We start from the raw sequence: 72,089 nt of genomic DNA, 5'->3' as shown, positions 1-72,089 counted from the left end.
ACGTATGTAGTTTTTTAATCTATAGAGATAAATTAAATAGAAAGCTGTAGAAATCCATGAGGCTACGCAGCCCCATCTACGACCTACATATTTCACATCCAGCGAAGACATAACCTTTGTCCGCCGGTGGTCGATTAAGTTTCTTTTCTCACCCCTTACGTCTGTCCGCGGCAGTGGATTTTGTTTGGTTTTAAATGATTAACCCGCAGAATTTGTAGGTCATCTCCACCTGCAGCTACAAAAAGAAATTCTAATCACAAGGAGCCAGAGCCAACTTATATTTTCTGAGGTGACCTGAACCTTCTCCTGCGTGTTGGAAAACGAGCTCAATCCCTTATCACCCAGGACAATAAAACTCACCGTGGCGCCCTGGTGACAAGAGACCGGAGGAAATTCCAGCTACCCGTCGCCTCAGCGTGGCCCTCCGGTGGAAACATCCAGAGGTGGATCTGGACAGGCTAAGAACGAGTAGCGAACCAGGCCTTATAGCAGGTCTCCCTGGGTGAGCTTTTGTTTTTTTTATCTCACTCGGGGTGGGGATGGAACAAGTAACCTGCAACCCAGTCCAAAAAGTCCGCCACTCCGTTCCACAAAGGGGGTCGTCATCAGTTCCGGATTGCTGGATTGGTTGCCCTTGCACGGAACATTGGCGGTTACATTATAGGAATATGAGACAAGCTCCCCGCAGTTAGCGCTGTCGCTGACACTTATAGCGGATGCCTTAAGATTCGGGGACGGGGCGCTGTGTACACGGCACGGCCCGGTCTGGCCCAGTCAACCGATATGGCCGCCTACCGTTGGGTGCCCTCAGACAGGACAGGGGTGAAGAGCCCCATGTCCAGGCCTGGTGGTTGGATAAAAGCCTTTCTAACCATCAACGGAATAATGGCGCCTCCGGCCCCGATTCCCTACTGGACTTCATCGAAGGTGACAAGAGAAGAAACGATTTTGGTCAATAGGAAAGCAACACAGACCCCAAGTTGGGATGGGCTCAGGACCAAATCCACTTCACTGGCAGAGGTGAAAGGAAGCCCGACAACCATGTTACTATCCACACACTCTCCTTTAATGGGCCGCACGGATGATATGTTACAGAAAAGGAATATGGGGGTGTTTCCACGGTGTACTCGGCCTTTGGCCTAGCTTTGGTCAATATAATTATTTTAGCTTTATTTCATAGCCATTATCATGGCCTTTGGCGATACGCAACATTGGCGTTATGTCGCGGGCCGTTTTAGCGCAAGAAGTTCTGGCGATGATAAAAAATAAATTCACTATAATTTATAAAGAAAGTATATGACGTACGTATTTATGTAAAGTAAAGTATGCATTTAAAGTTTAAAGTATGTATATAAAGTATGTGTATAAAATATGTTTCAAAACTTTCTGTAATTAAAGTATGTATATAAATAGTAAAGTAAGTAAATGTACATTTTCAGACCTTGTGATCTATGTGGCAGATGATGTAAAGGTCATCTGTTTCTGTGGCCAACGGTTAACGAGGGTGTCATGTAGCCAGCACAACGACCAACCGCCTTTACATTACCCCAACTAATATCAGGTACCCATTAGAGCTGGGTGAACACCAATAAGATCCCGAAAATAAAAAAAAACAACAACCCCAGTCTTATTCAGGATTCGAATCCGGGACCCCTGTTCGGAAGCAAAGCATATAAGGTATGTAAGTGGTCTTCCCGGATAAAACGAAAAGATATAAAAATTCCCCTTTCAGTCAAGGTACCTTGTTGTCACCTGCAAGTACAAAGCAGCCTAATTCATAAATCGCTGGCTATGTGTGTATGTATGTATGTATGTATGTATGTATGTATGTATGTATGTATGTATGTGTGTGTGTGTGTGTGTGTGTGTGTGCGTGCGCGCATGTGTGCGTGTGTGTGCGTGCGCGCATGTGTGCGTGTGTGTGTGCGTGTGTGCGTGTGTGTGTGTGTGTGTGTGCGCGTATGTCAACCATATGAATATTGTTCCTGTTTGCCTTTACATTGCTATTAGTATATAAGAAACGCTTTGATGGACAATTGTAGTCAAACTAAATGACCCTGTGTTTAAACCAATCAAATTATCTTATCTTATCCTCTTTTATCTTATTTTTTTTCCTAACAATAGCAAACATTTGTTTTTCTTCAACCTCAAGTGCGTGTGTCTAAAAATTCATACACAATCTATTTACATGATCTGGATTGAAATGAACTAGGTCACAGGGAAGTTGTTGAAGCTAGTGGATCACGTAATTAGAAGTTATATTTGAGAACACTGAAGTTCGGAAATTCCCTTTTGGTTTGAGACTTCTATAAAATGAAGGGAGATTAGTCAGTAGTCATGTTCAACGAAACATTTATGTAGGCAGATTTGCGTGTAGATCTAGCAGTAACTATCAACTCTTTAATGATTCATGATTAATGATTCATATCAATCGTAAGTATATGCTTTTTTTTTTTATTTTCTGATTGCCAATTTAAAGTTAGGAGGCGCAGTGGCAGAGTGGTGAAGCGCTCGGCTTTTGAGCCATGGGTGCGGGTTCTAATCCTGGTGGAAATTGTTTTTTTTTTTAAATTTCGGTATCTCTAGTTTGCCTCTGGGTACCTGACATTAGTTGGGGAAAAATAAAGGAGATTGGTCGTTGTGCTGGCCACACGACACCCTCGTTAACCGTGGGCCACAGAATCCGATGACCTTTACATCATCTGCCGTATGTATCGCTAGGTCTGAAAGGAGAAATTAACTTAATTTAATCAGTGTTTAAACAATTACTATCAACATTTTAAAGATGACGTGCTTTTAACAACTCCTCTCTTCAACTCGTAACTTCATAGAAGCTTCTGGGTAGGAAAAACATACTGGGACGACATTGATCTTGAAGACGGCTCTAAGGATTTTTGATAGAGAAATTTGTTAGTTGCTATATATTGTTGGAAAAATAGTATATAGCTAGTCTGACCCATTGGGATAAGCTCCAGTTTGACGCTTATGATTTTTCGAAATACTTTATTCTAAAATTAATTGGTCTAGACCAGGGGTTCTCAACCTGTGGGTCGCGACCCCATTAGGGGTCGATTGACGATTTGCCAGGGGTCGCCTAAGACCATCGAAAATATGGATTGTTTTTGTCTATTCTTCTATTGCTGTGTGGATGGGGGTCGCCGAAGAGTGAGATTGTAAAAAGGGGGTCGCCGAGCTTAAAAGGCTGAGAACCGCTGGTCTAGACAATATTTATCTTGAACACACATGCGTCATCGGGTATTCCCGCATGTATTCATTAAAGAGTTAAATAAATAATAATCAAGAACATATTGCGCACTGTTTTCTAAGTCGACATTTATAGGACTTTTACTAGAATAGTATATCTTCTAAGTGAATTTATATATACGGTTAGCTATGAATTTTTTGTGAGGAGGGGAAAATAGGTCGGGGGTAAGAATGTTACGTTTTGTGAAAACTCTATCATTCATTAGTTATTAAGAGTAAAATAATCTCAAAAAGTTATCAGCTTCGTTAGAGGGAAATAGTATTTGTTTTTTAAATGTGCTACATGTTTTTAATAAAAATATGACGTGATTTTCCCCCAAATCATTGAGGCTCAATAATGATATAACAATACTGTTTATACATACAGCTGGGCTATTGTTATCGCTATTACCACCTTTGTTATTAAATTGCTGGTGAAATGTTTTCACAAAGTCTGTATATTTTTCAGAGACTTCCTTCTAAACACAAACAGAGACTCTTGTTGGTAATGGATAAAAGATTCGACGTTTGTGTGCCTCTATACGGTATGTCTCTATTGAAATGCTAGCCTTAAAACATATATAATGTTGAAACAGTTCCTAATGAGACTAATTTTAAATAGATTTTGAAATATATCAAACTTCGACAGTAAAATTATTTCGTTTAATTCATTTTATTATCTACGACCGAGGTTCTCTGACACACGTAAACATTCACTGCTTGTTTAATCGTCCAAAAGGGTTTGGGCAGCAACAAATTTGTTAAAAAGGGATACAAAATTTCTGCTTGGTCGTGTGGGACTATCGTTGGGATTGTCTCGAATGTCTCAGGTTCATACCCTGCCCACTTCCATCATCTGTCGTCCTGCGGAAGGTTTGGGCCGGAATGAAATTATCTTCAAATCTAAAGGAACATCTAAAACATGTAAACTATTTTAGAAACAAACAAACAAGATTCATTAGGAGTAAAATATACAGAGGGGTTGAAGGGAATGAGGTGCACGAAAATGAGTGTATAAGTTATACGCTTCTAGTCAGACAGGCTGAGAACCTCTGATAAAAAAAATGTTAAATCTAAAATCTAACCGAATTTTAACTTTTCATATTAAAAGTCAAGTCAAGAGAGAAAATGATAGAAAAAAAAGGCTAGCATGGTAGTCTCATATCTAGTGAGATATTAATAAAGACCTTAAGTATGTATATAATATTTCTACAGAATGTGTTATGTTGGAATTTAACACATAATTTCTAAATACTCAATTTCAAAAGTAAACCATTATTATATTTTATTTTGAAACAGAAACAATATGCAATGTTTACCATCAAGAAAATTTCTCAAAACCCCAAAGAAACCAAGGAAGACAAAGAAACAGGAGCCTCTGCAAACCGGTTATCTCAGTGATAATTCCAGGAAGATCGCGGCAGGTTCGCATCAAAAGGAAGTCGATCAAGTTTTATCCAATTTCAGAAAAGCCAAAAATACATTACAAACTGAAGCCTTGACAACGACATATAACACGATATGCCCACATTTTGAAGAGACTATATCTAGAGATACCAATATTGCAGATACATTAGATATAAATATACAAAGGCACGAGAGACATGAAAGAACTCATGACAAAAAGTCTATAAGAAACTTCGACAGATTATTTAAAGACGAAAGACGCAGGCTCCAAACATTTGTAAACTACCCTCTGGAAGCTGTTAAATCGGCACTAGTTTTGGCCAATAATGGATTCATTTATATAGAAAGCTGCTCTGATGAAGTCGAAAGATTTATCTGCATATTCTGTGGTGCTCGAAAGACGTTTTGGGAATGGCAAGAGGATGTGGAGCAAGTTCACCGAACACTATCTCCACAATGTCCATTGCTTTCTGGTGGCAGCTCTGAAAATATTTCATTCTGTTCGAACAAGGGTAGTGATTCAAAGTTTGATTTCATATTACAAAAGTTATCACCACCAACACATCATATTGAATTTGACTCGGCACCATCAGCGCAAGAAGAATGTTACAAACCATTAGCAACAAATGAAAACATCTTTTCGAAAACTTCTAGCCCACTATCCACCTCAATATCTAACATTTTAACTTCAACAACTGGAGCAGGAGAAGAGAACTCTCATCAACAAGATACTATTTCTGCAACCTCTGAAAATAACGTTACAAATAATTTTGCAAATGAATTAGATCTGATACAAAATGAAACAAGTTTTTCAACAACGCAATTCGATGACTCTCCACAAGTGTCTAGTCAAAGAGAAGCAATCTCAGCTTTACCCTCACAGGCACCTGAAACCCTTGTGCAATCTAGCTTTAGTCAGACACAAGGTTTACTTTTCGACAGAACTTTAAACGATGACAATCTGCATGCCTCCACACAGGTACTTCCTTCCGCAGCTACTTCAGCAACGTCAGCTACTTTAACACAATCATCACCCTCACAAAGTCCGTCAACCACTCAAAACACCAACACAGAATCCCCACCAGCAACTACAAGAAATAACAGCCAGAGAAACCCGACTTACAGTGAGCTGGGCATCATCACAGAGAGACCAAAGCGTACAGAATATGCTCTCCTATCGGAAAGAATGAAATCTTTCAGCAGCTGGCCAAGAGGACATTTCCTTGAGCCAACTGACCTGGCTAACGCTGGCTTCTACTATGGTGGTAAGTTAATGATTATAAACCATTCCTATTTAAATTCAAATCACTCTCGTAAAATATTTTCACAAAAATTTGTATCTAACAATTATTTTCATTTTTCAATTAACCGGGAAATCATAAACAAAAATAGAATGATGGTAATGAATGTTTACCTTCATCTTTGATATGTATGGATGCGAAATTTCGGGAATATAATAAGTATTGTATTTAGATATTAAAATATGAAAATCACGTTTTAAAAAAGGGAAGTAACCGATTCTTTAAACACCATTATGTTTTGTCAATTGGAGTAAGTCTAAAGAAAAGGAGTACAAAAAAATATTATAATACATCATTGGACAATCTATATATTCCGCTTGATGCATTTTAATTGTGTAAATTGCATCACCAGGTTATGGAGACTGTGCCAGGTGTTTCTATTGTGGAGGAGGTCTCAAAAACTGGGAGGATGAGGACAATGTTTTGGTGGAGCACGCCCGATGGTTCCCAAAATGTGCTTACATTCGGAACAAAATGGGCCAGGCCTTTGTAGATGCTGTCAAAGTCTTAAATGAATCTCATGATGAGGTAAGGTTGAGAACATACAAAATAGACCAAATTATTTATTATATTTTCCTTCATTGTTGAGTTTTATGTATTTAAAATGTCCATGTTTTCAAGACCCTTTTTAATTAATGAATTTTATACACTAAAAATATATAATATTAATACCTTTTTAAAATTGTAGATTACAATCCAAATGGTCACAGACAAAATGGGAGGTCAAACGTGCACAGGTCAACTAGGTGAGTTTATACTAAGTCTGTTGCTCTCTTTCTTTGTATCTGTCTCTCACTCTTTATCTCAATCATTATCTCAATCATTATCCTAATCATTTTTACATCCTTAATCTTTATCACTCTCTCGTTTTTATTTCATTCTCTCTCAATCTTTCTCTTTCAATCTCACACATTCTCTCTTTTATTATCTCTTCTCTCTCTCTCTCTCACTCTCTTTTACCTTTACTCAATTTTTCTCTCATTCCATATAATTATCCACTTTCGATTTCTCTCACTCGCTCTCTCTCTCTTTCTGTTTCTTTCATTAACACTTTCTGCCCCACTCTCTCTCTCTCTGTCTCTCACTTTATCTGTCATTCAGTTTGACTGTCTTACTCTGATCCTTTCTCTTCTTTCTCATCTTTTTCTCCAAACATCATACATCTAGATCTACCTTTCTCTTCTCATCTCTTTCTCCAAACATCATACATCTAGATTCACCTTTCTCTTCTCATCTCTTTCTTCAAACATCATACATCTAGATTCACCTTTCTCTTCTCATCTCTTTCTCCAGACCTCGTACATCTAGATTCACCTTTCTCTTCTCATCTCTTTCTCCAAACATCATACATCTAGATTCACCTTTCTCTTCTCATCTCTTTCTCCAGACCTCGTACATCTAGATTCACCTTTCTCTTCTCATCTCTTTCTCCAGACAACGTGCATCTAGATTCACCTTTCTCTTCTCATCTCTTTCTCCAGACAACGTGCATCTAGATTCACCTTTCTCTTCTCATCTCTTTCTCCAGACAACGTGCATCTAGATTCACCTTTCTCTTCTCATCTCTTTCTCCAGACATCGTACATCTAGATTCACCTTTCTTTTCTCATCTCTTTCTCCAGACCTCGTACATCTAGATTTACCTTTCTCTTCCTTATAAAGTTCCTTACACCAACCCACCGCTTGTTTTCTCTTGTGATATATTTATATCCTTATTTAAAAAACAAAAATAAATAAACAAGGCTATTTGCTATTTCCCACAGATCTCAGAGATAACGCCCTAAAAAGAGACCCAGCCGTTAAAACAATGATCGATCTGGGCTACAAAGAAATCGATTCTTTGGAAGTAGCTCAAATTTTGAAGGACAGAGGTCAGTAATTCTATTCCTTGAAGTAATTGAATTATTATTTTTTTTTTTTAACCAATTTGGATTCTTTTATATGTATAGCCAAGATTTATAGTCTAGCATATAGAACGAATTGTGTATAATGTAAATATTATCTAAATTAAATATTTTGTTCTAGATTTGACGCTGACAGCTGATCTATTGCTTGAAACATTGAAACAGGAAGGAAAAACAGCGAACAGAAACATTTTAAATTTTGAACAAAAAACAACTCAAGAGGAAGATCTTGGTAAATTTTCTTTTAATTCCGAAATAGCCTGAAATGTGTCCAAACCAAATTTTATTCGAAAAGTAAAAGAAGGGGGATATTAAGCTAATGGAAAAGGGACATAACTTCGCTCGACCGCAAAGACCTACTGAGTTGAGAAATAAACAATAACAAACAAACAAACAAACAACAACTTTCCGGTTGACTAAGGGAAGGGAGACAACCAACAGTCAGAGCAGAATTTCAGTATGTGGAGCTCCCAGGGGAGGAGTTTTGTGGAAGTCCCTGCAATTTGTAGCAAGGTCTAATTGAATTATGCCTACAAATGAAAATATTTATATCTAGAAGTATGATATATCTTAGAAGAAAGAAAAAATTTAGTTCTTGTAAATTTAATTACATTTTTAAATTTAAAATATTTAATTGGCATATTTAAATTTAGAAAGTGTATTTTTGAATCTGTGAAATGTAAGGCCATTGGTAGACCCACTGTTCTAAATTTTATTACGGGCATGTCTTAAGCAAAAATTTCTTAATCACATTTTGTCAGCCGTAAACAAACAACAAACACTTGGCCTCTCGACCACGCTTCCCACAAAGTACAAAGTGAATTCCATTTTAGAGTTGAATCTCTTTTTCGAGTCTAATAAGAAGACAATGAGTCCAAAGGTTGGGTGAGATAAACACTGAACAGACACGTCTACATGCATACAATGATATCTTTAGTATGGACGTACATGTCTCAGCGTTAGTTTTACTGGTACTTTAAATCGTTTAAAAATCCATCCCAATGCAATATAATTTAGAATGATTTTAATGATAATTCACTGTATAGTAAAGCAGTATAATGATTGATCCCGCTTAATAATTTGGAGCTTCATTAAACACCCCCAATTAAATATTATTGAATGATGTCAACAGTATTTTCAAGTAAGATAAACAGATTGATTACCTATCGATTTTGGCTAGAAGTGTTTGCAGAGTGCCAAAGGGCAGCACGGAAACCTTCTCCCAAACGTCCATACTATAAGAATGCAAAATGCGCTTATATGAAAGCAATAAAAAAAATGATTTCACTTAAAAATTGATGGCATTGTCCCACTTAATATTTGATTGAATGCTGCTATTTCATACTTCATTGAATGCTTCCACAGAAATGGCCAGACAATTAAAAGAAAAAAATCTCCACCTCCGGCAGCAGACAGTATGCAAGATGTGCCTGGACAATGAGGTCTCTGTGGTCTTCTTGCCTTGCGGTCACCTCGTCTCGTGTTCTGAATGTTCGTCTGCTGTCTCCAAGTGTCCCATGTGCAGAGGAGACGTCAAGGGCATTGTGCGCGCTTTTCTGAGTTAACCAGTGGAAAAAAATAATTTAAAAAAAAAAATGCGAACAAAATCTACTTTATGTTAATAATTGTTATTTTTTGTTGTTGTTAATATGAATAAATTTAATACAGTGAACAGTGTTGTTATTTTTTTTTTATTTGTCAAATGGGAAAAGTACTTTTGTAAGTTTGTTATGTAAAGCCACTACGTGCTATTTTAGTTCCTTTCTGTCCACTTGGTCAGTGTGTTGACTTTAGACTTGAACTTGTCGTCTATAACAGGTATTGTTCTGATTTGCTGAAGTCATTCAAGGTTTAAAACGGTGAGATAAATGAGCATGTACTTCTCTGTCAAGAAAATTGAACCTTGTACTTTTTACCTAGCTTATATCAACGTACTCTGTCTGTCTGGTAAAAAGTGTGTACGAGTATTTTTTCCAACACCCATTCTCGGATCAAGCTGAAAATTACCAGTTATATATTAACATAGACAAGTCATGTATCAATAAAAAAAAAAGTAACCAATTAGACAATTAACTACTGGTAACTTATTATTTTTTAAATAGCAACAAGGCAAACACATACATTAGTATTCACAGATATGGCTAAATTTGTTGGGTTTAGTCCCCTTAAATAATTGTTAGCATTAGTTCTCCCTCACGCTTTTTCCGATCAAGCTGATACTTTAAAAAAAAAATTATTGTACATAACAAAACATGAATCTCGAAACAAAAAACAAAATTAGTTTATTGGTTATTGATAATTTATTATTTTGTTTGATATCGAATAAAAAAATAACTTGTACATTATTGGTGGATATAGTTTAAAGGACGGATTTCTTACCCGTTAGATAAACTTATTTTGTATACGTTTTTTTAATATTTTGCTTATTTCTTTGGCCGGTGTTTCTGACATTTTAAAATGTCACCCCCTTTCTTTTGCAGCACTCTTTGCTACTTGTGAGCATTAAGATCCCCAGAGTCCGCAGGGAGAGCGAGTGAATGTAGCGAAAAAGAAAAGACAATTAGAGACCTACAATTATATCCTGTTTTCTTTGGCATGTATTTTAATGTCTGCTGCATTCGAACCAATTTTGACTGTCTAGATTCTAGAGGGACTATTAAGTTGCTCCCCTTTCCGGACCTTGCGATCTGTAGAGCAGATGATGTGTTTCTATGCCCAGGGCCGGACATTGGTAATTAGAGGTCCTGTTCCGCACGATTAAGTTACCACCACGCATCCTTTCAGTCTGGTCTACTCCACTGCCTTTATCGGAAGCGCCCCAACTGTCACAGCAAAATGCCAACATGTGATTGTCGGCTAAGGATCATAACTGATTCTAACAGACTGGTCATCGTAAGGGTTAGAATAGCCCTTTAGGTGTCTATATTTAGTCAGTCGGCCATGACAAGACGACTAAGCGATAGTGTTGTGTGCTAACTGGTCAGGCGAGAAAATACACACTGCCCATGGTTAGTCAAGCCTGTAAATCTACACGTATTTGTTTTATCTAATTACAAGATCTGGATCTAACTGCATAGATCTAAAGTTCCATATCTATTCCTTTTACGAGATAATTAATTCTACTGAATGGTTTTCCGTTTAACAGTAAGTGAATAGATTAAGTCAAAAGGTTTTGTGTGATCTCACATAGAAACTATGTGAGAATCTGACCGTTTTAGATGCGATAATAATTACGCCAGAAATATTTTTTTCCAAGTAATTATTGAAAAAAATAAAAAGAATAATATATCCATTTTCTGTAATTTAAAACATATATTATACCGAAAATTGTCTTTCCCTTTCATATATGTAGCTACACTGTCCCTGAGTTACAAGAAATGGTTCTGAAATAGAAGATTTAGAGTTCGTGTTGTGTACATTTACATAACGCAACATGCATATTATTAACAAAAAAAAAATGAAAAAAATTCAATGCCTCTTTGATCTCCCGAAACCTTTTAAGAAACATCCACTGCAGACGATAAGAAACCGAAACCAAGACGTCGCGTTTAAATTTTAACTCCCTAGATGCAAACACCTGTGTTGTACATAAATGCTTTTTACAGTATCACGTGCAAAAAAAAAAAAAAGAAAGAATAATAAACTCTTTTTGTGAAGAGTTTCGACTTGTGACAACATAAACAATGGTATTCACTGTGTCGGGCAGTTTCCCTTTTAGGAGTCTATACATCCGATCTCCTTCAGTATAAAGTCATTTGTCATTACAGGAACTGCATCTATTTTGTAGTACGGGACGGGAAATCTGGAAGGTTCTCAAACGCCCGAACAGGAAAGACGAATGGTGGCAACTAGACAGAAAGGATCAAGCAATTAAGGCAAGGTTTACGCACTGGGCACTGTCCGATAGGAGCCTACTTCGCTAGGATCCTAGAGAACCACAATCCCAGATGTCGACACTGTCCGATAGGAGCCTACTTCGTTAGGATCCGAGAGAACCACAATCCCAGATGTCGACACTGTCCGATAGGAGCCTACTTCGTTAGGATCCGAGAGAACCACAATCCCAGATGTCGACACTGTCCGATAGGAGCCTACTTCGCTAGGATCCTAGAGAACCACAATCCCAGATGTCGACACTGTCCGATAGGAGCCAACTTCGCTAGGATCCGAGAGAACCACAATCCCAGATGTCGACACTGTTCGATAGGAGCCTACTTCGTTAGGATCCGAGAGAACCACAATCCCAGATGTCGACACTGTCCGATAGGAGCCTACTTCGCTAGGATCCGAGAGAATCACGATCCCAGATGTCGACACTGTCACAAGGAAGACGAGACAGTAGACCACATCCTCTACGAATGCAGCGCACTCAGAAACACAATCGAAGATACGACTAGTCTTGAAACAGATAGAACTGGTGCATGCGAAGGTCTCGCCTTGTACGGAGACAGACCCTACAGAACACTGGCAGATACCCGGACCGTGCTGTAAGGGATTAATCCCGGTACTGAGCCTTAGTGCACAGAGGCTTACAAACGATGGACTCACCTATCTGCAACATTAAACAATCTACACTTCTTCCGAACTAAGAGAGTTGGGGGAGGGGGGATAAACTTGCAATATATTAGAACAAAAATTCTGAACACTTCAATTAAAATATAAAGGCCAAATAACAGAAACCCAAAAAGCTTTCCATTAACAATGTACTTGTAAGGCTTAAGGTTAGGTAGAATAAATACAATACAAAATGACACTGCACATAAGTATTAATGGAAAATGTAATAACTACGGAAACGCGATGGTTGAGTGGTAAAGCGCTCGGCTTCTGAACTAGAGGGTCTCCTTTCGAATCCAGGTGAAGAATTATTTTTTTTCAGAAGGGCGCCTCTGAGTCCATACATCTGTTCTGGTTAGCAAACATTAGTCGGGGAGAAGTAAAGGCGGTTGGAACTGTGTCGGCGACATGACACCCTCGTTAACCGTGGGCCGCGAAACAAACAACCCTTACATCATATGCCCTATTGACCGCATGGCCTGAAGAGGAAACTTGACTTTATAAATTTTGAATTTTATAACGCAGATCATTTTATTGTGTAAAATAAAGTACCGAATCTTCAAATTGTGTTAACTTTAAAGTATTTATAGTGTCTAAATAATAATGATAATAATAATTAAAACAATTTTCTTTATTATCCACTAGCCGGACATTACCCGCGGCCTGCGTGCCTTAGTTTGTGTTTACTAATTTAGTGGATTGGATTTAGATGTATGTTAAACTTAGCTAATGATCCTTTCAAGTTTTTCTCTTTCGCTACGAAAATAAAAGTAGTTTTGCGAAAATGGGTTTACCCGAAGCTGATACATTCATATCTATTAAAAACAAAAGAAGCACGAGATGAATGAAATATAAAGTGTAATTAGAACAGGTTTACACGATATGTTAAATTAATGGGATTATAAAGTACGCCAGGAAGTCTAAATTCGCAAACATAAGGAACGAATTTATGTAAAAATGCTTTTGAAACACAAATTTGAAGGTTAATATTATTAAATTAGAAGGCCTGAACACTTCCCACAGGCAGTGACGTCGTAATTCAGTGTTGAGACCCAACGATTGGTCTCGGTTTATCTTATCTTCTTATCTTGTATAATACAGACGTTACTTCAAAAAAGGAAGATGATTACGTCCTAAGCGTCATGCATCTAGTCATGCATGTTAACCAATGACTTAAATTCTGCCAAGTCACTGGTTTTCCTGGCTAGCTCAGGCAACCCATTCCATGCTTTAATAGCACTAAGGAAGAAGGAGCATTTGTACAAATTTGTCCTAGCATATGGAACGAGGAATGTGCCTTTAGGGAAGAGTTTAACTCTTTCTCTCCGAACTGACGATACCAGCGTTGATTCCAGCAAAATGTGGTATTAAATTACGGAGAGAAAGAGTTAAAGGCACGAGTTGAACACATCCACGAAAAACAAATTAAGATGAAAATAATATCTTTTGAAAAAACTAGTTTAAGAATTCCTATTTTGTTTATGTACACTATGGAGTGATCGTCTTTTGTCTATAAATCTGTCTTTGTAGTCTATTTCCAGTGTTTCTTGTTCAAAACCCAAGCACCTTCTCCCACTGTTCTGCGGTGTCATCGGTCAATGCAGCCACATCATTATTTCTATCGTCTCTGTTAAAATAAATCTATTCTATAAGCTAAAAAGTTATTTTCAGTTTATTGTTTCCCCCCTTTTAAATGTTACATTTTATTCTAACTGTAAATACAGCATGGCAATGTGTAAAGTATCGTCTCTGTTAAAATAAATTTATTCTATAAGCTAAAAAGTTATTTTCAGTTTATTGTTTCCCCCTCTTAAATGTTACATTTTATTCTAATTGTAAATACATAAGCGCAATTAGTAAAGCCTTGCACTGATGATAAAAGTTTATAAGGTAAATCTGTTTATATACAAGAACATCGATGGCTGCATATTGTCGCGAGGTATGTGCGCTGGACTGTGGTTCGGACTTGTTGATGGTCTCGGGTTCACACCCTGCCCGCTGCCATCCCTGCCTGTCGTCATGTGGGAGGTTTTGGATTACGAAGAAGATTATCTTCAACTCTGAAACAACATCAAAAATATTTTTTTTTTAAAGATGTAGAAAAGAAAGCGTGTGTCACTAATATATTGACAGACGTTAAAACCCAACAGTGTCAATCCCTACAGTGACCAACAGATTAGATTCTGTGAAACAAGGATAGGATTTACATAGTGAAATATAAGTCGCAGAAGTTGACGTGTATTTCAAAGAGTAAGTAAATTGCGTAGTTCAATAGTTCGTACGTAAAAGTAAAAGGATATTATAGATTCTGAAATCTACACTGTGCGTAGTTCTGACATATCATTTTGTATAGACATCAATAAATATAGACTGGCCGATTAAAGAGTTTTATGAAACGAAATTTGTGACTTGCAATTTTGTGTACTTTATTATACAGCATTTATGAACATTATAAAAGTTAAGTATTCATATCTATTTCAGCCATACACCTATATATATATTGTAAATAAGTAGGCAGTGTAGTTTTGTTTAAAAAAATTAACCAATCAATTAATCAATTATTGGTAATTAATCAACTTGTTTCATATAGAAAAGAGAAGTTAAACATTGCATTATTGAGAGCTATGACGGTCATTTTTGTGCAGTTTATCACCTTAGATAAGCTTTTTTATTTGAATACTTTGCTTGTTAAAAATGGGCCTACTTCAGAATTACCAAAACAAGATCTAGACACTTCTATGCTACCAATTCATTTGGACCTCGACTGCCTGGCCGTGTGGTATACATTTATAGAGAGTGTACATCTCAAGTAGAGTTGTTTAGTTGTTGTTGGTGTCAAGCTGCGTGTTCCAGGACATTGTATTGAGAACGTGTTCCACAGTCCGAGTTTATCACCTGTCTCTGGACGTAACAATGTCTTTTAGCAGGTGTACATAAGATTTGTCACTTTTTTACAAATATTTTTACTGAATGTTAAGGCAGTAAAATAAAGTCTATTCTAAAAATAGCTTTAAAATGGAAGTCCTTCGTTACAATGCAAACAATGTAGGTCAAGGTCGAGCACGTAACGTGTTGGACCTTGTAGATTCCCGATGTTTAAAAGCAAAAAATAGGCCACGTTTTTAAAGGGAAACATTAGAAACGGAATCACGTGCCCGCTTTCAAGTGTCACCTTGACCTGACCTATTTATCGACCTGTTTCCTTACAGCCAAAGAAAATATGTAGCCAAATTCAGGTAGAAATTTATTTTATTTACCATCTCCGTAGTGATGAATTGGCTACATCTCAAGATCTTAAATGTCAACACCTTCATTTAACTAGATATTTTAGTAGACCTATAAATACAAAATTACAATTATAACTTTGTAAATATACAATGCAATTTGATAGTCTTTGGTATACACATTCTAAGATCAAGAATCTTATTTTTTGCTAGAGTTATTTTTTTTTTACACTCAATAACGAACAAATATTAATCGAAACTAAATGAAATTGTGTATGTGGATTTTTAATCTAAATATATTTTGTTCAATTTTTATTTTAGGGACTCACATTCACGAATCAGCTGATCGCTATTAAATCTACTATCTTTATTTTATCTTTAAAAAAAACAAACTAAAATTCTAATATAATAAAAGAGGCAGATGAAGAGTACATTTTAGTTTCAAAGTTTAAAAAAAAAAAAAGAAAAACATTTTATTAATTATCACTAACAAAGCAAATGAAGTGTACATTTAATTTAAAAAAATAAAATAATAATTTATTAATTATCATGAAGATTAAGTTGACTTTCAGTAACAGATTTTAATTCACTACATGTCCACCCTGAACGCACGGGACAGAAACTGTGAGAAGATTCCGAGTATATTTCCCAACAACTGGCGAGGAAGTGCTATCTCAAAACTATCCTATTAGTTCAGCTACATCGGAAAAAAAAATGTGTCTTCTTAAATTTCCGGTCAAAGACATTGTTATATGATGTAACAAGAGAGGTTTTTAAAAATATGAACATTAATCATTAAAACAGGAAAAAAAAATTATTTTATAAACTTAATAATAATTTTTTCGGGAAAATCCGTTATTACGTGTCAACACTCACCAGCTTTCTAGTAGCTACCAGTAAACTATTTTTACACCAATCTGGTAGCTACGAGTAAGCTATTTTTAGCCACACCTAGCTCCACAGTCCTATTTAAGGAATGTCTTTGAAGCGTCCAGAACATCCTCTACGAAAAGTTAGACCTGCTACTCCTGTGAGCAGCTTAGCAAAGGCAAGTTACTTCTAGCTACATTTACTAGTTTTAAGTTCTACTAGCTTTAATATTTTAGCATTAGGCCTAATATCAAATGCAAGAATGAAATAAAGGTAATAAAAGGAGAAAAAAAACAGCAACAAAATGTACCCAAAATGAACATGACTTTAAGTACATAGAAAAGTCTAAATGAAATGAGAGACGAGTGTTTGTCTTTTTTAGCACCTTCTTATCTTCTTATCTTATAAAATACAGACGTCATTTCAAAAAAAGAAGATGATTATGTCCTACGAATCATGCATCAAGTCATGTATGTTAACCAATTACTTAAATTCTGCCAAGTCACTGGTTTTCCTGGTTGGCTCAGGCAACCCATTCCATACTCTAATAGCACTAGGGAAGAATGAGCATTTGTACAAATTTGTCTTAGCATCTGGAAAGAGGAATGTGCCTTTATCTTTGTGTCTTTCTGAGTATTTTATTAGATCTTGCTTTTGTATTTGAAGATTATGGTTCAGTATTTTATGTATAATTGCTACTTTACATTTAAGTCTTCTGTCCTGAATGCTTTCTAAATTTAGTGATTTTACTAAAGGTGTTACTCTAGTCAAATGTGAATATTCGTTTGCTATGAATCTCACTGCTCACATTCCGAATGTAGAGGTATTAGTGTACATGAACTTTAAATGTATACTGCAGTATTTAAGCAAAGTATTACATTAACATTAACTGACTAGAGATATCCAATATTACATCTCTTATTAATAAAATGGACAACTAGTGTAACTAAACAGTATGGATATAATTAAGATTCTGTGTTTTAAGCATTTTCTTTTCACCATTTCAATAATTTTTTTACTAGAAGTAAAAAATATCAGATCATGAGATTTTCCAAGAGGGTCTGCGTCACAAATTTTATGAGTCAATTGCAATAGCGCAATATTTCTTGATAATAGGATTTACCGTTACTGATTTAAAAAAATAGCTTTTTCTATATCGCAATAGTTCATTCTTATAGCATATTCTATTACTAGTTAGCACAAATGTATCTGGAATAAGGTTTCGTGCTGACTTTAGACGCTCAGTACAACTCAGTGACGGGTTTCGAGCTCGTGCCCCTTATAGTAGGTAGTTAAATCGTCTATGCTCCTTTGCCTTACCACTTACGTTTTTCGTATTCAGAAATGATCAAACTCCCTTTTTTATATCGTAGCCATTGATCATAGTATCATTTTCAGTGTCCATGACAACCGTTGTGGAGTCTGTTATCCAACTTGAAAAATGTCTAACCAAGGAACATAACTAGCTTCACTTTAGATTGTTTATAACAATGTTGTAAAATTACTTTTTTAGCTTCCCTTGTCAATACTTAAATATTAAAAGATCTACGCAAGTGTCAGTGTAGCATTCTTTGGTTCGGGTCTTTGTATCACTTTTTCTCAACCTACGTAAAATTACTTCGCTCCTGTGTATTTTAAATTAGTACATTTTCTATAGGCATTCAAGGTATTTGGCTAAACATCATTTTGGGGGCTCAACGGCTTTGCTTATGATTCCGGGCTCCTGGCTTTAAATCTCGGGAGGGCCGGGATTTTGAATATCGAGATTCTTTAGGCGCCCTTAAGTCCACCCAACTTTATTGGAACCTGACTTTAGTAGGTGAAAGTAAAGGCGTTGGTTAGAGAATCTGATAAAATGTAATGAAACATGTACAACAGTTTTAGGTTATGTATTGCCCATTAATTTAAGGACTATATATTTCTCTACCAAGCGAAACTCAAATTGTATGCTAGGTACTAACGTGATATTAACGCTCCTCCCCCGCCTCCCACCAAAGAAAAAAAAAAATTCCTACATACAATCTCTAACTATTCTTCAGCTTCTGAATTCATTTTCGCAACAGTTAATATTTGATAGGCTCAATGTTACATTTTAGCCGAAACTAATTTAAAAAAAAAAAAGCTCAGTTATTCTTAGTGTTGGACTACGTTATGTCAAATTATGCCTCCGTATAGGAGTATTTGTGTTTAAGTGAGTCTCAAATGTTTATGACAAGTGTAACAAATGTCTATGGATATTTGTTTCTGTTGGTCAGATGGTCACTTCTCCTTTGATCTTTTTAAAGATTTAGTTTCGATTTTATTTTTGTGTAAACATTTCGACAGATTAATTCTTTTTTTTTTGTTTTTTTTTTTTGACTTATCTCTTCTAAATGGTGTTTCAGCTTTGGGGCCAGTTACGTACGTTGAGTCCAGGAAAAAGAAGTATTCAGTGCATGAGCTGACAATACTAAGAACCTATGGACGACAACACTGGCCCACCAGTAATTCATCTTTTTGTTTATTTGTAAACATTAGGCTATTACCAGAATCTCATTACAACATTTTTTTTCAATAAGAAATCTTTTCTCTCTCTCTCTCTCTCTCTCTCTCTCTCTCTTTCTCTCTCTCTCTCTCTCTATATATATATATATATATATATATATATATTGTGATGTTTCTTCAGAAGTGAAGATTATTACATAGCGGCTCAAGTCAATGGCATAACACTATATCCATAGACATAAATAAATATAGACTGGCCGAAGGAAGTAACTTCATGTAACTTGAAAACATGTATATCTATTGTATTCGGATTTCCGAATTATGAAAAATTGCATGATCTTCATTCTTTGAGATTAAACAAAACTACACTGCCTCCTTATTTACAATATATATATAGGTGTGTGGCTGAAATAGATATGAATACTTAACTTTTATACTGCTCATAAATTCTGTATAATAAAGTACACAAAATTGCAAGTCACAAATTTTCGTTTCATAAAACTCTTTAATCGGCCAGTCTATATTTATTTATGTCTATGACTATACCATTCAGCCATTTTTCTCAGAAATTGATAATTTTGTATTGTTTCTATGATTTCTTTTAACGAAAAAAAAAAGTTCAATGTATGTCAGGACCATTTTATTTTAAGATCACTTTTGCCAGATAGATAATATACATTGCTATGGACTGCAAATATATTTCACTAGGAAGTTGAGTTTGCCATATAGGAAGACAGAGATTAACCAGAGAGACCATTTATAATTATTTTTTTTTTATTTACAAAATCAACTGGTTCGTAACATTTCTCAACAATTAGTAAATTTATCATTCTCTTAACTTAACTTTAAAAGAATACAATATTTAGAACAGCTTGCGTTATTTTGTTTGCTTGATTTGTAGAGGGGTTTGAGAGGGTGGGGAGAATATCATTGTCTCTTGCCCAATCTTTGCTTCTTTGTTTAGAGTAGGTAAACTAATATGAAAAATGTTAACACTAGTCTAACATTGTCATCGAATCAAAGTGTATTTTTAAGTTATTTGTAAATAGATCATCTTAACATACTTTTTAGCAAGCCTTCTCTAGTCACTTCTCAGTCCCATTGCAGTTTTAGTTTTCATCTATCATATTATCTAATTCTATAAGTGTTTTTAAAATGTTGTGTTTTTTATTTTTCATTCGTTTGCTTAAAATTTATTTTATTATTACAGAGAGTTAAGTTATCTTACAAAGGAAACAAAGTGTCATGCCATTTAGCAATAAAAAGAGAATTAGTGACAATGGGAGCACACAGATTAAAAGAAAAGTCCATGAACAAATTCTTTATGTCAACAACAGGAATAAGAAAAAGGAAAAATGTAAAAATATCAAGAAACCTGAAGACACGCGTGAATTGTACAATCTCAGTCAGACCAAGAAGTTCAGTTCACTTAGGGAACTCAAGGAGTCGATTGAAAGGCATGAATCTGAACCGGTTGGATGTGAATGTGTACGCGTGAACTCAAACTGCAGCCCAAAATGTGATCTGTTGGAATGTCCGAATAAAAATGACCACACAACGTGTCAACGTCTAGGAAATGATTTCTGGAATGAGAAATACAGGTTAAGGACATTTATAAAATATCCCAAATCAGCTGCTAAATCTGCGATCTATTTATCAAACGCTGGCTTTATTTACACCGGAACTGGACAGGATGGAGACTCCAGGGTAACTTGTGTATTTTGTGGAGTGACTATCAAGTCTTGCAACCTTCTTTGTGATCTAGAACAGTTTCACAAATCTTTATCTCCCGAGTGCCCAATGGTTTCTGGAAGCAGCTCTGCAAATATCTCGTTTACTTCTAGTGTGCGTTCTGATTCAGACTTTGATGTACTATTGCAAGAAGCAGAAAGACTTGGTAGTTTGCTACAAACTGATTATCAGCCCTCAGCGTTAGAGGAAATGGGCGCAGCAAATAGTTTTAAGCATTGTAAGAATAGTTGCGAGAAATCAAGCCACAAATCAGATACACCAACTTTACACCATCAATATTATCAAGAGATTAGTTCTTTACAATCTGAAAGAAATTCTGCTGTAAATGTGATACACGATTTACCAGAAAATTTGACAAGTTTCTTGATGTCACAGAGAAATGAGAATACCACGACTCCAGATGACATCTCACCTCAAGTGTCCAGCCAGAGAGAGGCTACAGATGTCTTATCATTACAGCCAGACCACATGCAGACCAACGGAAGCCAGACACAAAGTATTGAATCAAACAGATCTTCGAATAGTTTACACTCACTTTCTAATAGTGTCACATCTTCTACAACTCCAGAAACACGATCAAGCACGACGTCTCTTAATAGTAACACCAACATTCCAGCATCAACTACAAGTAATGAGCACTCGCCAGCTAACCCAAGCAGCCAGAGAAACCCAACCTACAGTGAGCTGGGCATCATCACGGACAGACCAAAACGTGTAGAGTATGCGCTGACATCAGAAAGGCTAAAGTCATTCAGCAGCTGGCCGAGAGGGCATTTCCTTGAACCAACTGACCTGGTCAACGCAGGTTTCTATTATAGTGGTAAGTTAAAATCTATTACTAGCTAAGATTTTATATTAAAATCTACCTCTCGCCCAGAGGTTTTGCTAGGCAAGGTTATCTATTCAGTTTATCGGCGCAAAACCTACCAATTACAAAGCTATGTAATATAGATTTTTTTTTTAGGATTTTTAATTTCTCTCGAGAGACTATTGAAATAGTGTAAACCTTTAAATACCTTGGTACTATCCTAGACAATAAACTAAATTTTACTGCAAATACTGATTATATAAGCAAAAAAGGGCATCAAAGATTACGATTACTAAGAAATATATCCTCGTTTAAATGTTAGCGAAAAGGCCTTGGCTTTGTGATAAATATAATATTTTAAGTTTCAATATTACTGCCTGGTATGGCAATCTGAGCATTACAAATAAAAATAAACTTTATAAAATCCTAAATGCTGCTGGTAAAATCATTGGCAAAAACAAACCCCATTTGGGCAGTTATTTGAGACGAACATTTATAACAGAGCCAACAAGCTCCTCGAAATAAAGAATCACCCTTTGTGTCAGGATGCAAAAATTGTAAGACAAATTTCCATACGGACAATAAAGATTTGTATTATTATAATTACTATTTACTTCGGTACTTTTCTTATATATAGAGACTAAGTATTTTAACACTTCACTTTTTTAATGCAACATGTTTTTGTTCTATTATCACTAATTCTAAAGCTTCTATCAGCTCATTCTGTCTGGTAAACATTTGAAATGTTTTCTCTCCCGCTTCCCACTCTCGGATCAAGTTGAAGCTTTAGACAATTATTTATTGTTTCTAAGAAGACATGAATCAATTTAGAAAACTAACCAGTTAGTCAATTAACTGCTATTAATTAATTACAATGTTTCATACCAAAAATGGAAATTAATCCTTCAGTAGGCCTATTAATAGATATGGATTTTTTTTTCTCCCCTTACGTACAAGAGAATTCTCCTGAAATCTTTCTTCACTCTGAATCTTTCAGCAATTATTTAGTGTACCTAAGAAATTATGAATCATTTAATAAAAAAATAACCAATTAGTGAATTATTTATTTGTAATTAATTATTATTGAGAGCTATTGTTATAAATGGGAAGTTCTTCCCCTTAGATAATCCCTTTTTTTTAAAAAGTATTTCGTATGTTTTGCTTGTTATTCAACGCTTCGTTCTGTATTTTAAATTATTTTATTTTTTATGAATACAATCTTCCAACAAACTGCCTCCCCAGGTAACGGAGACTGTGCCAGGTGTTTCTATTGCGGAGGAGGTCTCAAAAACTGGGAGGATGAGGACGATGTTTTGGTGGAACACGCCCGATGGTTCTCAAAGTGTGCTTACATTCGGAGCAAAATGGGCCAGGCCTTTGTCGATGCTGTCAAAGTGTTAAATGAATCGCATGATGTGGTAAGAGACTGAACCGTGAAATATATTTTAAGTTTTCATGACATAGTCATTGCCCTTGTTTTCTAGATTTAAACAAAAAAAAAAAAAAGGTTCATATTACTAACCACAATTAATAAAATTTCTTTTTATTTGTAGATTACGTTTAAAATGGTTACAGACCAAATGGGTGGTCAAGCATGCTCTGGTCAATTAGGTGAGTATAGAATCGATCTTTTCTTCTCTATCTCTATCAATCTGTATTTCTTTTAATCTTACGCTCTCTCTCTCTCTCTCTCCTACAGGTTCTCTTTCATCTATCTCTCATTCTCTCTATCTCAATCTCAACTCTCTCTCTCTCTCCTACAGGCCCTCTTTCATCTATCTCTCATTCTCTCTATCTCAATCTCAACTCTCTCTCTCTCTCTCGCTCTCTCTCTCGCTCTCCTACAGGTTCTCTTTCATCTATCTCTCATTCTCTCTATCTCAATCTCAACTCTCTCTCTCTCTCTCTCTCTCTCTTTCCATCTCACTATCTCTTTTTTTTTAAATACCTTGTATAAAGCGTATCTTTCATGCTTTTCAGTGGGGCAGGGGGGTATCGGAGAGAAGGTTTTCCGAGCTGCTTTTAGGCGCTCAGTAAACACAACTCTGCTCGTGTCGGGTGTCGAACCTTTTGAAGGTAGCCAGGGTCAAGCTCAGGCGTACTTAACCTCTTGGCTACACATCCAAATGTTCTTTCAATGTCTCTTTCTTTGTCTCTATCTCTCAGTATGACTCTCTCTGTCTCTCTCGCTATCTCTCTCTCTCTCTCTGTCTGACTCTTTCTGTCTGTCTGTCTGTCTCTCTCATTCTGTCTCTCTCTCAGTCAATTTCTTTCCAGCGCGCTCTTTCTCTTTCTCTGTCTTTCTCTCTCTATCTCTCTCTTTATCTCACTCTCTGTCTGTCTCTCTCTCTCTCTTCTATAACTGTAAATTTAGATTTATCGTATACTAGCCCGAAGAATTCCTAATATCAACGTATACTCTGTCTTGGATGTCTGCTTCCTATCTATGGCAATGTATCTACTTTATTATTTAATAAAAACATACGAAATACTGTTCAACTTTACAAACTGTAATTGCGACTTCCCACAGATCCCAGAGATAACCCACTCAGACGAGACCCAGCCGTTAAAACTATGGTAGATCTGGGTTATAAAGAATTGGATGCTTTGGAAATAGCTCAACTTTTGAAAGACAGAGGTCAGTAATTCTATAGTCATTAGTAATTGAATCATATTTCAGTCTCACAAGGCTCTTCCCATGTATGTGTTTCTAAATAGTGAAGCATTCTAAAACATGTTTACAATAATCTTTCACACATGTTTGCAATAATCAGCTTTAAAATAACTTCTTTTTTTTTTTTAGAATTGACCCTGACAGCTGATTTGTTGATAGAAACATTAACACAGGAAGGAAAAGTCGCGCAGACCAACTTTACGAACTTCGACCAGGAAACAACTTTCGATGAAGACAAAGGTACGTGCTCATGAATACATAAATAGACCAAGTTTCCAATCATTTTGTATCCGAAAAGTAATACGGGTCTGAGGGAGTGACTAATATAAGCTAAAACTAAAAAGCTCAATCATTCTGCCCAACTGAGTGGCAAAAATGAACAGGTAGTGGGAAGCTGGTATGCATAGGACCACGATTACAGTTAAATTTAAGAAAGCATTAACCCTTTACCTCCGTAATTATTTTTCAATATTTTGACAGACTTATTCTTTTTTTTTTCACATTTGTACATTCTACCCTGTTATGATTAAGCTTCAATAACATTTTTGTTTTTAATCAGAAAACCTCTCTTTTGTTATAGATTTTTAGAGGGAGAATGCATGCTCTTTTTATATAACACAAGTTATACTTTCTAAAACCAAAAATTATTTTAATGGGGTCAAATCAACAATGGAATCGTTAATTAGGAGAGAAAGAGTGAAAGAAGCAATTTATTTGCAGTATTCTTCTAAACTTCAGTTCAGTGCATTAAGTATCATATTTGTTCTCTTCTTACATTAGTTTTAATGGAGAATAGATTGTTTTAAAAAATGCCAATTTAATATTATTTAGTATTATTATAATAATTATTTAAATAATTGAATTAAATAATTAACGATTCCATTGAACAATCCATGGAAGGATCTTTTTACAAGTTTAATGATTATATGAACCGCCTAACCAAAAAAATCATAAAATGAGTCCTATTAATAATTAATTGAAAGACCCCAATGTACAATGCGTCGAAAGACGAAGATAAAAAATTGTAATTATTTCTTTTAGACCTTGCGATATACGGGGCAGATGATGTGGCCCACAGTTAGTGAGGATGTCATGTGGTCAACACAATAACAAACCGCCTTTAATTTTTTTAACAAATGTCAGGAACCACATGAGATGGGTGGACTTAGAGATGCAATAAATATCCAGAAATTTAAAAAAAAATCTTCACCAGGATTCGAACCAGAGACCCCATACACACCACGTCCCTAACGTTCAAGATAAAATAAAGTAGTATAGTACCCCTTTTAGGCCTTGCGATCTGTAGGGCACAAGATGTAAAGGTCATCTGTATAATTAAGTGGTCAACAGCTAACGAGGATGTCATGTGGCCAGTACAACGACCAACCGCCTTTGCTTTTCTCTAACTAATGTTAGGTACTCATTAGAGCTGGGTTGACTCAGAGGCGCCCATAATATCCCGAAGTTAAAATGTCAGTCTTCATCAGGATTCGAAGCCTGGACATCACTTTACCGCTCAGCCACCGCAACTCCTAATGTTGAAGATGCCACTTAATAATTCCTAAAATGATCCATGTAAATAACATTTGTCATGATACAGTGACCTATTTATTGAATGATTCCACAGAAAAGGTCAGACTGATAAAAGAAACAAATCTCCACCTTCGACAACAGACAGTATGTAAGATGTGCCTGGACAATGAGGTCTCTGTGGTCTTCTTGCCTTGTGGTCACCTGGTCTCGTGTTCTGAATGTTCGTCTGCTGTATCCAAGTGTCCGATGTGCAGAGCAGACGTGAAGGGCATTGTGCGCGCTTTTCTGAGTTGAATGAAAATAAGTTTGCAATCGCTCTTTGGGATCTTAACAGAGGCTATATGATGTAAAATTTTTTGTATTGTTTTCTGTTGTTGTTAATACGAATAAATTAAATACACACACACATTGTTTTTATTATTTTTATGTCAAAGTAAAAGTTATCTGGTGTCTATAATGTGAAGCCAACTTGTAACACTAACAAAATTAGCTTCACTTCCGGCATTTGACTATCAATGTCGCCAATTTCTACAATGAAGTGGCTAAATGAGGTATAGTTTTACACAGTGTGTGCTTGCCCAATGTGGTGTGGTCGGCAATGCCCGCGCCGAAAATAATGCCTATCGATTCTGTCAAAGTCTTACATGAATCTCGATTCCGAAGATTCAGAATAAGTGCAGCGTTTCACATGACAATACAAAACCCAGTTGAGACCTACATATTTTCTCGCATTTCATGCAGACAAAGCCATTGTCCGCTGACGGTCTATTTAGGTTTACTTTCCGTCTTCTGCGCCTGTCTTCACTAATGGCTTTTCTTTGAGACTCAAATGTTAGTCCCGCAGCTTTTGTGACAGCTCACATCTGCTGCCAGCTACTTTCCTCTATTTCAGTGAGGGTGAAATGGTGCCTAAGTGGATCTTTACAGGGCTTACGAGGAAGACCTCCTTTACGCCGTTCTCCTTTACACTCGTTAAAGAAGATCGTCTTTGAATTTAATTTGTGTGTCAAAGGAGTGTGCTCCCTTTTTTAATGGAATAAATATTTTTTTTAAATTCATTGGTATAAATTAAACATCTTTATCTTCAAATTGTGAAAGTAAAACAGAGTAAAAATTAAACCAAATGTAACTTAATATATTCGTGCTAAATTTAAATTGACATTCAGATAAAAATACTATCAAGTAGTATTAACTGGGAAGTGTAGTAAGATAGATATATAGGCCTATATATATGGTACACGTCTATCGGGAATTCCTGGTATTTAATAATAGTAACCGAATAGTTCTATATGTAGGACTACGACGATAAAGATCAACACCCCAATTGAAAACATTAAAATTGGCCTGTGTAATTGATAGGTGGCTTAAAGTACATACATTATAGCCTAATTTATAATTTAAGTTAATATGTTTAAACAGTCTTGACCATAAGGCCGAGCGAGAGATCGGGTAGCAGAGTTTAAAATAATCGAAATATGCCGAAGAGCTTGATTTTTAAATATAGGTTTTAACTCTTCCTCTCCGAAATTATTTACCACATTCAGGTGGAATCAACGTTGGTATCGTCTGTAGGAGAGAAAGAGTCAAAGAGATTTCAACGCTCTTTTTACACTTACTAATACACAATCTGTACTAGTTACTAAATTCACAGGAATACCAACAGTTTATACGACCTCGGCCTCAAAGTGGGCCCCTGTAAATTAAATTTAAACATTTTTAATTGAGATATGTAAACTAAATGTTAAAAATATGAGTTTTTTATTTATTTATTTTTGCAGTTTGTCCTTAGATTATTGTCTTTAGATTAAGAATATTTTCATGTTTAAGTCCTCTATAAACTTCTGCTCATTACCTCTATTCGTTAAATACCGCCATCTACAGTACTGTAATGAATTCGTAGATATTTTCTGATACAAATTTAACATTAGCAATGCTGTGACTAATATCAGTCAGTGAATGTTCAACTAGGGAAATACAATTCGTATAATAGGCGATATAGGACAAACAATAAGTCATTATAAACTATTAAAAAAATGGAGTATTGTGGTCATAGATGTGCCATTTCTGTGTGTGTTACAGCTTTCTTTTTTATTTCACTTAATAAAAACGACAGTAGTTTCTCACCAAGCATATGTGTCACTGGATTCAGCTGTAATTACATAACAGTTAATAACTCGCTCAAGACCAACACACTTTATTACTCTTGATAGCATATATCACACACTGTCCTCTGTCCTTATCTGTCGGCCTCCGTGTATTGCGTATATGGGTGGCTTGTTTGGTGTCTAGCGGATGATTATTTTCAATTTGCAACACACTGTGCAATCAGAGCATTATCGGAAGCAGGCACACAACAAAACACACGATGGAGAAAGATACAAAACTTAGAAACTTCAATGTATATTTATTTACATATTTACATTATTTACATCTATCTCTAAGTAATATATTTAAACATCACTCTTTACACAAGATGAGAGAGTATTATGTCACTTTGTCCCTGAACTTATAGAATTGTCCTGTAGACCTTGTAGATGGCTGTTACTAAATTCACAGGAATACCAACATGTCTTGTAGATGGATGTGGCGCTCTAGCGGGTAGGGGGTCGCCGTGACTCAGTACTTGAAGAGTCTCAATATAAAGTCCTGTGGTCTGGTGTGGGCATAGTAAGGCGGGTGGCCGGCTACCGTGGGCACGAAGGTTGATGTAGGCAGAGTTGATCTGCCGTGGGAAGCGTTGTCCATAGGATCGGTTCAGTAAGTTGAGATCGAGTAGGCGAGTGCTGAGAAGTATCGCCTTGGCGAGTAGTATCAAATAGACACGTGATATCAGACACGTAGTACCAAGTAGATAAGTTGTATTCAATAGTCACGTAGTACCAAGTAGATAAGTTGTATTCAATAGTCACGTGGTACCAAGTAGACAAGTTGTATCCAATAGACTCGTAGTACCAAGTAGATAAGTAGTATCCAATAGTCACGTAGTACCAAGTAGACATGATGTATCCAATAGTCACGTAGTACCAAGTAGACAAGTTGTATCCAATAGTCACGTAGTACCAAGTAGACAAGTTGTATCCAATAGTCACGTAGTACCAAGTAGACAAGTTGTATCCAATAGTCACGTAGTACCAAGTAGACAAGTTGTATCCAATAGTCACGTAGTACCAAGTAGACAAGTTGTATCCAATAGTCACGTAGTACCAAGTAGACAAGTTGTATCCAATAGTCACGTAGTACCAAATAGACAAGTTGTATCCAATAGGCACGTAGTACCAAGTAGACAAGTTGTATCCAATAGACTCGTAGTACCAAGTAGACAAGATGTATCCAATAGTCACGTAGTACCAAGTAGACAAGTTGTATCCAATAGACTCGTAGTACCAAGTAGACAAGTTGTATCCAATACACACGTAGTACCAAGTTGTATCCAATAGACTCGTAGTACCAAGTAAATAAGTTGTATCCAATAGTCACGTAGTACCAAGTAGACAAGTTGTATCCAATAGGCACGTAGTACCAAGTAGACAAGTTGTATCCAATAGTCACGTAGTACCAAGTAGACAAGTTGTATCAAATACACACATAGTACCAAGAAGACAAGTTGTATCAAATACACACGTAGTACCAAGTAGACATGTTGTATCCAATAAGCACGTAGTACCAAGTAGACAAGTTGTATTCAATAGGCACGTAGTACCAAGTAGATAAGTTGTATCCATTAGGCACGTAGTACCAAGTAGACAAGTTGTATTCAATAGTCACGTAGTACCAAGTATACATGTTGTATCCAATAGTCACGTAGTACCAAGTAGACACGTTGTATCCAAGAACAGATAGGGTCAAATAGGCATGGTGCATCACGTAGGCTGACAAGTAGGCAGACACCTGCGGGAGGCACCAGGTAGTCCACTAGAAATAAGGTGGATGAATAATATAGTGAGGACTCAGGTGAATCAGTCTGATAAAAAAAAATGGAATTCAATATATTGTTACGACTTTGGAGTAGGCTAAAGAAAGTTAACTCACCGATTGTCAGGTCGCCGATATCCTTCTGATTGCAGAATTACAATCCAACTATGAGCAGTCAATACTCCAAATAAAAAGAAATAATTTTAAAGTTCTCCTAATAAAATGTACAGATCCAGATTCACACACACACACACACACACACACACACAAAACTATTCAAGAAAGACAATCCTCCGTCGAAAAAACAGTGAACATAACTAGAGTTACTTCACACCTCAACACACTCGCTCAGGCCAGCTTTGCATCCAAACATAAACAAATTTCAAAAAGTTCTTATGTGTGAAAAATGGTCAGTCGGGGGTAACAAGTTTGCAACACTATGTTCTGAGTTCTGAAGTTTATTACTCTTTTTCTTCCTCAATGAGAGACACAAGTCGTTACATGTATAGGTTATATATATATAGAGAGAGAGATAGAGAGAAAAGAGAAAGTACATCCACAAATGCTTTATCGTTTTTCTTAAGCATGATAGCAATTTGATATTTATACTTCAAAAACATGAAAAGATTTCTGTGCCATTGTGCAATGCATGGTAATAAAATATATATGTATATGTATTGATATTTAAAATCATATTTAATGAATACATCAAAAACATCAATACATCAAAACAAAGATGATGAATTCTCTTCATAAAATATCTTCTTTCCGTGAACATCAAAAATTGTTTTCATTAAAAAAACACAAAAAGGAAATAAATATATGAAAATAGTTTATGTAGCAAAAATACATTTTTTTTTAATATCACAGAATCACATATAATAATTATAAATAATTTAATCCAAAAAGGAAAATATTTTAAAATTTTCTGTTTAAAATAATGTTATATTAATACATACATTTAAAAAAAAATGTTAAATAAGTTATATAAATGGAACAAAAGAAATTACATAGGAAAAGTTGTTATTAAGCAATCTTCTCTCCTACTGTACCCAAAATGTAAAGGCGTAACTTTTTATAAGATAACACTATTCCACAAGAGGATAATACATAATAAGTTTGCACCAAAAATATGTGGAACATAACTCCATCAACATTAAAACGAATAATATCAACACATTTTTTTTATATATTGACCAATTTACATTAACAGTACACTTTAACACCAACATTTTTAGCGTAGTAATGTTAACATTCACATTCTCTGTAATATAGAAGTGTATAAGAAATATAGTCTAAACATCGCATAGTATATACCGTACCGTACATTTGTAATGGCGAGTTGTGAAAATTTCATATAACAAAATAGTGTTATCATTAAAATACAAATGGCTATATTTTCCCTTTTTTCTAACAAATTCAATAAATTTAAATCGACTGAAAATTTGTGATTTTTAATCACCTTGGCATTACATAGGCTTTATTTCATTTGATTAGTTATGATAATAGGAAAGAAAAATGAGGATATTTTGTAATGCTTTAAAGTGTAAGGCACTTGTGTCTTTTATAAAGGCATTTAAGAAAATAGAAACAAACACACATTAAACATGACTACATAACAATCAAGTCTAACCAAAATCAGGGGCGTAACTAGGAATTTTCCATCATTTGGGAGCCCGTGGGGCTTGACATCTTTGGGGGCCCCTGCATTTTGAGTAAAATTAAATATTTAATGTAAAAAAAGAACTCATTTGGTGGCCCCCCTCAAGTGGGGACCCAGGGGATTTTCAAATTCTCCCCATCCTCCCCCCACCCAAGCTACGCCACTGACCAAAAGTCAACTTTAAAACCTCTTCAAAAAGTTGATTTTATCGAAACTTCAATAGGTCAAGACATTGATTAATTTAACCAAAAACATCTAGATATAGATTAACATAATCAAAATTCAATATCTCAAGTTATTGAATGTCAAAATCGAAACTTCTATATTGTAAGATACCCGGTATTTATTAAATTAAGCTAAATTTATATGTCTAGATATTAAGTTTAGCAAAACTTAAATTTCTCTTCAAGACATTGAATATCAACATTAAATAATCAATATCTGAACATACTTATATTCTTTAACTCCAATATCTCGTCGAATTCTGGATTAACTATATTAAAACTCAAGGAACGTGGCAGGATATGACTTAGCTATATCGAAACTCAAAGAACATGACAAGACATGGGTTAACTATATTAAAGTTCAAAGAACGTGGCAAGATTTGAATTCAACTTTATCAAGATTCAAAGAACATTAAAAGATATGGGTTAACTGCAAACTATAGAATTATAATATTGTCAGTTTTATGTATGTTTTTTTTTATTTCAAGTTAGTATCGATCAATATAAATAAAAAATTGTAAACGTAAATGCGCAGTTTTAAATCACAAAATATGGCTGCCAGGTCGTGTGGTATGCGCTCTGGACTGTCGTTCAGTGGACTCGAAACTCCTGGGTTCCAACCCTGCCCGCTTTCATCTCCCATTCTCCTTAGAAAGTTGGGCTAGGAAGTAGATAATCTTCAACTCTGAAGAAGCATCCGAAAACAAAATTCTAACACTGAAAGCTCTTATTTAGCTCTTATTAAGCATGGGTTGGATTAGAAATATTTGCACCAGTTTTGTGGAAAGGGGGGGTGTAAGAAGGCCTGAATTCGAACTCGAGTGTTCAAGCCTCTTATAGGCCAACAAACTAACCACCGTGCTAAAGTATCACTTACGAAACTAGAAAGAGTTATAGTTAACTATGGTTAGCTTGAAGATTCAAAGCAGCGACCGACAAAGTTCAACGTGAGTTTATATAAGCTTTGTAATAAGTAAGAAAGTAGTCACAATTTTTTGTGAAAGGCACTCAACAAAAACGGACATTTATCTACTTATAGTACGAAAATTCAAATTTCAGAGTTCTTCCAACCAGTCTAACCAGTTTAGAATTTTAATCCCCAGTTCTCATTGCAAAAAAAACAACCAAAAAGACCCAGGTGACGAAAGGAGAATTTAAATGGCTGATGTCTCTATGGCTGATGTCTCTATGGCTGATGTCCCTATGGCTGAAGATAACTTTCGTAACTTATGTAAGGGACCTATTTACAGTCAAAAGGAGGGGGTGTAAGAGTCACGATGTTAAAAATCCCAGTGCTAGCCTTAACACGAACTTGAGGCTGGAGAACCTCGTTTTGAAAGCCGGTCACTTAACTACCCAGTCACCAGGCCCGCTATGGAGGCATGTGTATTTATTCAGAAATAATAAAAATTTGAACAGACAAAACATTTGTATGACTTTTTCATTAACACCTTTTTAAACAAGAAAGATAATAAAAGTTATAGATAATGTCAGTTAAGGATCGTGTGTTCCGTACATTGGGCAAACATTTCGGCTTGCAAATTAGCTTCACCAGTTAAACAAAACAGAAGTAAGTCTAACCACCTTGATCTCCCCAACTATGCCACATAGCCATTAGAGTCGAGTTAAGGTCAAAGTCTCAATCGATACCTTTCGGTTTGCAGGCAAAGTGCCTGAACACTCAGCCACCACAGCACAGTTAGCTATGCATTTTTTTTAACGCCATTCTAATCCAGGGTATAACAAATTCTAATCATATCCTGGACTTTATTTTTAATATTAACAGCTGTCTAACTCTTATAAAAATAAGTACAGATGAAACGATAACATCTTCTGATCTTCGATGACTCTAATGTCTAGCCCAGGAAAGCGCGGACAGTTCCCTTGACAGGCTTCCTGCAGACTGCGCAGTCTTTCAGAGCTCCTGCACATTCAGCGCATGAGACCAGGTGACCACAGGGCAGAAACACCACCTCCACATCTTTGTCCATGCAGATCTTACACATCGTCTGCTGGCGTAGTTCATTGTTTCTCTCTTTCATTTTGCGAATGGATTCTGAACAGAATAGCAGAGAACAAAATGAAGTACAAACATGAAATATGAAGAGTTTTTTTTTTATTTAGAATTAATATTGTCGTATCGACTATATTTAAATCTGAGCTCTATGACCAACAACCCTTGTTCTAGCATTCTATTGATTTGAAAACATCTAGGAGTGTACTATGCATACACCATGTTTATGTGGTAGGTTGGCACAGAGAATGCAAAAACAACGTGTGCACACTAATTTTAATTGTTATACTTCGCTTAAAGCTGCAGTATTTTAATTTTTAATACCTCTTGCTAGGCAATCTCAATATTTATGAACATGCAAAATCTAAAAAAATAAAATCCTCTTGTTTTCGTTTTGTTGTATTAAAATCAAATCAAATTCCTTAAAAAGTTATTTAATATACTACTCCATCTTTCATAGTGCTATTAGAGCATGGAATGGGTTGCCTGAGTCAGACAGAAAAACCAGTGACTTGGCAGAATTTAGGTCATTGGTTAATATGTATTACTGAATGCATGACGCGTAGGACGTAATCATCGTCTTTTTTGAAGTAACGTCTGTATTATATAAGATAAGATAAGATGCCATTGATCACTCCTCTAGGCGTAAAGCTATGGGAATCTGTAGTTCACGCAGGGAGCCAAAGAAAGAATAGCCGAGAGCAAAGAAAAATATTTAGGCAAAAAAACTCCTAGAGAGCAAACTATGGGAACAATAAGTCCAACCTACTTGTGCCCACAGTACAACTGAGTTTTCCAAGAAGATTGCACTTTACAGCCATTTCCAGTTACTAAGAAATGAGATTGTGCTCATTAGTACAACTGGGTTTTCCAAGAAGATTGGACTTTACAGCCATTTCCAGTTACTAAGAAATGAGATTGTGCTCATTAGTACAACTGGGTTTTCCAAGAAGATTGGACTTTACAGCCATTTCCAGTTACTAAGCAATGAGATTGTGCTCATTAGTACAACTGGGTTTTCCAAGAAGATTGGACTTTACAGCCATTTCCAGTTACTAAGAAATGAGATTGTGCTCATTAGTACAACTGGGTTTTCCAAGAAGATTGCACTTTACAGCCATTTCCAGTTACTAAGAAATGAGATTGTGCTCATTAGTACAACTGGGTTTTCCAAGAAGATTGGACTTTACAGCCATTTCCAGTTACTAAGCAATGAGATTGTGCTCATTAGTACAACTGGGTTTTCCAAGAAGATTGGACTTTACAGCCATTTCCAGTTACTAAGAAATGAGATTGTGCTCATCTGTGACCACCAGAGAACGACTTTAAAGTTTTTAACGTACTTCGGGCTAATACATCATTTCAAAAAGTGATGGATATTTCAAAATTGAAAAAAAAAAAAAAAAAAAGAAGAAAATTCGCATTTTCGTCTTAAATTTGATTGCAAATCAAAAGTACAGGTTTTGGGCGTCGTTCTGATTACCTCCCTCTAATGATAAGATAAGCTTACCCAAATCTTGGTTTGTTGTTGTTTTTGTCAATCCATTCAAGTGTTTGCTGGTCAGCTGTGGACTGTTCACATTCCATTCATTTAACTTTTTCAGTAGCACGTCAGCTGACATAAGTGTGTTTTCTGATACAGCGAGATAGAACAAAGTTGGGATAAGTGTCATGTCTGGACAGTTGGAGTCGTTACAATATAAAAAAAATAGGTGTCTGTAATCAGTGATTAGGTGCAGGTACTCATGGATTAATTGCCTAATACTAATAAATTAATAATATACGTTAAAATATGAGAAAAAAATTAACAAAGTTTCCCACACATTCAAAAAGGTGCCATTTCACAGTACTGGTGCGTACCGTCACAAAAATGGCCTATGTATATATATGTTCGTATGAAAGTAACTATTTATCCAGATTGCGAACATAATAAGCCGAACTATATATATAAATCTGTACCAATATGAACGCATTGGATTCGGATTATATATGCATAATGTATTTGAAACAGAGCAAGTGAAATTAATTTTGAAAGAATATTATTTAGACTTAAATAAATAGTTATAATTTAACAAGAATAACGGCTAAACAAAGGGAAACGAAAGATAACCCTGTAAAGTGTTGTACTTTAGACATACTGTGTTATTTCCCTTCTTAAAAAGTAATGTGTAATATTGTTAAGTTTATAACCTTAATTAATATAACTATATTTTTTCAGAACTACCTTGAGACTTAAGGAGGTTTGCGACTTCAAGAACCATTTTCTCTGGGTATCCAAACTCCATCATTGCTCTGACAGCGGGGTCTCGTTTTAAGGGATTACTTTTACTGTCTGAAAGAATGAGCACACTTAATGGCATAGTTTTGCTTTGATTATTAATGTCAAGGTCGTCTACGCTATTTCCGATGTTTAAAGGTAAGGAGTATGTCTTAACAACTTACCAAGCTGAAATGCTGATGCCGATATTCCCATCTCGTCAGTCACCATTTGGTAAGATATCTTCAAACGGAGAGAATCAATTCCATATTATGCACATGCTATTACACCATAACGTAATCTCAAACTTATATTAAAATAGTTGACATTGTGGAAAGTAAAATATTTCCACACATGTACATCATAAAAAGAGACTATGAAAAATCGGTTAAGTAGGCTATCAACATATTCACTTGTTCAGTTATGTATTGCAGTAAATTTATGTTTACCTGATAGCAGGGCCGGTCCTAATAATTTCGGGGCCCTATGCGAAACGGATTGCGTGGGGCCTAGTCTGATAAATGTAATTCCAAATGTAAGATTTTGTATTAGAAAATATATTCATCTTTGCAATAAATTGTATTGAATGAAAGATGACAATGCCTTTTTTATTTTTATCGCGCATAGGATTGGCACCCCAAAAAGACGATTTTGTCTATTTGCAAGAGATTTTTTATGAGTTTTCATGAGATTGTTTTCATTTCAGGAGATTACCAGGACGAGGCTAAGGAAACCCAGTTATTATATAAAAAGTTAAAATTGTTAATTTAATAATTTGCACCTAAATTTAACGCAGGGCTTATGAAAGTGCGGGGCCCTCTGCGGCCGCATATGTTGCAGTGGCCTGAGGTCGGCCCTGCTTGAAAGTAATTATTCGACAACTAATTCAACAGTTTGTGAAAACTTATATTTAAAACTGTAACGATCTTAACTCTTTAAGGACGGAAGTAGTCACCTTGTCTTTGGTTTTGTTAAGATCCTGCACCTTGTCAACGAAATTCTGTCCCATGAGTTGTCTGATGAAAGCACACTTGGGGAACCACCTGGCATGTTCTACCCAGACGTCATCTTCATCTTCCCAGTTTCTTAATCCACCACCACAGAAGAAACACCTGGCACAGTCTCCGTAACCTGGAAATAAAGAATTGTACATAAGACCTGGCATAGTCTCCGTAACCTGATAAAATGAACAGTTTGTGACTCCTGACGAGTCTCCGTAACCTCTACAAAATATCTGGTATAAACTATGTAACCTTAGAAATATGATAAATGTTAAACTGTAAATATCTTGATAAACATTTTGTTCAGTAGAATGATAGTAGGATGATTGTTGTTGTTGGTCGTTGACTTGTAGCACCAAACTGCTGGTAGACAACTAAACCGCTGTAGGCGTATTGTATTTTATCTTATAAAACTAAAATAACTTGAATGCTTTCTTTGTAACCAACTTAAATATAACGTTTGTTAGATTGTAGATTAATTTAAATCGACATGAAATGAAATAAAATTATATTTTTAAAACAAATTCTAACTACAAAAACACGTCTTAACACTCTGTCATCCTTAAGTCGTCTCACGTACCCAAGACAGCTTATGACATTTCCGCTTATCTTACAACCAATCACTAACTTCCCACCGTCACCATAGAAACACACACATACACACACCATATAAAATGATCACGAACTTTTTTAAAGCAGCAAATTGTTTATATTACCCGCATAATAGAATCCAGCGTCTGCCAGGTCGTCCACTTGAATATGATGGGATCTTGGCCAATTGGAAAACGTTTTAACTCTTTCACGTTTTATTGCATACTCTGGACGTTTAGGTCTTTCCGTAACGATTCCCAGTTCTGAGTAGGTCGGGCCTGTATTTCTGCTATTATTATTAGGAGGCTGGGGTGTGTCAGGTTTCTTGGGGTATGTAGTAGCAGGCTGAGAAGCCACGGTGTCACTCTGAAGATTGGAGTAAACATTGGGTGGTGAAAAGATGCTGTTGTTTTCTGAGACTGGGGAATTGTATTCGTTTGGGTTAGGCTGCACTGGACTTCTTTCTGTGCTATTTGTATCTGATGAAAGAGGCTCATTTCTAGTTAGTGGCTGAGCCAGAGCATGAGGAGAGTTGGAAGAGTGTGCATTTAGAGAGTCGGATGAAGGAGGTGGCTGAACTGACAGAGGCAGTGTGACAAATGCTTGTTCTAATGTAGCGTAGGGCCTGAAAGAGGTTGACTCGTTTCTTGCTTGCTGATTAAAGGTTGGGATATTTCTGATTGGGATAGTTTGGGATTTAGTGACGCTATTAGCACTAGCGTCATCGTTTATGTTGACCTGCTCTTGACAAGCGATTGGAGCTGCGTCTATCTGTATTTCCAATGAGGGTGTTTCATCGTCCTCTTTCCTGACATCTTGGCTGCCTTCAGTGTTTAAAATACTTAGAATGCTGAAACTTTGAATCAACTCATCAAAAGACTTTTGGCCTCTAGTGATCGGCACATTGTCACTATTTACTCCTGTCACCATGGAACAGTCTGGAGACATTGACCTATGAACTTCTGTAACAACTTCAGACTCTAGCCAATCGACTTTACTGCCTTGACAGGCATAACACGTGACTTTATCGTCTGATCCTGAACCAATGTAAACGAAACCATTCTGAGCCAAAACTAGAGCAGATTTGGTTCCATGTGTCGGATAGTTACAGTAAGTACGTAGTCGTAGTATTTCATAATTGAAATACATTTTCGAAATAGTCGTTGCAGGAAAACTCGTTTCATTTTGATGGAGCATCCAATAGCATTGAAAGCTGCAACTTTTGATGCGTATGTGCCTTAGAGACATTAAATCTTCATACAGGGAGGTTGAATTCGAAATTCTCTTAAATACGGAGGAACGTTGGTAGTCATCTTTTGTATCAGAATCATTGTCTGCCTTATTCTCTTGAGCTGAAATGCAATTAATAAAAACGGGATTCGTATTTTTTTTTTATTAAGTCTTCTATGAAATGATAGAATGAAGTGTGAATAATTAATTTACTTTGAACTGAAATAAGACCTTTTCTATTCTGTTTCGATTATCAACAACCTTGTTCAGATTTGTTTTTTTTTAACTTGCTTCGAATTAAGGGTGCTATCTGTCATTTGAACTGAAAATAAGACCTTTTCTATTCTGCTTCAAGTATCAACAACCTTGTTCAGATTTGTTTTTTTGTTTTGTTTTTTTTTTAACTTGCTTCGAATTAAGGGTGCTATCTGTCATTTATATACTGTATGACTTTAAAAAACAACGTTCTATACTTCAATGTGGTTCAGTATGACTTCTAATAGCTTTTATTTACTTTGAATAACTGATACTTAAAAATAGTAAAAAAATTGTGTTTTAGATAGGATCCATTATAATATTTGTAGCTTTATATAGCGCTACTTTTATGCCCCCTTCATAGGTAGCCAAGCCAAGCCAAGTTCAAGCGGACTTAAGTGTTATTCAGATATACTTTTAAAAAAATATATTGCCTATTATAACGATAATATATATCTGGTGTTATTTATCTATTAACGCAAGTTTTATTTATAAATTTCCTCCATCGTATATTTTTAGTATATTGCATTCAAGATATTCTATATGAATTTGTATTTTATGTGATTAAAATATTAATATATTATGTGCTTAAAATATGGTCGAATGTTTGTTTTAGAGTCCAACCCACTTCCAGGGACCTCTACCTGTTGTCTCACGTGATCGCTGAAGTCAATCCTATTTCTTAATTCGTAATTCTTTCGTTAGCCGCCTTAACAAAATGGTTCAGCCCCCCAAGCTTTAGAACACCAACTATTTATACACACAAAAAATACATAGGTTAGCAGCACTGGTCAAGTCTATTTGAAGACATCTAACTACATGGACTAACGATAAAATGAGATTTAGAACTAAGTTTTTATTTGCCCGAAGCCTAAGTCTATAGTTTTGACAAACTTCATAGCTATAAACTTCTGGACACTTCTTTTATTGATGATATTGATATTTGATTTGAAAACTAAATTTGGGATAGGGATTTTTCCATATTTATGGATAAAGATTAAAACCTTTCTTAGGCCCAAAAATAATCGGAATTTATGATTTGAGAGTATTTTCTCTAATCAGATGAATTAGCATCGGTTTGGACATCTATTTAAAGGCTAATATGAAAGTTTATCACAACATCAGCAATATAAATTAAGATATTACATGTCAAAGAAAAATATTTTGATAAAAATGAAAAAAAAGCAATAGATTATTTTTCATCTGATTACCTTTTTGGTCAACATTTTTTGTGAAAATCTTTGCCAGAGAACTTTTAATGTTACAGGATTGTAGATCCCTGAGAAAACAATAAAAGACTGGATTACAAGATGAAATGCTAATTTTTACTTAAGATTCTTGATTGCTGCTATGCTACATTCTCAGAGCTACGCTTTACCGACTTTGATCAATTTGCAAATAGTCATTATTCTAAGCTCACTTGCCCCTATAAAACCCAAGAGCTGAACAGTTTGAGAAGTGTTGAGTTGCTGGATTGCACCGGGTCAAGGTCTGGACATAACATAGGTTAGTTTTCTGAACATAAAAAAAAAGTAAAGTTCTCCTTTCAAACCTTGCGATGTATAGGGCAGATGATGTCATCTGTTTCTGTGGACCACGGGTAACAGGGTGTCATGTGGCCAGTACAACGACCAACCTTTACTTTTCCCCAAGTAATTTGAGGTACCCATAAGAGCTGGGTGGACTCAGAGGCTCCCAAAGATTCAGAAATTAAAAATCCCAGTCTTCATCAGGATTCCAACCCGGGATCTCTGGTTCAGAAGCCAAGCGCTTTAACGCTTAGCCACAACGCCTCCTTTCTGACCCTGTGACCCGTTTATAAAGCAATATTCCACGGACCCCTAACTGAAAAAGCTACACAAATACATAGTATAAAACTATAATATAAGTAAATAATGGTAACAACACGCTATATAGAGAGTGTTTGAGATTATAACTTTTGTTTTACAATACATTCTCAAAATTACTAGCTTGGATGCGGTTGACGAAACTTATGAGTGTACTAATGTCTGTTTGTACCAAATAAAAAGGATGAAAAGGCGGGAAAACAATTAACAACTTCTGTAATATGACCCATAATGCAGGATATAACATTGTCATCTGTTTTTGAAAACAGAATTTATAATATCTTTAATCAAACATTGGTTTAAGTTCTTCGTTTGTGGATATTTTAAAAACTGCTGCTGTGTTAGTATGGATTCATATTGTATCTAAGTTTGTGTCATCTGTTTTTGAAAAAAGAATTTATAATATCTTTAATCAAACATTGGTTTAAGTTCTTCGTTTGTGGATATTTTAAAAACTGCTCCTGTGTTAGTATGGATTCATATGGGATCTGAGTTTGTGTCATCTGTTTTTGAAAACAGAATTTATAATATCTTTAATCAAACATTGGTTTAAGTACTTCGTTTGTGGATATTTTAAAAACTGCTCCTGTGTTAGTATGGATTCATATGGGATCTGAGTTTGTGTCATCTGTTTTTGAAAACAGAATTTATAATATCTTTAATCAAACATTGGTTTAAGTTCTTCGTTTGTGGATATTTTAAAAACTGCTCCTGTGTTAGTATGGATTCATATGGGATCTGGAGTTTGTTCACGGGCAAAAGAGTTCAATACCCAGTCGGTAATGTCCAAGGGAAGAATGCCTTCAAATTTTTGGTTTAGGTCGTTATAAAATAGTGCGTAATACACATATTAAGCAGTAGGGATGGACGAGTAGATTATCAGATATGATAAAATGGCTATTAGTAAAAGAGATATTATATTTGCATACAATTTCAATCTTTCTGTGGACCCCATTCGGTCTTCTAGTGAAACCCCTGGTAGGTCCACGGAGCACAGTTTGATATCCACTGGGTTAGTAAAAAAAAGTAAAGTTCCCCTGCGATCTATAAGGCAGATGGTGTTTCTTTGAGGGAACAGTAAACGAGCAGGGTGTCATGTGGCCAGCACAACGACCAACCGCCTTTACTTTCCTCAACTAAATTCAGGAACCCATCAGATTTTGGTGGACTCAGGGGCGCCCTAGAAATCCCGAAATTCAAAATCAGTCTTTACTAAGATACGAACCCAGGACCCCAGTTTCAGAAGCAAAGCGTTTAACCACACTGTCACATCGCCCCCCCCCCCCAATCCTTGGGCTCACAGTTTGATAACCACAGGGTTAGGAGAAATGCTATTTCTTGGTCAGATTTTAGTCTACTATTTTTACTTTCTTCAAGATATCCATATTTGTAGACCTATAAATGATAATTAAGTTTTCGTATGTTTAACTAGGCGCCAGTTGTAAGGTACATAAGTAGTCCGAGATCTACGCTAATGAGATTATAAAATAAATTAAAAACATGCTACTTACGTTAGATAGCTGTCATATTGTTTTATCCACTTAATAGCGTTTCGTTCATTGTTGAAATTTGCGACAGTCTGGATAAAGGAACTGAACAAAACAATAATTACTAACTTGAAATATGTATCCTTAACAATATTAACAATCTTGCGGAATAAGCAACATAGACAGTTCACTGGCTTGGAGCACATTGTATAATTTTATTTTTGTTGAAAAGAATGGACGAGAGGTTTAAACAACAATAAATCACACAGTTAATTCAGAGCATTCAGAACGCCATTGTTTATTTATTTTTTTTTTTTTGTTGTCTAATTATGATATGATACCCAAGATATGATCATTACTTTATTTAGAAAGATAAATATAACGCTTACGCGAAGACAAGCTTTATATATATGTGTGTGTGTGACGTAATATGTGTCACGAATTGTTACTGATGTTAGGTTTGATTTTGATCTTATTCTACAATCACGTGTTAATTAATAAAGAACCAATGAGATATTGATGTCATGTCCAAAGTCGCTAACGTCATTTTTAGAAAACTTTAGATAGTAAAAATCTTGAAAGAGAAAATTCTGAAAGGTTTGATGATAAAAGTAGAAGATAATTTCTTTAGTGGAAAGTCGAAAGTATTGACGTTTAGAGGTCAGTTAAAATTAATTGATATTATGCTTGTGATTTTGCTTCCTTCTATTTGTAAGAATTTAAAAGTGAAACTCATTTACTATTGTGGACTTCTGAAGGAATATTGAATACATTATTTATGCATGTGCTCAGAGAACTATTGTACAAACTATAAAATAAATATTGAATTTTCTTCGGTGTTTTGGTCGTTCATCATGTTCAGTGTGCGTTTGTGTTTGTGTCAGTGGAATAAATATATAAAAAGTAAAAAAAAACAAAAACGAATTGTACTAACGACACAATCCTTTAGTAAAAGCACTAAGTCACATTGGCAGAACGAAAAGTTACGATCACAAGTGTCAAGGTTATTTTAATTGTAAACTCAACCTGTTTACATTTCCAGAGACAACAGTAATGTTCGAATAGAACTAACAATTGCATAGGGAGTTATAAACAAGCGTTGTCACGGAAAGTAAAGGAAAGTCAGTCATTTTTTTTTATTAATATTAAGAGTTTTAGTTCAGAGATAATTCTATTTCTTTATCCAATCTTAATCAAATTCATGCTTGAAAATTGTTGTTCGCATAAATATGTAGACTCATATAAGAAACGAATACCGAAAATTAGCTTTTTCAGATGATCTTGTGAGTCAGTAATACTTTCCCTGGTGTTCAAAATCAAAATATCACTCTCCACATTTTGCAAAGCAGACAATTTGTGTTGTAAGCTTACTTTACATTACACTTACATTAAGTGCCTCCATAAACACTTCATCGGAACAAGGACATTCAAATTATTGAAGTATGTGTAATAGTGCTGGATACAAGAAAGTAGGGGCCTATGGAAGGATTTTTGGTGTTCAAGCCTTGGAGTAATAATTAACTAAACCCATTTCAAGCGTCATGGTCTATGCACTATATTGGGAAGCGTGGTCGAGAACTTGGCTTGGCTACCTAGAAGGGGGCTCGAGGTTCGACACCCGACTCAGGCAGAGTTGTGTTTACAGAGCGCCTAAAGGCAGCACTGAAACAATTCTCACAGATTTCAATGAGATTGGACCGTAGCGCTCTGAGCGTGCTGTAAGCATGAAAGTTGCGCTATATAAAAGCTATAATTAATTGATAGCAGAAATAATTCTGGAACACTGTGGAGATAGAAAGAAATTACGGGTAAGGTAAATTTAATTTTGGTTTTATTATTTATAACATGTCGTACATTGTGACCTAGTATTAGGATAGGTCATAAGACCAGTGACCTGTACTGTACTGGCAAGCTAGTCCAGTGGTACTTTGTGGTCCCAATTATATTATCTAGGCTAATAACTATAGCCTCTAGATGTACAAACCTACTGAGACAGATAAGTAATAAGTCTGTGATTTCAGTTGCAATAAAAAAAGGAGTTTATTTACAGACAAAAGAAAAAGATCATGGAGAATATAAATTGCAATAAAGGCTCATCAAAGAAAATGACATAATGAAACAAAGCAAAGTAGCAAGACAGTTTCCGGTCACTATAATGAAAGAACCATCATCATACAGGCACAATAATGTCTTATGCCGAAAAAAAAAAAAGATGGTTTACAATAATATCATATATGCATTAACAATGAAATGACGTCATTCATGAGACATTTTACGTCAAAAACCAAAACGATGGTTTACAATAATATACATGCATAAACAAACGTCATTCGTGAGACACTCTACTGTCTCGTATGTAAACAAAAGATGTCTTTAAAAAAAACATACAGGAGAGACTAAGAGACTAAGTAGACCTATACCATTTACATAAACCAACGGAGTACTAACAAATAAATAAAGTCTACTTAGCTCATTATCGAAATACTCTTCCCACAACAGTGGCACACTCCTCTTGCGTAACACAGCAATAGTACAACAAGACAAGTATTAGTTAAACATTATAGAGATTTAGTCCAAACAACACTGGTCAGTTGAAAGACTCAAGAGAGAGTAGCAATTGTAAACAGTTAACAGGGACTTAAATCAAGTAATAAAGGGGACTAACTCTAATAAAAAAATAAAGGTAGCCACCTTAATTGTCCCTCTTGTCACATACATATTTTGTTATAAATTATTGATATTGTTATTAAATATTAAGGGTGAGGCTTCAGAGCCTTGCACTGCCGTAAATCCGTTTTTTCCCTTGTCATTTTACAACTTTAAATCAAAAATTCACTTACGACGCTTTTCTCTTTCTTTGCAAATGTCCGAACTTGGAGCAAATTATAAATTTCCAATTACTGGGTTGCGTCCGCTGATTGGCTACAATGTAGCAGTGGAACTGTCGAGCGCTTTTCATTCGAAGAACATTTGAAGAGATCGTGTTCCGGCGTCTGGCACCGACACTGATTCTCTTGCGATGAGCTGTTTTTTGAAGTCCCATGCTATGTTTCCGAAATGTCCGTCTTGCTATCCCATCCAACCTGTTGTTTTTTTTTATGAACATAGGAATTAATCAAAATACGAAATACGAAATATGCACTGTGTTAAAATGTAGAAGGAGCTTTACACAATCAAATTATTTTATTAACGGTCCAGATTATGAATTCTACCTAAGACGGTGTTTATATCTCAAAAACTACATAAGGTATTGAAAATCTGATTTTCATGATATTTCACAGCTGGAAACGTTTTGGCGCAACGGCCACTTTTTTTTTTGTACTTTATGAAATTGAACAGTTTTGTTCTTAAATATGCAAAGCTTTTTTTTTTTCATAAAATTACATCATTTTTAAATTTAGTTACATTTTCAATATTAAATATAGGTAGGATTGCATTAAGTATGGGAGGTGATAATTATGTATATTTTCATAAAGTAATACAAATGCAAAAACAATTTCGTTAAATATGAATGACAATTGTTTTCCTATACGGGATATTAGAAAATGTATAAAATACGTTTAATTTTTGTTTGAATAAAATAAAGAATACATACTGCATGTATAGAATTAAAATATATCTTACAACTTGCAAAGAAAACCATATTGATACTCTACTACATATTATTCCATACATACAACAATATCTCGTACTCGATATAGAATTGTATAATAATTACAAATAATTGATTGATTAGTTGTTTTTTTTTTTTCAATTCATGTTTTATTTTTAGGTATAATAATTTGTTTCAATTTGATCCGAGAGAAATAACGTGTAAAAAGGTTTTTACTAGACAGATGGAGTTTATATAGGCTTTGTTACAAGACTTAATCATAAGTTCTAAACACAACATATACTTATATATATATATATATCTTATATAATACAGACGTTACTTCAAAAAAGAAGATGATTACGTCCTACGCGTCATGCATTTAGTCATGCATATTAACCAATGACTTAAATTCTGCCAAGTCACTGGTTTTCCTGGCTAGCTCAGGCAACCCATTCCATATATATATGGAGGGCTGATGTAGACACTTAATCCAATTGACTGGCTCTTCACTAATCATCAATCATTTATTATTATCAGTTAAGTCATTCTTACAATGAATTATAACATTATCAGAATGTGTCCATTCTTTGTGTGCCACCATCGACAATGTAATAATAAGAATTAAATTAATATAAGTGAGTGTGAATGTATATTTTGGTTTTCTATTGTTATAATTATTTTTTGTGTAATGCACAAATTGTATGACTAATTCCCTTATGGATAATAAGATTATTATCAATATCAATAATAATAATTATTATTATTATATATCCTCGTAAGCTGCTGCATCTGCCGGACTAACAATACAATCAAGTCGACAAAACTTTCAACCCGTTGTTGCCTCCCTTATATGGACGGAAATATGGATATTATTGTTGATAACTTGGTGTTGGTGTTGAAAATAGTGAAACCTGTCTTTACCTGAATGAAGGGATGACTTGGATCTCGGGGCCCGCTTCTGAGTTTAAGTTTCTACACAAACTTACTTTGTAATCTAGTTATTTTTTATAGTATGAATATTAGAATGTCACAAAATGAAATCCATCGAAGAAAGAATGCGAGACGCCCCAACATTAATTAAGCAGTTCTTATTTCGTTTTTTTTTTTTTTTTCACTGAAGGCGGAAATCTAAAGAGGCTGATGAGCACTGAGGCATGGGCTGGATTGGGTCCACGGGCAGTAGATTACGCATCAATATCTACGCCATTTTTTTTTTTTTTATTTCTGAAACATTACTCCCAGGCAGCAGATTTTGGATGTAAAACATATTTTGGGAGATTTTTGCTACTAGCAGCTAAGATGTTTTAAGCTATGGCAATACCGTTGTGGACTGATTAGTTGTTACCATAAGCAATGAAGACTACTCCTACAGCAAACAACTCAAAGCAGCTAATACAAAACTGAATAAAATCAATTAAAAAAAATAAAAATAAACTGTTCTCCGAAGAACCCAAGCGTAAAAATTCCATACAGGACAGAACAAGCAGTCAACCTGTTTATCTAATAAAGAGTAGTTGAACACAAAGCTGGATCATTGCTCACCAAACATTAGAAAAAAAAATGTATGCTTATTTACAAGCTATTCTGACTTGATCAAAGATTAATTAGTCTCCTTCATATGGCACACAACAGATATCAGAATAAGACCACAAGTGATTCAGAATACGAAAATGGGAACAAGCAAATTTTACACTTGTGTCTCCAGAGAATACGACGTTCTTCAAAGTTGTATACTTTAGCTAGTGGCCGGAGCAATGTACTGGCCTCAAACCACCACTATAGTGGAAAAAAACTATAATGGAGTCCTGCGTAGTTATAGAGACCACTGCGCATTTGACCACAGATCTACGATTGGTCACCTGAACTTCGCAACAAAAGAATGAAAACTCAGAAGTTGTAATCTAGATCTGTGACCCATTGACACGGATAATGTTAGTGTGTTTAGCACAGGCTTTATTTACACAATGAACATGGTCAAAAGAGGACAGAAAAAAAATGAAAAAACAAAATGAGTTTAGTTTTGAAAGAAATGTTAATGCTTTAAAGTGAAATGAGGAGAAATACGCATCACGAGATAATCCTATTCTAAAGTTTATTGGTAAATTCCGCCTTTGATATTACGCACCGTTATTGTTCAGTGCTTATTTTAGTCTATCCGGCTAGTGGCCTGGTACTAACTGACCGCTCCGTACCGATGCAGGAGATAAAGATGTAAACAAAATATCAACAACAAATAGGAAGAAAAAGTGCTCATTTACCTTCACCCTTAGCCTGGACCGTTAGGGTACCACACAAGACATGCCTCTTTTATAAAAAACTATTATAAAATCCTTTAATGTCCTTTCTCGCTTTCAAAAGTTGACCATTCAGCGGTGGCTCCACCGGCGAATTGGGGAACAGTCAACCGTCTGCTCGAATGGCCGACCCTGCTCTCGAGTCATCGCTCCACACGCATGCAGTAAATGGATCTCATTCACCAATCGTAGACAAACAACATTTAGCCACGTGATAATATTGATAAAACAATGGAAAAAAAAAACGTATCACGTGACAGCCTTTATGAATTGCGTATTCTGTATAGAAGAGATAGAGAGCCACGTGGATAAATGTTGTTTGTTTACCCACTTTACGATTGGTGAAGGAGGTCCATTGTATCATAATAGGCTTCACATGGTGTCTACAACTCATAATCGTCACATTGTTTTACAGAGTCGTTGGGAATTCCCGTAAATACGGGAACAAAAGGGAAAATCCCTTAAAATAGATCACTCTTGATAATTTCTTTCTCAAATCTAAAATTTGCTATGACGCTATTGGATCTCTAGATCCATCTTAAAGATTTACAAACTAAAGCATTTTGTCTTTAAATGTGACCAAATAAGAACTAGATTATTTATACACATATTTCTTTTTACACTGTGGCTCAAACATGACCAATTAACATGACTGTTAACGGTCTGTGGGTGATATTAGGTAACTACTGTAAGGAAAACTTACTGACCTGGTCACTTGCTGCTCTCTGGTGAAAGTGAACACGTCTGACAGGAAATAACGTGGTTCTTTTTTCGTATTGATACATTCTCTAAGTTAGTGGTTCTCAACCTTTTATTTGTGTCACCCTTCCCATAAACAGAATACATTCGCTCTTACAGCTTTTTAGGGCTATGTGGATCGCAGTAAACTAAGAAATGCTGTTAAACCGTACATGTATTGCAATTGTATTTTTCGCAGAGGGGCTCTACTATCTGTAACTAATGCTTTTTCAGTCTTAAGAGATATGGCTAAATATATGAGATTTTGTTTTTTTTTTAGTCTCCCTAGATAGCAGCAATTAAACAATTATTTATTATACCTTAAAAAACATGAATAAATAAAAAAGTATCCCATTAGTCATTTAATAATAAGAAATTAATTATTTTGTTAGATATCAAATAGGGAACGGTTAAGTCCAGCCCTGCTATTTAGTGACGGGTGAATATAGAATAGATTACTTGTTCTCTTCCCCCACCTCTTTTTTTCGCCACTTAAACTACGTGGGGTACAAAAAAAAAGAGTGATCTTTCCATGACTTCTCGGTCACAACGGCGAGTGAATACTACTTATTCTCTCTCCCCCCCCCCTCTTTTTGTTTCTTATGGTAACTCTAGTCCGTCCGACTTGCAGAAATAAAAGAGTGATCTTTCCTTTACTTCTAGCGAGTCCAAACTCTTGAGACATGAAGAGAATTATAATAGATAGATGGTTAGTGTTATTTGTAGCGGTTTCTATGCTACATGAGAATCAATTTTAGCTTTGAACTGGGCGCGAAATTTAGGTGATAGAACAAAGTGCTGAACTGCTTGATGACAGATTCTTTAGCTCTACTCGCGTTAGCAGTTATTTCATACCCTCATAACACCCCCCCCCCCCCCGCAAAAGCGTTAGAAAGCTGTCTCTGAAGTAAAACTGTTAGAATTCATCTAGGTATTTCGACCCAACAAAAAACACAAATCCTACTTGTGTCAAGCAGGACAAGAAACAAGTTAATAGTATGTTTAGTTTTTTTTTTTGTTTGTTAAAAACGATTTATACATTGGAACTATCTAATTATAAACAACCGCAGTATATTTTTCGTAGATCTAAACTTGTTTTTCTTTGGGTATTTGTCGTGGCAACTAAGCCTTGTTCAGATGCATCACGGATAGAACTATTCCTATGCTCGCCAGGAAACCCCCCGACATTGCTGCAATCTCCGTGTCAACCTACCATGCACCATCACGTGACAGGTATAAACACACATATATGCACCAATGTCAGGTAACCTAAGTGTAGCGGATTACAATCTACCTACCTTAGTAACCAGAGGCGAAGCTAGGATGGAAGGGAAGGGGAGAATTTACCCTCCCCCCCCCCCGATCCTTAAACTTGAGGGGGGGGGCCCAAATGAATGTGTTTTTTTTCCATTAAATATTAAATATTACGCAAAATGCACCCCCCCCCCACCCAAAAGAGGTCAAGCCCCCCCCCCCGGGACCCCCAAATGATGGCTAATTCTTAGCCACGCCACTGTCTTAGTAAGAGTATAAAAAATATTATATGTTTAGTTTATATGTTATCATATTTATATTAATTCAAACTTAGATCCCAATAACTTACGGAGGTTTTGGTTTCTTGCGTTGTATGTGTGACAGTCTTGAACAGCCATGTCTTGTTAGTGCTTTAATAAGTAGCTGTTTGATGTTGGATGAAGTAGTCACAATTCTGCAGTTATATTCTCTGTCGCTTTTCCCCTTGAGTACACCCATAGAAATCTTGGGACATTTTCGTTTTGTGATATGTATTCTCTTTCGTTTCCATATCATCTTAAATTGGTCTCAATATTTGCCCGGTTTCAACTTGAGTGTTCTGTAGATCAAGATCTTTTTAAATTTAATTACAATCATAAATTCGAAAGTAACATGTCCATAATCAATAGACCAATCACGACTTAGCCATAGCACTAACGAAAGCAAACATTTATTTGCCTGGGATTTCAACGTGTATGTATGTAGATTTTGTCTTCTGCATTATCAATTAGACTTTGTTCCAGTTTCCGGTGCGGTAAAACATTTCCGGTCTGCATCGCCGTGCAAAACCTGGTCTAGAAACTTATGCGCACAGAAGGCTCGGTTCCATTAGACTCTTTATATATTTTTTTTTAAAGAATATCATAAATTAAGTTGGTCCCCATGTCGCAAAATAAATTTAAAATATAATAATAAACAAAAGCACCACTGCACTATTCTATACAAGATTCAAGTTTTTGGTTTGTTTTGTGATATTGGAGATTGAGCCAGTGGGAATTTCCGTTTCTTTCTCGCAAAGCTTAAATCAATTCACTCCGTCGGTATGGTAAAAAGTTTATGCACGTTACTTCTCCGAGACCCAATCTCTGATAAAGCTGAAAATTTTACATATTTTTTTCTTTGACCTGACAACACAAGAATCAATAAAAAAAAACAACTAAATAATTAATTAACTTTTGGTAATTAATTATTTTGTTTGGTGTCATGAACAAGGCAAAGAAGTCGTACTTGACAGATGTGTTGGTAGAAGTTGAATTATTCCGCTTGAGGACTCTATAACCCCTTTTTAACATTTTTTTTTGCATTTAAAAATGTAGATATTCAGAAATGATACCTCTTTCACCCCACCTCTTTCCCAGCTGGTCCAGTCACGTGATAGGATCGTAGCGCACCGAGAATGCTAAAAGCTAAACAAAAACAATTGGTGACAAACATAATAAAAAAAATACTTTTAAAAAAAATGAAAGTCGGAATTAATGGGTATCAATTAGTTTGGATCCATCGTATAATTACCTTTGTAATAGATCTAGTCTAAAAGTAATAATTCTATCCGATTAAAAATATTTTTTACCAATGGTTTTTGTTTAGCGCAATTTCATGTTTTTAGCGTTTTTAAATACGCTATGATTCTATCACTTGTCTGGACCAGTTGGAAAGGGGAGAAAGAACGGGGTATCTGGGTGATCGCTTTTTAACTGTATTTAAAAAAAAGGCACCACCTGAATTCAAACTTGTGGGCTAAAGCCTTCTCAGGCTTCCCAAGCCAACGCAATAATCACTTTCCAAGTGAAGAGTCTATAAACATGGAATATTGTATAGTTATCAATTGTTTTTATTTCATGTTTGTGTTCACTAAGCCTTATATGGCAGCCTAATATTGAGGTGACTAACTTCAGCTTATACCACCACACCAGTCAAGTACTATTTCTTTCCTTGTTTGAGTTGCCATACAAAGTAAATTATTAACAATTGTTAGCTAATATGGTAGCCTAATATAAAGGAATTAATTTAGCTTATACCACCACATCAGTCAAGTACTATTTCTTTCCCTTGTTTGAGATACAAACTAAGTAAATTATTATCAATAGTTAATTAACTATTTGTTGTTGTTGTATCTTTATTTATTCTAGTGTTCTCAGTTAAAATAAATAAATGTGCTTGTACCTGATATAGGGTTTGGGATAAATAAATAGATTATATTTAGCACAGTTTAAGTGCTACTTTAATCGAGGATTTCCGATATTTTAAATCGTTAGTCAGATCCATGTCTTTTGAAGGTTTTCTTTTACGCGAGAAAGAAAGTAGTAAAATTATTAGCCAGTTTCGTTATACTATTTCTGTTTTGTATAATAGTAAAGAATTAGATTTAATATTACACGCACTATCGTAGTGCCAGCGTTTTAATGAGATGGTTCTAAAAGAGAAATGGCCCATTACTAAAATGCTTTTACCCCTGGGTAGGTACTGGGCTTTATTCGGGAAGTGGGGCTATCTACGAAGATCTGATTTCTGAATTTGTGAACATGCACTATTTACATTAGATTTTTACCAAATATTTAAATTTTTACTATCTTTACTATTTTAACTGTGAATAGACCTTGATTTTAATTATATGACTGTATAGAATCTGGCCCTTGTTGTTTAGAGAGAGAGTAGTCCTTAAGGAACTGCAGGCACGACATGGCCTAAATTGTGCCGATGTGCCTCAAATCAAAAATCAAATCAAAATCTAAAATGCTTTTACAATCGGTCACCTACCTGACACTTCTTTGTCCTCAGGACGTATCAGAAGAAATGACTGCTCTACACTATCTTGCATCATATTCGATTTAGAAGATTTCGTAATCACCGAAAAAAAAATGACATAATGATATCAAAAGACTGGCTGTGAATTCATTAATAAGAATTACTGAACATTCAAAGTGGCGGCCAAGCGTAGATACATCAACCGATGTCAATACTTGTTCATTTAGACCAGTGATGCATAACATAACGCGACCTGCGGGCCATTTTAACAATCTTTTTATTCGAATGACTTCAATTTTGTTTTATAATGCCGTTTATATGCTATTCTTTTTTTTTAAAACAGCAACACTTTATTTACAACTCAAATATGTTGGCTTATTATCATGTTCCACTTGTTTTTTTTTGTTGTTTACATTGCATATTCTACGTTAAGAGTCCCATTTCATAACGCAAAATTGTTAAAGGTCATGCTACCAATCAATCGGAGAAAAATTGAGAACCTTCACGTAGGTAAAGAGACATTTTTCAACCTTTTTTTTTTTTAGGGGGGGGGGGTTCGTATTTTGTACGCTTTGTGTCTGCATTTCGGCGGGCCAGATGGAACCATGTCGCGGGCCGGAACTAGCCCGCGGGCCGCATTTTGGGCATCACTCATTTAGAATATCTAGTAGAGGTCAAAGGCAAGTCAGTTGCTTAACTATGACGGCCGTGCTTTTTTGTTGTAAACAAAAATTCATGCCCTTCGTTGTATTCTCTAGCTTCGCCTTTGCTACGATTAACTTACAACGCATATTTTCCGGGGTTTTTTTTTGGTCTCTAAAAGATATATTTAACAACTAAATTTTCTAATGTCCTAGTCCTCAGTTGCTCTCAACGAGCCAGTGTTATATAGATCTAGTTTATTTCTAGTTATATGCATTACTAGTTGTCACTAACCCAACATCTTGATTTTCCTCTCTTCCAAGTAGCGTCTACGAATTCAGAGATTCAGGTCGAGAGTAGTATCACCCTGGCCAGGGCCCGCCCAATCAATTGCGGGGACAAATGCGAAACGGATTGCGCGGGGCCCACTCTGGGTAGGGATATGGATAATAAGTGAAAATTAAGATTTTGTATTAGAAAATAAATTTGTCTTTGCATTTTATTCATTCTTTACTAAGTATAATATCACTATCAAATTAACTTTACGAGCCTTGCGTGTATCGAAGTCATACAGTATACCATTACCATTCTGTTTCCTATATAGATCATGCTCAAAAACAATAGCAAGTATTCCCAAATCTTTCCATCTATCTACGTGAATTGTTGACCTGAAGTAATTGAATGACACCTTAATATGAACATTTTTGTCTATTTTCCAGGAGATTTTTATCATTTGAGGAGATTTCCATGATCCCGTGGAAAATCAGGAGGCCGCGGGAACTCTGTAATATAAGTTTTAATGGTTTATTTTAATAATATACATCTAGAATTTGCGCGGGCACTATGAAAGTAACGGACCTGCTGCCTAAGACCGGCACTGTCCCTGGCTTCTTAGTTCTGAGATAGAAAACTATTTTCAAATTCAGACCAAGGGCCAGATTGAAGTTTGTAAAGTTTAACAAGTTTGTTTGTTTGTTTACTAACATAACACTCTTGTTACGTTAGTGAATAAGAAACTGTATACAAACTCAGACCAAGGGCCAGATTGAAGTTGTAAAGTAGAACAAGTTTGTTTGTTTGTTTACTAACATAACACTCTTGGTACGTTAGTGAATAAGAAACTGTATACAAACTCAGACCAAGGGCCAGATTGCAGTTCGTAAAGTAGAACAAGTTTGTTTGTTTGTTTACTAACATAACACTCTTGGTACGTTAGTGAATAAGAAACTGTATACAAACTCAGACCAAGGGCCAGAGGTCGAATGAAGTTCTTAAAGTTGAACAAGTTTGTTTGTTTACTAACATAACACTCTTGTGACGGTAACTATGCAGTAATCTTACTTGACCTACAACCTATTCTTGTTATATTTGAATGGTTGCAAATGTGCTAGGTAATTTTATGAATCTAGTGTAGAAGTTGTCACTTGTTTTGACGAGAAGTAGTGTTATCTCAGGTTTGAGGTTTTTAAAACATTGAATTAATATTCATGATATTATTCAAATGTTAATTGAAGTAAGAGCGCTTTTTATACTTTTTTTTTCCAGAAAAGTGTAGGCTAATATTTGAAGTTTACATTGTGATCGTTGACGATTACATTGTGACCTTTGGACAATTATACTATGATCTATGACAATTATATTGTGAACTTTGACAATTATACTATGATCTATGACAATTGTATTGTGATTTTTGAAAATTATACTATGATTTTTGATAATTATATTATGATCTTTGATAATTAAACTATGATTTTGATGATTGTATTGTGATCTTTGGCAATTATACTATAATGTTTGACAATTATGTTGTGACCTTTGACATTAACACTATTATCTTTGACCATTATACTATGATCTTTGGCAATTTTACTATGATCTTTGACGATTATACTATGATCTTTGACAATTATACTATGATCTTTGGACGCCATCTTAGGCAGGAAGGACATGTTCACAATACAAGACGCATAACTCACAATGACTAAGGACTATAACTTACATATCAACTATTAACAATACTATGATCTTTAACAATTATATTGTGAAAGTGACGATTATATTGTGACTTTAACCATTTAACATTACATTGTGATCTTTGATCATTAGCCTACAGGTCTACATTGTGATCTTTGATCATTAGCCTACAGGTCTACATTGTGATCTTTGATCATTAGCCTACAGGTCTACATTGTGATCTTTGATCATTAGCCTACAGGTCTACATTGTGATCTTTGATCATTAGCCTACAGGTCTACATTGTGATCTTTGATCATTAGCCTACAGGTCTACATTGTGATCTTTGATCATTAGCCTACAGGTCTACATTGTGATCTTTGATCATTAGCCTACAGGTCTACATTGTGATCTTTGATCATTAGCCTACAGGTCTACATTGTGATCTTTGATCATTAGCCTACAGGTCTACATTGTGATCTTTGATCATTAGCCTACAGGTCTACATTGTGATCTTTGATCATTAGCCTACAGGTCTACATTGTGATCTTTGATCATTAGCCTACAGGTCTACATTGTGATCTTTGATCATTAGCCTACAGGTCTACATTGTGATCTTTGATCATTAGCCTACAGGTCTACATTGTGATCTTTGATCATTAGCCTACAGGTCTACATTGTGATCTTTCCTCATTAGCCTACAGGTCTACATTGTGATCTTTGATCATTAGCCTACAGGTCTACATTGTGATCTTTGATCATTAGCCTACAGGTCTACATTGTGATCTTTGATCATTAGCCTACAGGTCTACATTGTGATCTTTGATCATTAGCCTACAGGTCTACATTGTGATCTTTGATCATTAGCCTACAGGTCTACATTGTGATCTTTGATCATTAGCCTACAGGTCTACATTGTGATCTTTGATCATTAGCCTACAGGTCTACATTGTGATCTTTGATCATTAGCCTACAGGTCTACATTGTGATCTTTGATCATTAGCCTACAGGTCTACATTGTGATCTTTGATCATTAGCCTACAGGTCTACATTGTGATCTTTGATCATTAGCCTACAGGTCTACATTGTGATCTTTGATCATTAGCCTACAGGTCTACATTGTGATCTTTGATCATTAGCCTACAGGTCTACATTGTGATCTTTGATCATTAGCCTACAGGTCTACATTGTGATCTTTGACCTGTACAGTTTGATCTTCGACCGTTAGGTTGTTATCGTAAAATCGTTACATAGCAATTTGTTACGGTTACATTATTGGCATGGTGATCTTTAGCTATAAAATTGTGACCTTTGACCCTTACATTGTCAGTCTCAATATTTACGTTACGCTTCTACAAAATTTTGGATTTTCTACATTTCCAAACACCATAAAAGTTTCTTGATAGTTTTAATTACTGTCACAATAGTGAGCATTTAGTTCAATGTAAAGTCCATGATAAAAATATTCTAAAGGCAATAGTAATATCACATTCAATGTAAATGGTCAGTCAAATAAAAAGACTAATAACCTCTAATCAACAAAATGTAAAATCTTGTAATGAAGGCCTAATTATATATATATTTATATATGACTGCGTTGCGACAAGAAATTGCTTCCTCATTAATCTTCGGACTCGAAGACAACCCTTATATATGTGTCATGGCCGAAGCCAGGGGCGGTTATATATGTATCATGGGCGTAGCCAGGGGTTGGTTGGGGCTCAACCCCCCCCCCCCCGAAAAAAAATCCCCCCCCCCCCCCCCCCACGTTTCGGAGAGACGGACTTTAGTGAATGATTTTTAGCTTTGATTTTGTTTATTTTAGGTGAGATTTTAATACTTAACCAACACTTGCCCCAGCCAAGGGGGGGGGGGTTGATTTAAAACCCCTTCCAGGGGGTTTTGAGTTTAAAATCCCCTAACGGGGGTTTTGAGTTTAAAACCCCCTACCGAAAAAAAATCCTCCCTACCCCCCCCCCGAAAAAAAATCCTGGCTACGCCCATGATATGTATAGTATCAATATATGTATACATTTCTTAGAAAACTATTTATAAAGCCTTAGCGTATCAAAGAAATCGGGAAAATGAAAGTGAAACATTAATAACTCCACGTAATTTCTTACGTAACTCCACGTTGGCGTCAAGATGGCGATCTGCTAACCGGTTTTAATTTTGTAAGTACTTGGGGTTTCATTTTAACCAACACAGTAATTTATTTCTGTTGAAAATACACAGATTAATAAAACTCTAGACTACTCTAGAGCCTTTCAATACCTTCACAGTTTATTTTAATTCAAAGAGAAGTGCTTTCAAAGATAAAAAATTAATTACTTAACCCGATAGCTAAGATACAACATTTCCCGAATCGTGGGAGTTCCCCGCAACATTTTTTTCCCCACTTGATTAATTGGATACGAAATAGTGCGTCCTCTTTTAATATGGCATTGGAAGTTGCCATTAAATATATTTTCAGCCACTCTGAAAAGTGTAATAATGTTCTTATTTTGCCTCTGTTGTTTATATATATTATATATATTATATGTAGTAAATCTAATGCAAGCAATCAACGAAAGGAAGGAGGTAATGATAGACGATGTATTTATTTACAGCTATAAACATATACTTAGACATGGACTTCAGCTATCAAGTCACAGGGAGTAATGTGTTAAGTTCTACAAGTCCTAATCAACACTAGAACAGACCACCGACACACTTCCCAGTGTTGCTCCAGGTCTTCAAAACAGTTCACTGGTATCATGCAGGACGTCACTTAGCCCCAAACAGTTCAAACTCCCATTACTTCAGCCGGATCTACAACAGTTTTCTCTTCTAGTACCAACATCATGGGCGTAGCCTGGGGGGGGGGGAATTGACCCGTCCCCTTCCCGAAATGAAATTCCCGAATTTAGTGACTAATTTTTGTTTTTATTTTGTTTCTGTAAATACCTCAGAATAAGCATTTTGTTGGCTTTCAATACCAGAAATAGTGCTTGGCGGTGGCAAGGGCGGGGAGTCTACAATTTTTCCATTCCAGGAAGAACCTATTCTAGGGTACAGCAGACGTCTTCCAAAAGAATGAAGGGTCAGAATGTATAAAAGATTATGTACACACACATACATACACATATATATAACAATTTTTTCGCTGGGTTGGGGGGGGGGGCGAAGGAAGAAAAAAACCCGCACCCCCCGAAAAAATCCTGGCTACGCCCTTGATATATATATATATATATATATATATATATATATATATATATATATATATATATATATATATATATATATATATATATACGCTTTTGACAGAGCTCATGCCGATGCTTTTTGGCTCTCCTAGGCGTTCTTTGTTACCGTTTCTCCTCACATAGTGCTTGCAGTCAAGGATTTTGTCTTCCCAGTAGTCAACATTGACGTCTTCTACGTTGAGACATGGTTTTATTGTGTCCACTACCTCACAAGGTTTCATTTCAGACCTTGTCATATATCGGGCAGATCATGTTAGGATCACCTGTTTTTGTGGTCCACGGTTAAGAGGGTGTCATGTGGCCAGCACAATGACCAACCTCCTTTACTTTTTTATCAACTAAAGTTAGGTACCCATTAGAGTTTGGTGTACTCAGGGGCGTCCTAAAAATCCTGAAATTTAAGATCCCAGTTTTTACCGATTTTCAAACGCAAGGTCCCCGGTTCGAAAGCTAAGTGCTTAAACACTCCGCCAAAGCGACCTTTCATTACCTCACAAGTTGTCCATAAAGGATTATTTTCGGGACACGTTCATCCTCTATCCGGCGGACATGACCAAGCCAACCCCTTTTTAATTAAATTTGTGATTTTGATTGTTGAAATATTCATTTATTTCTTTTAAATTTACGTATAAGTTTCTGTAAACTCATTGTAAACAGCTCTCGTACTGTCTAAAGAGCTTAATTCTATTTTTCCAACTAGTTTGCACTGCTTCTGAACCACTCTAGCTTCTGCTACACGACGGACTTGCTGTTCAGGGAAAATGCCGGAAAGTCTATGTCCCCGACAAAATATTTGCTTTAACTCCAGAGTAGGTTTCAAAAAATGTATCAAAATATCATCTGATAACAAAGCTAAGAAAATGCACAAATGTCGTTTGGAGACATTTCAGAAGAAGCTTATAAGCAACCACGAGATGTTCCAAATAGGTACATATCAGAGGACGCGTCCTAGCCGTCTTGAAAAGTACAACATTAGGACATGTCAAGGGAAGCTTCCAAGACGTCATGAAAAGAGGCGAAAAAAATGTCTGTTAAGACCAAAGAGTTTGCAGCAAAATGAAACAGACTTGTGAGTCTTTCTTTGAACTTTTCGTCTACGTAATTTTAGCTCTTTGCTTGTTTGTATTTTTTAATTTGTACCTTTACCATCAAAGCTTCTAGGTTCTAGACATCACGTCACATCGCGGCATTTTTTTCCAATAACCTTCAACTTGGATTTTTTTTCTTTGCTCTCCTTGTTAACCAATAGAAATCATATTTTTTCGGCCTTCACCTTGAACTCATTTCTATCAAGGTCTTCCTTCATATTTTTTTTTCTTTTTATGTTGCGTCACGTGTGACTTAATTTGAATACAGCCAAACTTTATCTGTCCGAAATTTGCTGCCTTGAACTGTTTACCACAAAAGTGTGACATATCACACCAATATTGTTTGATAATAAATAAATTTTAAAATTTTGTCCTTCGCTAATAATATAATTTATTTTAAGGGACTAGTGAATTATTATCGTATATATTATTCTTATAACAAAACTGTACTTTACTAGTTTACTTTACAGGACTATCCAAAGTGGTTCAAAAGAGATTACCGCAGGCTCCTCTTCCACACTAGAAAAGAAAAAAGGTAGAATTTTAATTTGATTAAATTAAGTTACCTAAGGCTTTTGTTGATTTTTTTATGGTAACGTATTTCTTGCTATCCTATCGCGAGTCCGTTTTCTTGGTTTTTGGTCTTTTTTTAACTGTGCGCTTCGTTAGTAACTAAAACAATAATAGACTTTAAAGTAAGTTGCCCTTTCAGACCTTGCGATCCATTGATGTAAAGGCCATCTGTTTCTATGGCCCACAAGGGTCAGGTGGTTTCAGAGGCGCACGAAGTTCCTGAAATTAGATATCCTAGTCTTCACCAGGATTCGAACCTGAAACCTCGGTTTGTAAGCCAAGTGCTTTACAGCTCAGCCACAGCGCCTCCAATGATAGGTTTTGTTATTATATATTGTACAGTATAGATGGTGTTGTAATCAGACTAGAGTTTCTTGGAAATTGACCGTAGTCTAGAAAATTGGTTGCGACTCAACAGTAACAATAGCTTGTCCGGTGCTAGAATTATTAAGCTTTAGTTCTGGCATTCAACCCCTATAGTAGGAGGTTTTAAAAGTAGGGCTACCAGACATCAGGTCCGTGGCATCCCTGCGGCAGACATAGCCCTAAAGTATGAAAATGTCAGGCTTGTACTCCAGTGAACTTTGTATACCAAACGAATTCAATCCTTTATACATTTTTTTAACAATTGTATTGCTAAGTTAAGTAATTTCTGTCATACTAACTACTACATTGACAGAAAACATATTTTTAAAGAGAAACAAGGTTACAAAAGACAGTTTGTGTGGAAACACAAACTCAAAATCGGCCCCCGAACATCCGAATGAAATGATATCAAAGACAAATGAGAGATAAGAATGGAGAAAGAAGGTTAACAGATCTTGTGTAGTAACCCAACGGTCCCGCAGATCAAAGGATAGGTGAAAGTGAATGTAAAGTTAGATGTGAACCTGGCCTAACTAGTTCCCCTTTCAGACCTTGTGGTCTATAGGGCAGATGATGTAAAGTTCATCTGTTTTTGTGGCCTACGGTTAACGAGGGTGTCATGTAGCCAGCACAACGACCAACCGCCGTTACTCTTCCCCAACTAATGTCAGGTACTCATTAGAGCTGAGTGGACTCAGAGGCGCCCAAAGATTCCGAAGTTGAAAATCCCAGTCTTCACCAGGATTCGAACCCGGGACCCCCGGTTCGAAAGCCAAGCGCTTTACCGCTCAACCACCGCGCCTCCCCTGGCATAACTGATGTCTTATAATTGATCTAATTGTTTCGAAAAGGCTCAATCTCTTATTCGAATCCTCAAAAAAAAAAAATTCCGCAATAAAAAAAAATGTTCAAAAATGACATTTACAAGATTACTGTTCTTTTTAAATTAGGTCTAGAAAAAAAAAAGTAGCCGTTGCATCAGAACTTTGAATGGTCTAAAATATTGTGATGTCGGATTTTCAATATCTTTTCTAGTTTACGAGATCTAAACGTGACGGACGGACAGACGGACAGACGGACAGACATTTTGCACAAAACTAATAGCGTCTTTTCCCCTTTCGGGGGCCGCTAAAAATCTATTTAGCATGTATTAATTGGTACGCACTAATTTAAAACAACATTTAAGTAGTAGTTTTCATATTATTGCGTGAAAGGCAGAATGTTGATGTCACCTCGGAGCACTTAACTAAAGGAATTTTGTTTTTACTGAAATGTTTTTATTTCTTCTTAAGGCTTTCAATAAGAGCTTGACCCTTTATAAAAGAATTAGATCAGTTAGATCAGCGGTTCTCAACCTTTTAAGCTCGGCGACCCCTTTTTTATAATCCCCCACTCTGCCGCAACCCTTCCCCCCGGACACACACATACAGCAACAGAAGAGTAGACAATAGCAATCCATATTTTTGATGGTCTTAAGCGACCCCTTGCAAATAGTCAATCGACCCCCCAAGGGGGTCGCGACCCGCAGGTTGAGAACCCATGAGTTAGATAATCATTGTATGTCTACAGTTAGGCCAGGTTCACTTGTAACTTTACCTTCACTTTCACCTATCCCTTGGTCTACTGGACCGTTGGGGCACCACATAAGATCTGTGAAACCTTCTTTCACTATTATTTACTGTCATTTGCCTTTGATAGAATTTCATTCAGATATTCTTTCTGAAAATATTGAAACCTGTCTTTATACCAGCTTGGGTGGTCCACTTCGGGGGCCGATTTTGAGTTTTTGTCTCTACACAAAATGTCTTTGTAACTTTGTTTACTAAGATTTTGGTGCATAAGTATAAGTAAATTAATATTTGGCATTTTGTTATTTGACTCGTTTTTTTTTTTCACTTTGCACTTGTATTTTATGGAGTCGAAAGATATTTATGTTAAAAGAGAATATATTAAAAAGATTGTTAAATTTTGAATGGCCACCGTTTGTTCTTCACACAGTATTCATGCACTATTTAACTATCACAAACACGCAGTATTACCATTTTTAATACTAGTTTTTTTTGTGTGTGTGTCTTTTATTACAGATGATCTAGCAAGGAAAGATATTTATTGTAGCACTAGAAATAAGACTCCAAGTTGTGATTCTCAAAACTCAACAGTATTACAGATATTTTCACTTCAGCATGTACATCACAACATGGTACACGGTCCACAAGTTTCAAATGGCAGTTTAAGGGTTAATTTCAATTATGAAATAGTAAGGCTCAGAACGTATCACGTGTATCCAAAATGTGCCTTCCAATTCGCTTTACTTTTGGCTCGTGACGGCTTCGTTTATATAGGCACTGGATCAGATGATGCCGTCATGTGTTATATTTGTCATGTCATTAAAAGCGAATGGACTGAGTCAGAAGATGTCACATCCGTTCACAAGAGGATGTCTCCTGTTTGCCCCATGGCAAATGCTACAGAATGTGGCAATATACCTATTGCTGCTGGATCTAACACTGTTGATGAGATCCTTGCTATTTTGGCAGATGCTGATTACAATAAATACCCCGCACAGAGTACAGCATACTCTGATGATAGCAGATATAGTGATGTAAAGCAGACTACAGATATGGATGTCAATAAAGATATACCCTCGTCATCATGTCTTTACGCAACATCAAATGCTTCCTTTAGTGAAAATCCAACACTGTCGAGTCATTGTCCCCAGAGTCAAGTGAACAAAACGGAAACACTGTCTAGTTTACCAAAAGATGTATGCCCACTCTGTCCAGCTCAAACTATTAAAAAAGGCAGACAATTGACTAGAGTGCCGTCAACGTCTGAGAACTTAAGGAGCTCCCCGCAAGCACACGGTGTGACCAGAAGAGAGCCTAGACACGAGCGCTGTGAAACAAGGAATCATAACACTGAAATGTATGATAGATCTGGCTCAACGAAGAGAAGAACAATATCAGCAAACTGCATTCATCTTATGTCTTTCCAATCTGAAACTGCACTGAAAGGATATATTAATGACAGAAGGCAAGTTACTCAAGGGGAACAAGCACAATTACAAGAACACGTGCTGCAATCACGAAGGAGTTACTCGGAACTGGGCATTCAGACAGGAAGACCTAAGTTTCCTCAATATACAACGAAGGAGAGCAGAGCTAAGACTTTCACCAATTGGCCAGACATATCCTATGCAGACAAGAAACATCTTATTGATGCCGGATTCTACTTCACAGGTTACGTTCAATGTTGTGCTAAATTTAACCATCAATTTAAAAGGAACAAAATTTACCTTTTACTAAACGTAACATTTTAAATATACACTTTTGTTCAATTTATTATGCCATGGTTAGTTGTTTTTTCTCTTCTTTTAGGTGAAGGTAAAACAGTCTGCTGTTTTTTCTGCGGAGGTGCTCTTGGGGAAAGACGAAAAAGGGAGCATCCATGGATAGAACATGCCAAGGCGTTTCCACAGTGTGGGTATCTTCAGCTGCGCATGGGGTCTGATTTTATTAATGAAGTACAGGTACTGTTGAAAAATAACAATCAGATCTCTCTGTTTCTTTCTCTCTGTCTCTCTCTCTCTTTCTTTCTCTCTCTCTCTATATATATATCCATTCCTTCTTAACAGTCAAATCAAATGCGTTTCTAAGTACAGCCCTTTCAAAACTTAAAATAATATGGACAGACAACGGCTTAGCCCTCGGCCCCAAAATCAGACTGATGCGCTGCCTGGTCATGGCCACATTCTTATATGCTTGTGTACGCTGACTGTAGAGCTAGAGAGGAGGATCCTAGCTATGGAATTGAGATGCTATAGAAGGATCCTTGGTATCACGTTCAAAGACAGCATCACAAACCAAGAGATCGGACCCCATGATGACCTGCTAACTATAGTGAAAAAACGCAAGCTCAAAATCTATGGCTATATTACAAGATCTTCGGGGCTCGCAAAAACCTTCCTTCAGGGAACAGAACCAGGAAAAAGAAGAAGAGGCAGACAGAGAAAGCGATGGGAGGACAACATAAAAGAATGAACGGGCCTGTCATTGAAAGAGGTTCTATACAGGGCAAAGGACAGGCAGGAATGGAGAAAGACGGTCGACGAGTCTTGCTTGGTGCCTCAACGGTCCAATAGACTAAGGTACAGGTAAAGGTAAAAGGTAAGTACAGCACAAGGTCATAAAATCTAACATCTAATATATGGAGCCCTCTGATATGCTGCTTTTTTTTTATGTAGATGTTTTTTTTTTGTTTAACAAAAACAAACTACGATTGTGTAATCACGTGAAATGCACTCCTTCTTAATCTTCGTATTAAAATAATTCAATTTTGTTACATTTTACAGTAACTACAAACAGACACACCAAATAGCTCAATGCAACGACCTCTCATAACCCTGCTAGTCATTGGGATAAGGCTAACAAGAAATTGAGAATGAGAATAAGCGCTAGACACAGTGATTTAGAATTTCACTTAGTAACAAAGACGTTAAACAAATTGTAAGAAAGTCTTATTTTTTTAAAATATGTTAATTTCTACTACCTTTTTTACTTCTTTAGACCACAACAAAACTCTATGGCTTTCTCTAGAGCGCCACAATTTTAAAATAGTACATTATTATGTAAAAAAATAAATAATGAACGATAGAGAGAGAGGGAGAGAGAGAGAGAGAAAACTTCGATGCACATACTATAACACTCGAACTGATACGTTGAAAAAAAAAAGTTTCTTTTCTTTTTCTAGAATTTTATTGATTTATTAAAGGGTCCACCTAGCTCTAGTGGATAACTGACTTTAGCTGTGGAAAATCTCATGTGCTGGTCACATGACACCCTCGTTAAAAGTGGGACGTAGAAACAGATGACAGGATTTGAAAGGGGAACTTATTAATTTTTTATGAGCTTATGATTATCAATCTTCACAATGTTTGATATTGGTAAATCTCATCTTTTATTGCGTACAAGCCATTTATCTTTGTCTTAACGGCAATCCACTACTGCAGTGTTTTCCAAATTGTGTTCTGCCTAACCCTAGTGTTCCCCGATGCTTTAGTAGGTGTTTCTTGAACTTCTGGAATAATTAACTAGTAGGCCACCACGTGAACTAATACGCAAAAACTTTCAGTAAGTGTTACGTTAAGGAAAAAGTGTTAAGTGTTACGTAGAGGTAAAAGTTTGGAAACCACTACACTTCTGTTTACGCTGAAGCGTGAATATTTGAATTTAGGTTTTGTTACAAGAATCAATGCCCATACTATAACTACAGTAATTCAGATAAGATATTTAACTTCTCATATGGTAATATTTGTTTCCATAAGCATTAACATTTATTTATCCCGAGAACTGCTTTATTTTACAGGGCAATTAATCTGGTATGCTCTGCAATTCTTTTATCCGATAAAATATGTAGTCGTATTAGTTATGTGGGTAAGCAAAAAGCTATTTTAGACTTCGATGTTGATAATAATAGAACTTTCAATTTCTTGATAGTTATAATCATGAATCCATTAACTAAATTATATTATAGTTTTAAAATAATATTACATTGTTTAATATCTGTGTCAATCTATAATTGTCTTCGTATTAATATTTATAGGGTTCAAACTATTCAATAAACTATTTTCAGAGCTCGAACACGACGGCGGATACCTCATCGTTAGCGTCTGTTTCAAGTTACTGTAAGTCTTAAGAATTGTAACTAAATGATCTATTTATTTAAGGAAAAAAAATTATCTAATTTTGTTTTATCGCAAAGCTTTTATCAAGTCACTCTGTCTGTCTGTCTGCCTGGTAAAAAGTGTGTAGGTCTACACGTTGTTTTTTCTCCAACACCTAGTCTAGGATCAAGTTTAATTTTAGCACAATTGTATCTTATACCTGACAAAAAAAAATCCATGAAAAAACAACACACACAGACACACACTAACAATTAGTTAACTATTAATAATTATTTATTTTGTTGAGTATCGAACGGAAAAAAAATTCACTTGGCACATATGGTGGTAAAATTGATTTTAAAAAAGTACCTTGCGATCTAAGCGGATGATGGTGCAAAGGTCATCTGTTTCTTCTGCCAATGGATAACAACGACCAATCGCCTTTACTTTCACCAACTAATGTCAGGTAGAGAGTTGAGTGGACTCCTGTTTGTCCTAAAAATCCAGAAATTAACTCTTTCCCTCCTAACTGACGATACCAGAGTTGATTCCACCAGAATGAGAAAATAATTACAGAGAGAAAGAGTTGAAAGTCACAGTCTTTCACCGATATTTGAAAACGGGACTTCTCCGTTTGGAAGCCAAGCGCTTTATCACTCAGCCACCACGACCCCTTTAAGTTTAATAAGTCCCCATTATACTTTGTATCGTCACTTAAAAGTTTGAAACAAACAATAGATATGTATAAAATCTTCTAGTTTCATAAGTACATCGCTGAATTCTAGTCATACATTTTGTTAAATAAATCTACCACGGCAACTTTCACCAAGTATTCCACTTCTTTCTTCTACCTCGCTTTTTTATCAACTGGTGCAGACATCAAGTGATAGGATCATTGCGTATTGAGAACGCTAAAAGCATAAACTAGCGCTAAACAAAAAATAATAGGTAAAAATATTTCATATAGCTCTGATTTATTATTGTTAGAAATAGACTTATAACAAATTTAAATACATGACTGATGCAAACCAATTAATACACCTTTACTAACATAAGCTTTGCATTTTTTTTTTTAAAGTATTTTTGTTTGTTTGTTTTTTTATTAGTTGATGAACCAGACTCTCTTTTAAATGAACCATCCGTTAGAGTTTTACTAGACCACGGACTAGATGAAAGTTTAACTCTGAGGGCAGCAAGTCGTGTTAAATCTTTAGGTGAGTTGTTGTGGCGTTTGGTGGGTGCAACTGATCTTCTGAGGCTGCTAAACATATCCCGGTGTGTGGTCGCTCAATGAACTCTTTATATTGAGTCTTATCTATTTATATGTATGTTTCTGTTGTGATGTCTTTATATGAGAAAAAGAGTCCTTGTAATCACAACAAATTTCCATAAGGATCATTGAGGTGGTCCTGGTCTTAGTCCTGTAATTGTACATAGCATGAAGTCTTTATCAAAATATCTGAACAGACATTCCTTTCTGATTTATTTTTTTGAAGCTTTAAGTTTTTGTCTTTGTCCTCGGAAGATGATCCGGGCTCCAATAGGTGCTTACCCTAAATATACATTTCTCTGTACGGGCTCGACGAAGCGGTTAGTAATCACGTGACTTTTTTTAAAAGCTCTATAAAGAGTAATCAATTTAGAAAACCTTTGGGCGGTTAAAGGGACTCTATAAGAAGTACGCAAGCATTATATCATACAACGTTTGGGAGACATTTCAAGAAACGACCTTTGTGGAATAAAAATTATCAATGACGCAATAGTGAAAGATTGCAGTTGCCAACTATTGCGCCACAAATCTCAAATCTTCTAAAATTCGATTTTTCCAATGCTAAAAATTGCAGAGAATATTTAATTAAACTAAAAAAAAAAACAACTAAATAGCTTTTGGATGTTTCACTTGATTCGCTTTTCAAAACAAAACCTTTTCAAGCTTGTGTACATTTAATGTGTATAAGTGTAACATTTACAAATTAAACTTTGATATCTGATATTCATTGTATACCAGGAGGAATGTTATCTTCTGATGCTATCAAGGAAACGATGGAAGAACTTTGTCATCAGGAAGAAGAGACGACAGCAACCGTATCACCTCAAGACCTGGGTACGTTTATATTCCAGTATAGATATATATGGCCTCCTTCAGTCGCCAAGCGACTATGGATCATCTCATAGAAATGAGATGAATGCCTGGGCATTAGCTGTGGTCGGAACGATGTCGCCCACACATCAGTTCCCCCCTGATGTATCCAAAGGAACGGCAGTGCCGATACAGTTTGGGGTCAGCGGAGTCGCAGGTTATGCCAGAGTGTAGCACTGGGTGCTTGAAACTGCCTTAGGGTTGCCAGCTCCTGATTTTTCCTCAGGGTTGACTCCCGAAGCCTTTCCCATGATTGGGTATAGCTGCAAGGCAACAGAGGTTTGAATTCAGAGTTTTCATTCTCCCAGGTGGGTGAGAACTGTTGGTGAGAACAGTTCCGCCGGACTCAATATCTGAGCCACACGTGAAGGCCAGGAGTTGGACTGGTTGTCAGAGGCTATTTGAGACGCGTGCCATTAGGAAGCATTTTATAGGTAGTGGAGTGCTTATATCCATTACCACTTCCGGCAATGACAACCTTGTGGAACTTCCAGTGTATAGTACACTAGTACACAAAATTATAGATTTTGTCTAGATTATATTTTTATTTTTATCGATACACGTAAGTGCAACAGCTTCCTCTTTAAGATTTACGTTTTATTACAAAGCTGAAATCAACTCTGTCTGTTAAAAAGTGTGCACACGTTATTTATCCAATACCCAATCTCGGACCTCGGTTCAAGCTGGAACTTCGCACAATTATTCATTGACATAGACATGACATGAATCAATAAAAAATTTTATGGCTAAATTCTTTGGGCTTAGTCCCCTTAAATAACTGTTGGCGTTATCTCGTTGAGACTTTTTACGGCGCGACTATACAAAATCTGCTAACATACGGAATAAGTTGTTGGCAAGGCAACGCCTCATCTAAACTGTTGCGACGTCTAGAAAACATCATTAAAAAAGCATCAAAAATTACACTCACAACATTACCACATTTAAAGTAATTTTTTGAACAAAAGTGCCAAAGAAAAATCGAAAAAATCATGGAAGACAACGGCCACCCGCTCCATCAGAACTACGTCAGGTCGTCGCGAAGTGGGCGACTGCTGTCAATCAAAACAAGAACGGAGCGGTACAACAACTCGTTCGTACCTGACTCGTTCAGACTCTATCACCGCCACTCATTGATCAGGGAACATGAAATGCACCAAGATACCTGTGTGTAGTCGCTGAATGAACTCTTTATGTTGTGTCTGTTGTATTTATGTGTATTTTTCTGTTGTGTTATCTTTATATGAGAAAAGAGTCCTTGTAATCACAACAAATTTCCGTAAGGATCAATAAAGCAGTCTTAGTCTTAGTCTTAGTCTTAGTCTTATATCACGCATTCTCCGATCAAGTTGATACTTTGAACAATGATTTATTGTACCTAAGAAAACATGAATCCATGAATCAATAAACAAAAAATACTCAATTGGTCAATTAATTGGATGTAATTAATTACGTTCTTTGATAGCGAGTAAGGGAAATAACTTGTACATTATTGGTAGATGTAGTTTTAAGAACGGTGCTCTTCCCCTTCTAGATAATCCTAAAAAAAAAAGTGATATGAGACAATGTGTGTCGACATCAGGAGAAACCACTGCCCGAAGCGAAAGTTAATGGAAAAATAAAGTTGAAGAAATGTACAGATCATTGTCAAAATAGCGCTGCTTTGCCAACTAAGATTTAAAACTAATGCATTCAGCGATAAAGTTTTGACATGTATTCTCGAAGTGCTGGAAAGTGTACAAAACAATTATGATTTGCTTTTTAAAATGCAAAGCTTTCTATGTTTACTACACCAATTATTCCGAAATAGAAAGCTTTTTGTGTCTGTCTGCCCTACTTGCAAACCTTCAGTACAATTCCACCACAACGAAGCATGTTGCAATGTCTTCAATGTCCAAAATTAACAATATTACGGATATTTAGTTTTTTTATAACTTGAACACAAATTATAGCATTCAATATTGTTTTTAATAGTACCTCGATATATTTATGTACAATGATTAGCCTAGTAATGTTAAGCCATAGACTTAGATCTGTATATATATATTATATCTAGTGACGATTTCTATTTATTTCTTGGTAAATTCTTTATTATTGCTAATTAAACAGAATCATCACACGCCGGAGATTATATTTATAACTTGATAATTCAGTGAAGAAACATCTGTATTCTTTCAAAAGTGGGAAGCGTGGTCGAGAGGCCAAGTGCGTGTTGAACTTGGCTTGTCTTGGCTACCTAGAAGGGGGCTCGAGGTTCGACACCCTACTGGGGCAGAGTTGTGTTTATTGAGCGCCTAAAGACAGCATGGAAAACCAACTCCTGGATACCCCCTCCTCCTCACTGGTCCACAAATGAGATTGGACCAAAGCGCTCTGAGCATACTATAAGCATGAAAGTAGCGCTATATAAAAGCTATAAATAATAAAAAATGTTCTTTAATAAACTTCTTCAGATTACATATATATATATATATAACTTCTTAATTCAATAACAACTTGACTTAATTCTTCATGAAACAAAACCTAAAGATACTATACCACAATAACTTTTACTAGTATTACTTCAACTAATGTAACTTCAACTAATGTATCCTCAGAAGTCCGTTACTAAACAAAGACCGTTACAATGCCAGGACCTATTACTCTACCAAAACCGTTACTATGCGAGGACCCCGACAAACTGACTTTCCCCTAATTTATACTTTTCTTAAACGTATTTTCCAGAATCATAGAAAACTTTTCCCCTAATTATTTCATTAACTGTGACCTCATAGAATCTGACGTCTGCTATTTTTTCCACTTAACCTCTTTCTCTGATTGGGAGACTAAAATTAACTTGTTTACACTGGTCAGCACTGGCTTGACCTCGGCTTCTAGGAACTGGTTGAAATAGGTTTACAGTCTCAACTCGTGACACTATAGACTGGACATGGAGATCTTTTAACATTACAAAAAATGTTGGTTAATTGTTTTTAAAATTTGAAACAAGGCGTTGTTTTGCAAAGTAGTTATAGGAAGTATAGTCCTTTTTTAATACTCTAACCAATGTAAATTTTTAGAACTAGATGTAGTAATTGAACATCAAAAATCTATTTAAGTGTACCTAACCTGATACGTAAAAATCTATCTCTGTATAGGTCTGTGAATCTATAAATCATAGATAAGGATATGTTTCCTATTTCCAGTTTAGATATAATATAAATGATTATTTAGTCTATGTGCCAAGCATGTAACTCAGCGGTTCTCAACCTTTTAAGTTCGGCGTCCCATTTTTAGAATCCCCCTCGTGGCCGCGACCCCCTTCCCTCTCCCCCCACACACAGCAAAAGAAGAATAGACAAAAACAATCCATACTTTCGATGGTCTTAGGCGACCCCTGGCAAATCGTCAATCGACCCCCCAAGGGGGTCGCGACCCACAGGTTGAGAACCCCTGATGTAACTGATATTTTTCAATAAATCTAAAATTTGATCAAACGTTGAAGCGGGTGAAAGGGGAGCATACTGTTAAACGTCAAAACCT

General features: G+C 35.8%; 4 protein-coding genes across 8 annotated transcripts in view; 3 read left to right on the top strand and 1 right to left on the bottom strand.

Moving 5' to 3' along the window:
- The first annotated feature begins 2,283 nt into the window (after positions 1 to 2,283).
- Positions 2,284 to 9,527, top strand: LOC106061666 (uncharacterized). 2 transcript variants are annotated; one of them, XM_056026380.1, is made up of 8 exons: positions 2,284 to 2,433; positions 3,713 to 3,788; positions 4,543 to 5,915; positions 6,304 to 6,479; positions 6,640 to 6,697; positions 7,715 to 7,822; positions 7,977 to 8,087; positions 9,221 to 9,527. In XM_056026380.1, exons 3-8 carry the CDS (start codon positions 4,550 to 4,552, stop codon positions 9,418 to 9,420), a joined length of 2,019 nt encoding a protein of 672 aa, XP_055882355.1. In that variant the 5' UTR covers positions 2,284 to 2,433; positions 3,713 to 3,788; positions 4,543 to 4,549; the 3' UTR covers positions 9,421 to 9,527. The 2 variants fall into 2 exon arrangements, with proteins under 2 accessions (XP_055882355.1, XP_055882354.1); XM_056026379.1 differs by lacking the exon at positions 3,713 to 3,788 and having other exon boundaries at positions 2,326 to 2,433.
- Positions 9,528 to 18,889: 9,362 nt separating this feature from the next.
- LOC106061667 (uncharacterized) lies at positions 18,890 to 26,159 on the top strand. The gene is made up of 7 exons (XM_056026382.1): positions 18,890 to 18,987; positions 20,199 to 21,560; positions 22,791 to 22,966; positions 23,102 to 23,159; positions 24,079 to 24,186; positions 24,352 to 24,462; positions 25,850 to 26,159. The coding sequence occupies exons 2-7, from the start codon at positions 20,234 to 20,236 to the stop codon at positions 26,047 to 26,049; spliced, it is 1,980 nt and encodes a 659-aa protein (XP_055882357.1). The 5' UTR covers positions 18,890 to 18,987; positions 20,199 to 20,233; the 3' UTR covers positions 26,050 to 26,159.
- A 3,950-nt stretch (positions 26,160 to 30,109) lies between these two features.
- LOC106061664 (baculoviral IAP repeat-containing protein 3-like) lies at positions 30,110 to 50,715 on the bottom strand. Of its 4 annotated transcripts, none has more exons than XM_056025964.1 (10): positions 50,467 to 50,715; positions 45,077 to 45,319; positions 42,261 to 42,341; positions 40,114 to 40,181; positions 37,543 to 38,769; positions 36,781 to 36,956; positions 36,011 to 36,068; positions 35,793 to 35,900; positions 35,079 to 35,243; positions 30,110 to 33,610 (listed from the first exon to the last, which is right to left on the bottom strand). In XM_056025964.1, exons 1-10 carry the CDS (start codon positions 50,670 to 50,672, stop codon positions 33,411 to 33,413), a joined length of 2,532 nt encoding a protein of 843 aa, XP_055881939.1. In that variant the 5' UTR covers positions 50,673 to 50,715; the 3' UTR covers positions 30,110 to 33,410. The 4 variants fall into 4 exon arrangements, with proteins under 4 accessions (XP_055881939.1, XP_055881940.1, XP_055881941.1 ...); XM_056025965.1 differs by having other exon boundaries at positions 35,079 to 35,201; XM_056025966.1 differs by lacking the exon at positions 50,467 to 50,715 and adding an exon at positions 48,833 to 48,933.
- Positions 50,716 to 57,607: 6,892 nt separating this feature from the next.
- The window catches only part of LOC106061668 (E3 ubiquitin-protein ligase XIAP-like), a 16,962-nt gene continuing 2,480 nt past the window's right edge, over positions 57,608 to 72,089 (top strand). Inside the window, exons 1-8 of the mRNA XM_056026240.1 lie at positions 57,608 to 57,670; positions 59,442 to 59,810; positions 60,288 to 60,364; positions 62,853 to 64,007; positions 64,146 to 64,297; positions 66,400 to 66,451; positions 67,537 to 67,644; positions 68,439 to 68,534. Coding sequence (XP_055882215.1) covers positions 59,503 to 59,810; positions 60,288 to 60,364; positions 62,853 to 64,007; positions 64,146 to 64,297; positions 66,400 to 66,451; positions 67,537 to 67,644; positions 68,439 to 68,534 — 1,948 coding nt within the window. The 5' untranslated portion in view covers positions 57,608 to 57,670; positions 59,442 to 59,502. The remainder of the gene's footprint in view (positions 57,671 to 59,441; positions 59,811 to 60,287; positions 60,365 to 62,852; positions 64,008 to 64,145; positions 64,298 to 66,399; positions 66,452 to 67,536; positions 67,645 to 68,438; positions 68,535 to 72,089) is intronic.

The sequence above is a fragment of the Biomphalaria glabrata genome, chromosome 4, assembly GCF_947242115.1.
Source record: "Biomphalaria glabrata chromosome 4, xgBioGlab47.1, whole genome shotgun sequence".
Taxonomy (NCBI): Eukaryota; Metazoa; Mollusca; class Gastropoda; family Planorbidae; genus Biomphalaria; species Biomphalaria glabrata.
This window is presented reverse-complemented; position numbering and strand designations above follow the sequence as displayed.

Coding starts and splice junctions, on each gene's coding strand:
- LOC106061666 (XM_056026379.1), top strand. CDS start 2,411: ATGATTAATGATTCATATCAATC. Junction 6,698..7,714: donor AACGTGCACAGGTCAACTAG/GTGAGTTTATAC, acceptor TATTTCCCACAG/ATCTCAGAGATAACGCCCTA. Junction 7,823..7,976: donor TCAAATTTTGAAGGACAGAG/GTCAGTAATTCT, acceptor ATTTTGTTCTAG/ATTTGACGCTGACAGCTGAT.
- LOC106061664 (XM_056025964.1), bottom strand. CDS start 50,672: ATGATATGGAAACGAAAGAGAATACATATCACAAAACGAAAATGTCCC. Junction 45,320..50,466: donor CGCAAGAAACCAAAACCTCC/GTAAGTTATTGG, acceptor AAAAAACAACAG/GTTGGATGGGATAGCAAGAC. Junction 35,244..35,792: donor AAACCTCCTTAAGTCTCAAG/GTAGTTCTGAAA, acceptor CCAACTGTCCAG/ACATGACACTTATCCCAACT.
- LOC106061667 (XM_056026382.1), top strand. CDS start 20,234: ATGCCATTTAGCAATAAAAAGAGAATTAGTGACAATGGGAGCACACAG. Junction 21,561..22,790: donor CGCAGGTTTCTATTATAGTG/GTAAGTTAAAAT, acceptor CTGCCTCCCCAG/GTAACGGAGACTGTGCCAGG. Junction 24,463..25,849: donor AACTTTCGATGAAGACAAAG/GTACGTGCTCAT, acceptor ATGATTCCACAG/AAAAGGTCAGACTGATAAAA.